Source organism: Borostomias antarcticus (genome assembly GCF_949987555.1).
Source record: "Borostomias antarcticus genome assembly, chromosome: 1".
NCBI lineage: Eukaryota > Metazoa > Chordata > Actinopteri > Stomiiformes > Stomiidae > Borostomias > Borostomias antarcticus.
The window spans coordinates 51911843-51983931 of NC_140234.1; the positions used below are offsets into that span (position 1 = coordinate 51911843).

At 43.1% G+C, this 72089-nt stretch overlaps 2 protein-coding genes across 9 annotated transcripts in view; one reads left to right on the forward strand and one right to left on the reverse strand.

Annotated features, from left to right (window-relative positions):
• Positions 1 to 7396, forward strand: part of sgsm2 (small G protein signaling modulator 2) — a 68210-nt gene extending 60814 nt beyond the window's left edge. The window contains exons 13-24 of the mRNA XM_084446951.1: positions 1252 to 1411; positions 1506 to 1570; positions 1908 to 2053; positions 2784 to 2912; positions 3105 to 3287; positions 3582 to 3980; positions 4707 to 4831; positions 5335 to 5417; positions 5987 to 6096; positions 6359 to 6455; positions 6627 to 6794; positions 6898 to 7396. Of these exons, the coding sequence (XP_084303077.1) occupies positions 1252 to 1411; positions 1506 to 1570; positions 1908 to 2053; positions 2784 to 2912; positions 3105 to 3287; positions 3582 to 3980; positions 4707 to 4831; positions 5335 to 5417; positions 5987 to 6096; positions 6359 to 6455; positions 6627 to 6794; positions 6898 to 6986 (1754 nt within the window). The 3' untranslated portion in view covers positions 6987 to 7396. The remainder of the gene's footprint in view (positions 1 to 1251; positions 1412 to 1505; positions 1571 to 1907; positions 2054 to 2783; positions 2913 to 3104; positions 3288 to 3581; positions 3981 to 4706; positions 4832 to 5334; positions 5418 to 5986; positions 6097 to 6358; positions 6456 to 6626; positions 6795 to 6897) is intronic.
• A 2223-nt stretch (positions 7397 to 9619) lies between these two features.
• On the reverse strand, positions 9620 to 57238 carry tpst1 (tyrosylprotein sulfotransferase 1). Of its 8 annotated transcripts, none has more exons than XM_084439321.1 (8): positions 57076 to 57238; positions 44288 to 45371; positions 26752 to 26950; positions 12095 to 12145; positions 11287 to 11357; positions 10740 to 10768; positions 10399 to 10450; positions 9620 to 10151 (listed from the first exon to the last, which is right to left on the reverse strand). In XM_084439321.1, exons 2-5 carry the CDS (start codon positions 45157 to 45159, stop codon positions 11322 to 11324), a joined length of 1158 nt encoding a protein of 385 aa, XP_084295447.1. In that variant the 5' UTR covers positions 45160 to 45371; positions 57076 to 57238; the 3' UTR covers positions 9620 to 10151; positions 10399 to 10450; positions 10740 to 10768; positions 11287 to 11321. The 8 variants fall into 8 exon arrangements, with proteins under 8 accessions (XP_084295447.1, XP_084295448.1, XP_084295451.1 ...); XM_084439322.1 differs by having other exon boundaries at positions 10740 to 10781; XM_084439325.1 differs by lacking the exon at positions 12095 to 12145 and having other exon boundaries at positions 10740 to 10781.
• Between the last annotated feature and the right edge of the window lie 14851 nt (positions 57239 to 72089).

Here is a 72089-nt window from a genome sequence, read left to right on the forward strand (position 1 = left end):
GAATATTGGGTCCTGTGGGGTTCTGCAGTAGTAGAGACATGGATTGTTCTGTGAACGGGGTGCGTTACTTAACCCAAATGTCACCAGTTGAACTCGCATAGTCCTAAAAAGAGATACTCGTAGCGCCGCACGCGGTCTCCCATCCAGCACTTTTATGTTTATGCTTTCGTTTTCATTTGTATTGGTTTTTCTTCTGAACAACCAAAGAGCAGCTACTACCTATTTATGACAGGTCATCAGCTCCAACCTGAAGAATTAAGGTGAAGAGCATTTATTTGATGTTGACGTTTTTATGTTTTGTTTTTTTCTCTCTTCTTTTTTTGTATACTCTTTGTGTCCATTTAGTTATTTTTGATTGGTTTCCTTCTGTCTGGTTCTGGCTTTATGCATCCTGCATGGCCTGAGCAGCTGGCCTTTCTCTTCCCTCTCGTTCTTCTCCTGCTCTTCTTCCTTCCATCCCTCTCTCCTCTCCTTCCCTCTGCTAATGTCTTTTTGATTCTCTCTCTCTCTCTCTGTGGAGCCTGCCATTGCTCTCTGGCTTGCCGCTTCCTGTGACCGCGCTGCAAAAGCATGGCTGCCCTGCATCTCTCTTCCTGTCCTGCATCTCCCAGAATGCTTTGCCTGCTCTTCCTCGATTCCGGTTTTTTCTTTCCCTTAATATGTTTATCTTTTATGATGTTTAAATGTACACAGTACCGTCATACATCAATGTGAACCATGTATGAAATGAACCCAAGAATACATTTATTTGAAAAGGCAATTTTTAAGTGCATCTGAAATCAACAGAGGAGATTGTCTCTACCTTAATTGATCTGATGGTTGGGCTGACGGTCCTGCAACTTAATAGATCGGATAAATTCACAGTTTATTTTACACTAGTCCCTTCACCAAACCTGGTCTTCTTCCAGTAGGCCTGAATATCATTGCTGACAGGTAAATCAGCCAGAATGATGCGTTATTGTTGTTGTTTTTTTTACAAAAGGAGACCCCAGTGCTCTTCCAAGAGAAGTTGAATAGGCCTCCAGACTAGTTATAGCCCGTCAAGAGGTCCCAAGAGAGGAACCTTTCAGTTTAGACAATTTTGGTTGAAACTTCCCATCATTGATACTTCATTTCAGCAGCATTAAGGTTTGGTCTCAGAGCACCTCTTTATCTTTGCTACTGTATACTCTCTCTCTCTGTCTGTCTGTCTGTCTCTCTCTCTCTCCCTCTCTCTCTTCTATCCTCCTCTCCCTCTCCTCTTTTTCTTAGACCACGGGGATATGATGGATCTGCAAGCTTTCGGAGGAAGCCCGTCATCATGGCAGCAAGCGGAGTGCGCCAGTCACGTGTTGTCGTGTCTTTCCTGCTCCACCGGGGGCAGCACAGCGTCCTGCCAATACCCACCAGGCTGCACCTGCATCCATGAACGGTTAGACACTACACACACACAACTGTATTGTGTGTTGTCATATGATATCTTAATCTACCAGTGTATGATCATAACCTCACCGTGGTTTCTGCAGTGTGCCTCTGAAGATGCTCTGCCAGAACATGAAGAGGCAGATCGTCTCCAGAGCCTTCTACGGATGTAAGTCTGCACACCCTGTCACCATCTCCCTCATGTCAAAGGTTGAACTGAGGAAGAGCCAGAGGGCTGCCTGAAACTGTCATCAGGTGTTCAGGAAGGGGGCTTCAGTGAAGATGTGCCAGCTGGGGACCATCCAGGTGGCAGTAGAGTAGAATGTGTGTGGACAGGCTAGTGACTATCCTCACTAGATGGAGCTCTGTTAGATCTCTGAATCGTTGTTGTCTGTTCTCTCTTGCTCCACTTGCAAGTTGCCACAGTGTTCATCTGAAATTCAATGCGTTGTTGGCGGGGCAGATGTCAAACTCAGTCTTCCTCTCCCAACCCCTCTGTCCCCCAGGGTTGGCCTACTGTCGTCACCTGTCCACAGTACGAACACACCTGTCAGCGCTGGTCAACCACAACATCGTCCCTCCTGACAAACCCTGTGAGGCATCTGGGGGGCTAAGTAAAGACGTTTGGAGCAAGTACCAGAAAGACTGTAAGGTGTGTGTGTGTGTGTGTGTGTGTGTGTGTGTGTGTGTGTGTGTGCACATGTGTGCGTGCTTGTGAGTGCGACAGTGTGTGAAGTGAAGTAGAACTGCAAGTTTTTGTGTTGAAACTTGGCCAAACATATCAACTTGGATAAACGTATAAATGCTGACTGTGAAGCTGTTCTGTTGCTTTCCTGTCTGCTCTCTCTACCCCACCTCTAATCTGCCCTCTCCATCTATCTCTACGCCCAACCCCTTCTAATCTGCCCTCTCCATTTATCTCTACCCCCCAACCCCTTCTAATCTGCCCTCTCCATTTATCTCTACCCCCCAACCCCCTCTAATCTGCCCGCTCCATCTAGCTCTACCCCCCAACCCCCTCTAATCTGCCCTCTCCATCTATCTCTACGCCCAACCCCCTCTAATCTGCCCGCTCCATCTATCTCTACCCCCCAACCCCCTCTAATCTGCCCTTTCCATCTATCTCTACCCCCCAACCCCCTCTAATCTGTCTTCTGTATCTATCTTGAGCCTCTTCAAATTCTAATGGGCTCGTTGAAATTAACTGGCATAATAGAGCATGTAATATTGTCATAGGAGCTAGATGAGCAAATGTAATCATTTATCAATTTCAGCGCCATACTCATTACTAATTCACACTCTATTTCCATCTCCGTTTCTATCTTTGTCTCAGTCTCTCTCTGCTCCTCCGTTTCTGACCCTCTCCATCCTTCCCTCTGTAGAACTATAAGGAGCTGGATCTGCTGAGGCTGGTCTACTATGGAGGGGTGCATCATGAGATCAGGAAGGAGGTGTGGCCTTTCCTACTGGGCCACTACAAGTTTGGCATGGGCAAGAAAGACATGAGCCAGGTAACACACACATGCGCGCACACACTACACACACACTCACTCCTTTTATCTGTAGGAGGGAGACATTTTAGTGTGGCTGTGCGCAGGTGCCTTTTCAAGCAGATGTGCAGGCGTGTGTATCTGTATTTATTTATGCAGTATGAATGTACATTATGTGTCAGTACCTTGGCCCCTGGCCCTCTCCCTGTGCAGATCGATGAGAAGATCAGCGCACGCTACCAGCAGGTGATGAAGGAGTGGAAGGCCTGCGAGGTGATCGTCAAGCAGAGGGAGAAGGAGATGCAGTCGGTCATCTTTGCTAAGCTGTCCTCGGGCAGCAGCATAGACAGTCACGTCCTCCGTCTCATGCACCGGGACTCCACCATCAGCAACGAGGTCCGTCGCCAGAGCCGTTTACATCACAGCGTTGTGTCTCAAGTCTCTAACTGACTGACAGGTGTTTTCACTATTATGCAGTAGTTTGACCATGCAGGTTTACCACTAAAACACCTGTAATGCAGGTAATAGCACCGCTATTGCTACCACTTACTCCTACAGTTCTATCTCTGCTTTGATAACCTGTGTGGTGGTTTATTTATAGCTCCTGATAGTCATGCTGACCAGATTCCTCACTTTACTACCAATTACCACTCCTGCCTTTCCCTCCCTCTCTCCCTCCGTCTTCCCCAGGTGTTCATGTCGGTGGACGAGCCCGATGCGGGGGGCCAGGACACCCCCGGCGGGGAGGACGACACCCCCACCATGTCCACGGTGGTTCCGCCCGCCGCGCTGGTCCCCGACGAGCGCCCCCTGGTGGAGTTTGACTCCCCCGACTCGGGACTCCCCTCCTCCAGGAACTACTCCGTAGCCTCAGGCCACTCTCAGGTCCTGTCCAGCATCGACGACGGACAGAGCACAGAGGAGGAGGGCGGGGCCGGGGAGGAGGGGCCGATGCGCACGCGTGGCGGGCTAGGGGAGCAAGGGCGTCAGGATTCGCTGAGCGAGGAGAGGCTGTGCAGTCAGCTGGATAAGCTGGTGGCCAATGGCGGAGGGGGGGACGGCATCCCCCCCTCACTCTCCTCTTATACGGTAGGTGCTGGAGAATGGGGTAGACACGCAAGTATGCATGGGCGCACACACACACACACACACACACACACACACACACACACATTTGAATGCTTTATTTAAGTCCGCATTTTCAAAATGCATTGCAAGGGCCCAAATATAATTCCATTTCTGTCATGTTGTTGGGTCGTTTAACATGTGTCACATTTCATAAATGTAAGCAGACTTCTAAGATGTATACAATATATGCTTACATGCGCATACATACACACACATACATATCTTGGTGGTATAATATATAGTACATAATGATGTACAGTAAGCATACAGAAAATACCACTAACGGCAGGGGAGTTATGGGTACAGAAAACATTCCAAATGCAGTGGCTGCCAATAATGGAGGAGATTAAGCAATATTTTGCCGTCTGTTTTGCATCACACTTGGTCAGTCAGAGTTCACGCCGAAGCCAGCTGCGTTGGTATCCAATTTACTGCTAGTTTTTTTGTTTTTTTTTACTGAGGAAACTGGTGGGTAGGTCACTCGTTCGTGGAACAAAAGAACATTTTGCAACTGGCTACATTATGACGGCTGTGAGTTAGCATGGAGTTAGATGTTTGGAGAGGGCACTCCTGCTTGCGCACACACACACACACACACACACACACACACACACACAAACACACAAACACACACACATACTGTACAGGCAGGCCTACCTTACCTATCCGCCTGTGCTGTGTTTCCAGATTGAGCTGCTGGATACAGTGGCTCTGAACCTGCACAGGATAGACAAAGATGTCCAGCGCTGTGACCGCAACTACTACTACTTCACCACAGCTAACCTGGAGAGGCTGCGCAACATCATGTGCAGGTGATGAATACCAGGCTCATCTCAGGACACTGGCCTCTGGAATCTGTTTACATCATTGTGCAATTTCCCCTTGGGATTAATAAAGTAATACATTAATCTACCTACCTACCTACCCATCGACCTACAGTATTTACCTACCTACCTACCTATTTACCTACCTACTGTATCTACCTACAGTATCTACCTAGGATTATCTAGGACTGTTTCGAACTGTCCACTCTGTTCATTTTGTATTTTAAATCTAAAACCACATCAAGTCAAAGAATACAACTTCAATTTGAAGGTGTTCCCCTACTCCTTCTCTCCTGCTCTCTCTCATGTTCTCCATGGTTCTCTCTCATGTTCTCCATGATTCTCCCTCATATTCTCCTTGTTTCGCTCATGTTCTGCATGGTTCTCTTTCACGTTCTCCATGGTTCTCCCCCATGTTCACCATGGTTCTCTCTCATGTTCTCTTTGGTCCCCCTTCATGTTCTCCGTGGTTCTCCTGCTGTGTGTTGCAGTTATGTGTGGGAGCACTTGGAGATGGGTTATGTACAGGGAATGTGTGACCTGATGGCTCCTCTAATGGTGATTCTGGACGATGGTAAGAAGAGCTGCCTCAGAGACACACACACACACACACACACACACACACCATTAGCGATTAGCATTTCGCTAGATGCCATTAGCTTTCAGCTATGAACAATAGCCTCTGGTTATTAGCCATAAGCAATAAGCTATTAGCCATTAGTTATAATCTTATGCTTTTGAGAATTGCCCATTAGGCTGGCTATAACCCTAGCCATTAGCTAATAATCTAATAGTCAATTTAGAGACTAGCCTTACAGTGCACGAGAGGATGAATCCAAGTCCTGTAAATATTTGCCCTGCTACCACCTTTCCAAGGAAAGATGTAGCATATGGTCTTGCTTTGATCAAATAAGTACATTATTCTACTTTATATGACAGAAATCTGTCACCAAATATGGATAGGAACACATTTGTGTTTGATGTTGATATTTTAAGTAGACGAGAGCTACTTAAAATAAATGGACAATGAATGAGAATACAAGAGAAGAGTGATTCAGCACAAGCACTGTAACTCTGCGTGATAGTCATAGTACTCTTGATGATACAGAGTGGCTGCATTCTGTCTGCGTGCGTGTGTGTCAGAGTGCTTGGTGTACAGTTGCTTCACCCAGCTGATGAAGAGGATGAGTCAGAACTTCCCCAGCGGCGCAGCCATGGACGTACATTTTGCCAACATGAGGTCCCTCATCCAGGTGATAAGCTGACGTCACTTCTCTCTAGTACTTCTATCATTCTATCTCTCTCTCTAGCTCTCTCTCTCTTTCTGTCTATCTTTCTCCCTCTGTCTCTCTGTATCTCTAGCTCTCTCTCTCTTTCTATCTTTCTCCCTCTGTCTCTCTAGCTCTCTCTCTTTCTGTCTATCTTTCTCCCTGTGTCTCGGTATCTCTAGCTGTACAGTGTATACAGTATATATATATATCTTTGATGATATCTGTCTCTCTTTGATGATGTCAGATCCTGGACTCTGAGCTCTTTGAGTTGATGCACCAGAATGGAGATTACACCCATTTCTACTTCTGCTACCGCTGGTTCCTCTTGGACTTCAAAAGAGGTGTGTAACACTGAAACACAGACTTCATCTTTTTTGTTTTGTTTTTACAGTTTGTAGTCTTGTGTCTCTCTTACAGACACTTTGTAAATAATCTTGTATTGTATGACTTAAAAGAGGCAATGCTTATCCCGAAGTGTGTGTGTGTGTGTGTGTGTGTGTGTGTGCTCGCAGAGCTGTTGTACGAGGACGTGTTTACGGTGTGGGAGGTGATCTGGGTGGCTCCCAGGATCTCATCTCAACACTTTGTCTTGTTCCTGGCCCTGGCTCTGGTGGAGGTCTACAGGGAGATCATCAGAGAGAACAACATGGACTTCACAGACATTATCAAGTTCTTCAATGGTGAGATGGGCAAATAGGACTGTGTGAGTGTGTGTTTAATGTGTCTTATTGTAGTCTTGTGTACGTTCCTATTTTTCCTAACTGCGCGTGTGGCGTCTTACAGAGATGGCAGAGCGTCATGACGTACAGCACATCCTCCAGATCGCCAGAGAGCTGGTGCACAAGGTCCAGTCTCTCATCGAGAACAAGTGAACGCTGAGATGGGGAGGAGAGCAGAGGAGAGAAGAAAGGGAGAGACTATAGCACAAACTCTGTGTTCCTGTACTGCTCCATCTCTACCCCCCAGCCTCCCGGCCTGGATAGACCCAGGGTACTACTGACCCAACAACCTGCCTGGTACTGACCCAGGGTACTGACCCAGCAACCTGCCTAGACGACAGTGGCAGGGGAGAGTAGGACATGGAGGGTCTGGTTCTAGATCCAAGATCCAGGAACTGGTTTGGATCTAGACCTAAGTATGTGGCCTTGTCTAGGGCCTGGTCTGTGTCTAGACCTAAGTACTATGTGACCTGGTCTAGGACCTAGTCTGTGTCTCTAGACCTTGGTTTGTGTCCCAGGTGATGACTTGTTTACAAGGACCCTGTCACAGAATGCCATGGTGTCAGACGTGTGGAGTTGTCTGCATGCTTGTGAGTTTATCACACTGTGACTGCATTTTGATCGCTTTTTACTGCGCATGCGTGCTCACACACACTACACAACTGCCCTTTTAATAGTATCCTTGTTTATTTGGAGATTGTCTCTTTTTCCCTCCCTTGAGACTCAAGTGTTAAATGCCAGTCAGTCACAAAATGCGGGAACTTGTATGTGCACAAACTTTACTTTAGCATGGCAAAAAGTTTTGGATGAGAGTGGATGAGCAGACAATACAGAGCACACAGACTGAATAATACCTGTGGTTCCATGCAGAACCGGAGCAGTCCACTAGAGGCTCTGTTCTGTCGAAACGTGATGGATCCCCTCGCCAACCAGACAGAAGAAAACGCCATGAAGCTTTCACTTGTGACCAAATGGACTGTGCCAACTTTCCGACCTTCTCATAAGTGTTTATACAACATAAGTCCATTTGAACTTTCCCTTTAATTCTCCCTCTTTTTTAAAATTCCCCTGTGCGATTGTTTTTTTTTTTTTTTTTTTTTTTTTTACTTTTTATTATTTAACACAAAGATGTTGCCTTTATCAGTCACAGTCCTATCAACTTGGTTGCACTTTTTTTTTTAAATGGGTTTCTTCTCGGTACTTGTGATGCTCTTGCCAGTGCAGGAGTGGAGGTGCCACTAAGGGGCCCCATCCGGCCCTCGTTTCAACATTGCTTAGAGTATTGGACTGAAACACTTTCTTCTCTCTTTCAAAGAATAGTTGGGAGTGATGTGTGTGTGTGTTTGTGGGGGGGGGGGGGGTCTCCCATCCACCTCCACTTAGTGGTAGTCTGCACTGGGAGGAGAGGGCTATGTTCAAACCTTCCAAAATTTCCTGGAAGTAATCTCTGATCTACAGTAGAACGATTGGATAAGTAAAAGCACGTGGTCCTCTACACACATTTTCCCAACCGAGTCATGTCAGATCAGAGGGAGGATGCATCCTTAAAGTGTTCATACAGGGCCAGCAGATCTGCCATCTTCAGTATCTAGCCTGAAGTACAGAAGAGGGCTGCTTTAACATACTACCTAGGAGACCTATTGGCAGACTCATTATCCAACCAGTTAGACATGATGAATGACAAAGCTTGGCATCAAAGTAACAGAGCTCTACAACAATGATTTGATCCCTAAACACTTTACATCTAGGCCTACAGTACATAAAATGACTGAGACTTCAACTTAAGTTCCAATACCTCCTCAAGGCCATCAGTACAGACCCATTAACAGTTGATATTGCTTTCCAAAATGGCCACCCACAGTCCCATCTGGATAGACCTTCATCTGTGATTTTACTGCCCAGTGTCTTCCCCAATCCTGAAGCGTACTGTAGATGTCTGGTTTTTGAATGGAGAGTTCACATTGACGGATATAGCCAGGGAGGTGTTGTGGAGGTTTTTGGACCTTAACTACATCTTGCTCCCTCAATCGCTTCCTTTGTGAGTCAATCAGGCTAAAGAACTGCGAATGGGAAATACAGGCCCTACGGAATTTTCTTTTTCTTCCATTGAGTACCTTGCGTACCAAAGCCTCAAAATAGCCCCCTCTGTGGCATGATTACAATGTGCAATTTGTATCTCGAAGACTGTTTACTAGATGTTAATGATATTTTTGAAAATAGCACTCTTTAATCCTATTACCTACTGTGCAATTTCTGTTGTTTCTGTCGACATCTATATATTACTGTAAATACAAACTGAAAAACCCAATATTTTATCAGAACGGTAAGGATATAACTTATTTTTAAGTTGTCTTTGTTTTTAAATTTTACATTGGTTTAAGTTGTGAGCTCATTTGGAAATGTGTACAAAATGAATGTGGAAAGCTTTGTTACTCGTTGACTGTTAAGTGTTCTTTCTCAATGTTGTGCACTGAATTTGAAGTTCATTTCAAAATTATATATTCATTTTATCCAAGAGCCAACATTTGAATCACAGACTATGTATCGTAAAGGATGTATAATTTGCCTTGAATGTAATGTATTAATAATTTGAAAAAGTTGTAAACAATTAACTGTAGCTGGTGTTTCCTTTAAAAAAAAAAAAAGGGGGAACATGATTAAGCCCGTTTAGCTACTTAGTGTAACATTTCCCGCAGTTCAGACTTAGACCCTCAAGTCTTGATACATGTCAGCTTTTCTTATGCATATAAAAATATCACAGTGACCACCAATTACAAAATGCCGTTTTTATCACTGTCAATACTGTGATCTTGAACATCAGTACCCATGGAATTGCACCATACAAAGGTATGAAAAAAAAAAAACATTAAAATAGATATTGCATCTTCAAAAAGCTAACTTTCATCCATAAATACTTGATCTGCGATTTTAAGTTTACTGCAGTTTCTTACAACAGAATTACAGATTTTTTTATACAGCCAGAAAACTTACAAATTTAAATCCAGATGAGCATGATGTGACAAAGAAACAACTAAAACAGCAACGACATTCTCTGGTCACCATTTTGTGACAAACGCATTTGTTACAGTACAACATCAAAGGCCAGGAGTTCTACGCAGAGCAAGAGTGGTCCAGATCCACAGAAGGGGCTTCATAGTGGGCGTTTGTGGTGGTGAGTGTATGGAAAGGGTAATGTCCTGTCATGAAGACTGGTGTGGGGGTGTTTGGTACTCTATGCATGTCCAAGGGAAAAAGCACCAAGTTGGCGAGATGGATGTACTGGATGGCCTTCCTTGTCCCTCTGCACATCGCCTGGCTCTGAAACACACAAACACCAAGCAGATCATAAGACAATTGTACAAAGCCAGGCAGACATGGAGAAAACAGTGGTTGAATGAGATGTACTGTACAAACAGAGTGTAAACTTCTATTAACAATGTTGACACAATGGATCAATGAACGATCAGAAATCACTGGGGCAATGAGGAAACCACAAACACATTAATGTTGAAAATAGTGGAGTGAAAATCAAGAAGGATATGAGCATCATAATGAATTCTCTCACCTCCCAAAGTGGATAAATCCTGCTGCATTTCTTTCCATCTTCAAGACAAAATCTGGAAGAGAGACAAAGTGCTGGTTCAGATTCTCATACATAAACACATAAGCACTGATCATACAAAGTGCTCAAACCGAACCAAACCTCGTTCATAGAGGCACCTGTGTCATAGAGGAGATGAGATATATGGTTTATCATAATATTGCAAATAAGTTTACCATGTTCACCCACCAGTAAGATAGTAATCTCTATAATTTGGTCAAGAGTAATAAAGGTTCCTTTCCACAAAAGGATATAGCCTGTAATCACCGTTAGTAATACCACAAAATTCATGCACTCATGCTCGCCTGTTTGTTGGTAAACAATCCAAACAGATCTGTGGTTGACCTCTCCATATACAGGGGCACAGCAAGGACAAACAGTACAGTACATTAAAAACTCAAAATAATTTCATATAAAGCACACTAGTGAACAGACTGATTTACAGAAAAGCACATAATCCTGTTTACCTGGAATCAGTTCAATGTATTTTGAGGACAGTGAGAGTAAGGGCCAGGTGACAGTCAGGCAGGTTTGCTTGCTACTGGAGTATGGTGTGTAAGTAATGCAGGTTACCTAGCAAAGTATATGAATAGTACTCTAGGTAGACCTTAGATCAGTTTGCTGTGGTATTTATTATTTTCCATCTGAGGAACCAGCTACAGTACATTCCCTCCATCCTCAGATTACTTGCATTAAAACTACTTCTTAAGAACAGACTCATCTTTGACGATGTTGATGAGCTTGTCCAGGCTGGGTTAAACACAGGTATAGAGGCAACTACAAGAATTAGCCCAGCCAATACTAGTCGGGGGTCCTACTGCTGCGGTGCATAGGGAGAGCGGTGTCACCCACCTGTGTGGTTGTGGCAGCTGCCCCTCTTCCTCCTCCTAACTGGGGTTTGGCTTCTCTGGAGACTTCTGGAGCTGTGGAGATGGGGGGGGGGGGGAGTAGGTTAGACTACTGGCATAAATACAGCAATATCTTGAGATGGGTGCAAACGCCCGGATGGAAAGAGGAAAAGTGAATGTTTCACACTCAAAACATTCTTGGGTAGTGAGATATCAATCTATTTATTGTTATATTGGTATAAATTTAGCAGTCAGCCTTTCAGCCATTTTTAAACAATAGTAGGTAGATTCGAGAAATGCATTTTACTCACACAAAAATGTATATTTCTCACACACAGTACATGGCACCCACTTTAGTACATCCTTCACTCTGACAGATGACAGACATTGCTCTCATGCAGTGCTGCTTCCTGCCATGTGTCGTAACCAAACACAAGGGGACAGTAGAGCACTTCCACAAAGAAGATCAAACATTGGTTGGGCTTCTAATCTAAATCAGCATGACACGACTGAAATGATAGCTGCTAACCACCAATGTGAGAAGACACATTCAAAAAACATGAACATAAGGCGAGAGATGAGACCAGAGAACAAAAACAAGCTAGAGCAGATGGGAAAGCTAGTCATAGGCAGCATAACCAAAATAACACACAAAAAAGAGATGAATTATTAAAAGCAGACAAACTGAGAACAGATTTCTGGCCATGATTTTGCTACAGATTGTAACATTATAAAAACAATGTGTTTTTTAATTGTATTGGGGGGGGGGGGGGGGTAAAGGTGCAGAACAACAGGCAGAATAGCTACTGTACCTGTGTTTGTTCTCTTAGAAATTCAGGTAGCTGAAATTCACCTTTAAAGACCTGGAAAAACAAAGGACTGGGTTTAGAGACCAGCTGCTACAGAACATTGCAGTAAGATGGAGGTCCAATAGAAACCAAAGGAATGATCACTGAATTCCTTATGCTTTCAACTCTTGGCTATCTAATATGATTGGTTTGATAATATGTCCAATCACCTGGCCCATAATCAATTTAGCTCATTTGATAATTTAGCATAACACATAGAAAGCATTGAAAACCAAAGAGATAAGTCACAGTCAATTCTGAGGACTCCTTCCCTTGTGGACTGTGATCTGAGGCGTGGGTTCTGAGCAGCACAGCCTCAGCGGAGTTTGACTGACGGTGTTTTCGTCATTGCTAGGGGAAACATTAACATCCCCCTGTGAGAGGCCTGGCGTATTAGCTGACGGAGTGTTAGAGACTTAGCAGTGTAGCGGAGTGAATGTGAGTCACAGAGGGGAGAGAGGAAGACTAAGGGAGGGAGTTGAACAGAGCCAGAGAGAGGGAGGAAAGGAAGCAGTCACCCTGGTGACTGTTGACATAAGAAGCTGCCAACATGAGGCTGACAGAGCTCCAGAGGGAAAGAAAGAAAGAAAGAAAGAAGGAAAGAAAGAAAGAAAGAAAGAAAGAAAGAAAGAAAGAAAGAAAGAAAGAAAGAAAGAAAGAAAGAAAGAAAGAAAGAAAGAAAGAAAGAAAGAAAGAAAGAAAGAAAGAAAGAAAGAAAGAAAGAAAGAAAGAAAGAAAGAAAGAAAGAAAGAAAGAAAGAAAAAGAAAGAAAGAAAGAAAGAAAGAAAAATATCGAAGGAGGGGTCAGTGTCCTCAGTCAGGATAAGTCAGAGTTACCTCATATCCTGGTTTCCACTACCCTAGGGAATCCAGGAATTTGCACAGTTGTGTGTGTGTGTGTGTCCTTAAAGGAAAGTAAGACAGAGGGGCTTTTCAAAACCTGGCAAACTAAGGAGCTCCCCTGCCACTTTATGTCTGTTGCCTGCTGGTCTCGACTAGACAGAGATCTAACACTCATCGACCCGTCTCGCTTGTCCTCCATTTCCTTTCCACAGAGGGAAAGGACAGTCCCTTACTGCCTTCTATAACTGGCCCCGCTGTTCAGCACTATAATGAAACAACTCGACCATGAGAAGTCGTATAAACCCTCCTTGAGGAGGAAGGAAAGAGGAGAGGGGTGGAACGAGGACGAGAACAAGGGATGAAGTGCAAAAGGGAAGGAGTGAGACTACTAAACAGAGAGAGAGAGAGAGAGAGAGAGAGAGAGAGAGAGAGAGAGAGATGGTGTACCAGGTGGGGGCAGCATGGAGACAGAGAGAATACTGATCAGGAGAGAGTAGAGCCTTTGAGAACAACATGACTGTCTGGAGTCAGGAGGTTTGGGTTCCAGTCTGGGTTGGAGTGTGTGTGTGTGGGGGGGGGGGGTAATACTCTAAAGCAGTATCAGGGGGGAAAACCATGAATTTGCTCTGCAGTCTGCACGCACGCCGAGGACAGCAAAGTGGTGAGAGGCTTCACTAAATCATATACTGTAGCTACCTCCACTGAGGTGGATAGGAACGTTCCTGTATGTGTTTAGCATTGGGTAGTCTTTGCCGGCTGTGGCCCGAGTGCCAGAAATCTGGAATTTGCCGGAATTTTATCTGTAATGAGTTCCAACATGTGGGAGAGAAGAGGCAGGCATGCATGCCTTCTCATTTCCTCCTGGGTGCCATTTTGAAACCAAAGCTCATCAGACAAGGGCTTGGCCCAGCAGGCATCCTTTATCTCTTCTCTTTCTGGGGGAGGGGGCTGTGAATGCAGCCAGTCACTTCTAGAGGATAGAAATCCCTGAAAGCAGAGCAGTACGGTTTGGATGTCTGGGGCCACGGCCAGCCTTGACAGCTTTGCATGTCACGGATCAATCTTTCCGTTCGGAAAGAGCCGCAGCATGGAAAAAGAGCCAGAATTCTTGTTCCTCCTCCTCCCCTCTCTCCCACTCTTTCTCTGGAACTGCCAAAGCGGAGAATCCGCTGTGGAACCACAGGAGGAGCGACAAGCAAAACACGAGGGAATGTAAATCAAACGTTACCGGAATGTTGCCCCTCTGACTTTCCCCAGTATGTTCCAGACATACAGGTCATCGCCCCCCCCCCCCCCCCCCCCCCATTAACCGCTCACAACATTAAACTCCAAATGAGAACGATGACTATATTTCCTATTAAAGGAAATCAAACAGGACAAGAAGTTTTGGGGGAGGATCCTATTCCCACCGAGGGAAAGAGCCGGAAAAACGCTCATCGGCGTGACGAAAGAGAGGACGCGCTGCCAACGCTGAACCTGACCCCAATTAAACTCTGAATGACTGACTCTGTGCTTCATGGTTACGTCTTCTCTCTGTGAGACCTGTTGTTGAAATGAGTGAGCGCTCACTGGCTGCAGTTGAAAATGATGCCTACCGCCTACCTGCTGCCTCCAGTCCAGCTGGACTCAAATAGGTTAAGTGGCTTTGAGAGACATTGGGGCTCAAGTCAGAGTAGCTCATAGATAAAGAAATACAGTATGCCTAGTTCCTGTTACAGACGACAAATCAACAAGACATGCCCACATGCACAGCGGGGGGGGCAGTAGAGAGAGGGTACAGGCTGGGCTGGGCAGTGGGCATGTGCCTTCTCCTGGGCACAGCCCTCCCACAGGGCTTGGCGCAGCCTTCCCCGCCAGCCCAGCCAAAGGCAGCCGGCTCGTGGCAGGGTCAGAGAATCCATCTGGAAGCGACATTACCAAGACGAACCCTGCAGGGCTCTGAGGAGAGACTCGGTGCTCTGACTGCAACCTGAACTCCCTCTCCTCCCCGAGCCACACTCCTGGGCAGCGAGGTGGCCAGCAGCAACACCCCGTACATGCAGAGCAGCTGACGGAGAGGAGGCGCTTTCCGCATAGGGGAGGTTGTTTCAGCTGCACTCCATCTCCTTGCACCACGTCTCCTCCTATGGCAACTCACCAAGGTTGCGAGCAATTACTTTCTCGAACCACCCGATCTCCAACCCTGCACACACTCCAACTGCACCGCACTCCAACTGCACTCAAGACTCTGGATAGTTTCAACAAAAGAATAAGTCAATCTGACTTAACAATAGGAGTGCTCGATCATAACATAAATATGGCTGTCATAGACGAGGTTGAAGCAAGCAACATATTCACTGTACTTCCAGTACTGTGTGTGTGTGTGTGTGTGTGTGTGTGTGTGTGTGTGTGTACACAATACCAGGGGGTTAGGAGATTACCCAGCAGCCATATAGACAGATAAGCAGAGCTCTGCTCACAGGCCGTCAATAATGCCAGCTTCTAATCCCCCTGTGCCAGGTCTCTGCTACCAGGGACCTGCCAGCTTCACCTAACCTGACCCTGAACACATCCTGCAGAACCAGCCAAACATGTTGCCTTACCAACAAGCCACAGCAAAGAACAAAGTGCTGGCTACACTACCACAGTCTGTGTATATACAGTATGGGTCAATGATGTATAAGGTTTGCAAAGTAGCAAAATGATTCAATATTGTAGCAAATATGTAGCAAAAAGGATTTTATACTAAATTTATACATATGTATCTTTTTATGTTGAATTGATGGCCTCATGGCCTCAGGACACCAAATGTACACGTCATGTCTTTGACATCACGTCTTTGACCCATATGGGTCAAAGACTTGATGTGTACATTTGGTGTCCCAAGGCCATCAATTTAACATAAAAATATACATATGTATACAGTAAATATAATATTAAACCACTCAATTATAACCCTTCTTTTGACCCAGAAATATTTGTGTTGCAAAGTATTCAATTAAGGAAGCTATTGAGCTCTAAAATGTCAAAATGTCATTCAGTGTAACTGTCCCGGTAAAAATGTACTGTATTGACAAAGGTGATATTAAAATGTAGAAATGCATCCTAAACATATAAATGAACACCCATGGCATAATTGTGTTAGTGTTTGCAACAATATATACGGTCAACATACTGTATCTAAAAAATATTTTAAAACTTGAATAACTTTTGTTCCGACTTTTGCACTTCATCAATGTCATCCAGTACAAAGGTAAAAAGCTATTTTAAAGCATACAGTATCACATGATGGTAATCATGTGACAGTGTTTGGTATCTAAAAGAAGAACTCTTGAAGACCCTCTATCAATGTCATGAGGTGAGAAAATCCCTCGGAAATATGTGGATGATTTCACATTTTCACCTTCTAGTAACCTTTGGAACAAAAATGCATGTCCTTCAGTACAACACAGAAAGCATACTTTTGTCTTTCAGCGCAAGAGTTTCATGTGGTACCACACAGGCATGCAAACTGGTTAGAGGTGAAAGAAGAGATAGGTGAGAAGGATATGTAAGCAGAGAAAAACAGTTCCGCAAGGGGGGGCGGGGGTATGCAGGGATCTATTTTTCTATAAGCTACTAAATGCTTATTTATTTTGGGATTTTTAGGATTACTCTGGTGCTGGTCACAATCTAACAGAATTACGACTGAACAAAATAAAGTTCAAATTATACATTTAGTTTGGGGTAGCTGTGTCTCAGGAGGTAGAGCAGATCGTCCAATGACACTAGGGTCGGTAGTTCGAATCCGGCTCCTCCTGTCCACACGTCGAAGTGTCTTTGCGCAAGAACCCCAAATTGCTCGCAATGAGCAGGCTAGCACCTTGCATGGCAGCTACTGCCATTGGTGTGTGAATGGGTGAATGAGAGGCCATTGTAAAGCGCTTTGGATAAAATAAAGTGCGACAGTATATAAGTGCAGTCAATTTACCATATTAGTGCAATGAAGCTAGCAATGATATGATATTTAGTAAGGAAATTCACAAAAGGGCAGCCCCACCAGTTACACACCTATTTCATGGGCTGAATTAGCTACTAGCCTACAGTATATCCTATTCCTACTGTACCTGATGTGGCAAGAAAAAAAGTTAACATACAGAGATGAGTCACATATCCTAATGAATCCAATTCACTTTCATTGCGTGAGAACAGCCAAGTCTCTGAAAATTCATACCAGGTTTTGCTCGTTACCGTGCCGCGGTTACCTTGCAGTGAGAAATGCAGCAGGCAAACAGCTGAGCAATCGGCGGAGAGAGGCAGGCAAAATAAATGTAATTTGAGAGCTGGGGGAGGGGGGGGGTAAAACCTATATTTTGAAATGTGAAGAGGATATGTCCCTGGGCTGGCAGGTAGGCTACTTTGGGGGTTTCAATTGAGCTTCTCTATGTAGATTTGTGGCTGGCACGCACTTCCACTCAGCCCTGTGGCAACTTTGTTTGCTTTTTCCAAACAGCAGGTCCCAGACTGGGCTAGCGTTGTACTGTGACTAGTAAATTCATTAACTCAATTTTGCTTGCTGCCTTCTTATTGACTGTCAATAAACGCGCATACAGATCCAAATGCACATCCACAGTATCAGATTGTCGCGCTCCATTGGCCCAATTCCAATGTCCATACTCAAGAGACTCACAGATTTATTGTCTTTCTATGTGTAAGTTTCTTTGACAGCGGGCTCTCGACCGTCCCACCTCCAAACATTTCTCATCGGATCTGCACATATCACGTAGGTGACCCATTTTGGATTCAAAACGGCGAATTTCTCTGAAAGTTGACAAGTTTGCATGCCTGACCACAATGTCACCCGTTATGCTGACAGTAGCTTTGCTATCCCACATTTTCACTAGTTTACAACATTTAATCATGCAATTCATATTTACCTGTTATATGTATACTATAATATTGTAATTTGAAACCATTTTATGGGATTTTAAGGAATTTAAAGGCACATTATCTTTATAGGCCTAACCTACTGTAGTTACAGTAGATAGCCATCATTGTCTGATAAGGAGAGGGCTGCACAGATCATACAGATTCAGATTCTAGTCTGGAAAGACTAACTAGCCAGAAGAAAAGAAAGGTATTGTTTTCACTTGAATGCCAACATGTCCATTTAGAACTGTACACAAACATAGCTATAAAGCTACCAACATTGGAAGACATCTAAAAACGATGGTTATTACTTATGCAGCTAGCTATATCACCAAGCTAAAATTAGCTGCTGCTAACTGCTGTAGTTACAGTAGCTAGCAAGCTATAACCAACTTGGTAATAGCTAGCTACAACCCGTTTTTGTCTTCTGATGTTAGCTATGTATTCAAGGTGACAAAACGACCTTGAAACCCCTGTATGAATACTGAATATTATCATACTGAATACTGTCAAACTGGTAGGCTCTCAAGGCACATTCTCTTGTGAATAATGGAATCGATCTAAGCTAGCCTGCACATATTAAACATACGATTCTTTTTTTTCTTTTTTTTTTTTTTACACAGTTTTAACTTAAATAGCTAAAATATTGTCATACAGTACAACGCCAGTATTTATATTAAAATACAATAATCTTGTTTTGTTGACTTGGAGAGACAAAAACAAATTTCAAAGGATGAAGTGAAAGATATTTTCATAGATATTGGCATTTTTTTCAGTGTAAGGCAGAATATTTTTGTAAAAAAAACCTTGAACAAATGTTGAATTGTACCCATGACATAAAAAATGTGGTATTCAAAATAAAATCAAAGTCATAATGTTCATTATTTTCCATAATTTAATTCAAAAAGTGAAACTTTCATGTATTCTACATCCATAACACAAAGGCCGTGTCCGAAATGCCTGCTACCTGCTATATAGCAGGCGAGAAGTAGCATGATACTTAGTACCTACTACTCCACGAAAACGATATAGCAGGCGAGAAAAGGTAGCATGCTACTCGAGTCAGGTGACCGGAATGCGTGGGTTACATCGTTACGCTCCACTGGCTGGCTAACTTAGCCGGTAACCTTGCGTTTCCATGGCTACAGGGCTACTAGTTATGGCGCGTTCCAGGCAACCCGTAACTCGTGACACCTCCTACACGTGAAAATGCTCTGGAATGGCAGTCAAACCCGTAACTTCCCACCCGGCAACTGGGAGTACATCGATCTGTACGAGTTCACGGGTGGGAAGTTACGGGTTTGACTGCCATTCCAGAGCATTTTCACGTGTAGGAGGTCGGAAAAACACGAGTTACGGGTTGCCTGGAACGCGCCATTAGCTACGACATCGTGAGTTCTCGAAATCTAATTTTTAGCTCACATATAAACACAAAACTGCATTTGTAGCTCTGTGTCGTTATAACTAAGATATCTGACAGAAAAAATAATTTTTCAATGAACAAATTTTGCCACTACTTACATTTAAAAACTCCTTCGCTCTGCCCCGCCTGACAGTCACCGGCGTCGGCCACGACAGCTGTCCAGAAAATTTCGCTGAACAGTGATGTGATTTCCAGAATACAGTAGCATGCTCTGAACTATGCTACGTTTTTTGCTGTTTTTTCGCCAATATAGCAGGCGAGGTAGCAGGCGAGAATAGCAGGCGAGAGGTAGCAGGCACAGTTTTGAAGTAGCATGCTACTTCTCGCCTGCTATATAGCAGGTAGCAGGCATTTCTGACACGGTGAAAGTGAAATATTTCAAGCCTTTTTTGTTTTAATCTTTATTATCATACAGAATGTTCAGTATGTTCATTTATACACTCAATACTGGGTTGGGGCTCCTTTTGCACAAATTACTGTATCAACATGAAGCGTGGCATGGAGTCAATCGGCATTGAAATATCTCACTTCATGTGTAATGAATCTATAATATATGAAAGTTTCACTTTTTGAATTAAATTATGGAAAATAATGAGCTTTCCACAATATTCTAATTTTCTGAGATGCACCTACAAAAGCATGCACGCGGGAACACACACACACACACACAGGTTGGACTATGGCGGAGCTGCCGTAATCACAGTGCTCAGGCTGTATTAAAGGATTACTGTACTAGTGAATCAGCTCCAAGGGGAGCCATAAGGAAGATGCAGCCAGCAGTTCAGCCAGCGCCCGTGGCAGCAGCATCTGGAAGCTCTGTGTCACCGGGAGAGCGTTTGAGCTTAAGCAGGAGCCCACTCAGTGGGATGTATAATCTGCAACTCCGCCCACGTTTAACAGCGAGGCAGGCATTTTTTACACTGACGCCCCACGGGCATTTCCTCCAGCATTGGTCAGAAAACGTTTCAGAAAACGTTGACAACTACGAGTGGGCTTGGAGGGCAAGGAAATGTGTTTTCCCAGATCGATCGATAAATAGCAAGAAGGGAAGAAAATGTGCTTGGGGTCTTGACAAAACTCTGATGTACTCCATGAACACACACAGTGGAATAACCTACGACTATGTCTATCATTGGAAGGTAAATAATTAATTCCCTCCCTCACATCAACCTCCATAGAGACGATCACGTTGAGGTCAATGAGCCTAATGGCCATCAACAGCAGTCATAATGATGGCCACACAAAGCAGGCGTAGATACCCCTGGATCGATGAGCAGATATGGCTCCGCTTACCAGCCCGTCTGCGTCATCAACACCACGGCCCGTCTCCAGCCCCGGTCACAGCTCCTGGCTCAGAAGCATCAGTCATTGGACACCGCAGCCGTACACTTCTCATTTTCTCCCCAATCACTTCCAACATCCTCATCTTATCAGTGTTACTGCGGAGAGGCCGAGAAACGTATTGATCCCAATATCCATTTCTCACCGGGGATCAGAGAAACTTGCAAAGCCACTTAAAAGCGATCGATTGTGGCTTTGGAGCCTCTCCAGAAATCCCTCATTTACAGCATGCTGGAAAAACCCTGGTCCTTTATTTTACTGTCCTGTGTGACTAATGCTCCGTTGCCAAGTTACCATAATTACCATAATCACGCCGTTGTCAACCACACAACGACTGCAGTGGAAATATCAATCTGCGATAGATTGTACGCACAAGATGAAGAGTCAAGATGCATTTTGGTCTGTAATATGATGTTTTATTGTTTGATACACTTGGGACCAATGCTTCCATGGAAACTGTAGACACCGACAGCTGAAACTCAACTTGCCAAGAGCAAAAGCTCTCTGGGCAAAATGCAGGAAGGTGCCCTAATGGCTGCATTCTCGGCTGGTGAAAACAGATCTTGCACTGCTGACAAGATGCACAGATTTCCTCAGTCACCTCCACTAACAAAGGTGTCCAGAAGATGTGCCTACCCTTATCACTAAACTCCTTATCTTCAAGCCTGTTTGACATCATGTGGGGGATGGGGTCAAGGACGTATTTTATCGCATGCAACAGACCTCATGTCTTCACTATAGAACACTCAGAACGGGTCATGGTGAACCTTCCCAGAATTAACGAACAAGCTCAACTGTGACAAGCCAGATGCGACACGCATGCACGCACACACGCACGCACGCATATCTGGCCATGGCCAAATCCACAGAACCTTGTTGGTTTCCGTTCAGTTAGCCTAAGCATAGTCAGGTTTAGGTGATCTCCACATACGGCGAAACATGATAACCTCCTTTGGCCACGAGAAAAACAATGACTTTAGTGGCTTATATTTAATCCGGGCGGCTGTTCATGCATGGGGAACATCGAAGCCCAAATGAGATATGAGGCCAACCTGACCTTCCACATGCCTCCCTGTTCCTCTCCAGACATACTATTGAACAGCTACACTCAATTTACCGGTCCATTCTTTTCAGCTAGCTGCAACAAAAGCTACATACCGTATGCTAGCATTCAAGCCCTGTTAAAATTGAGATGAAAAAGAGGGTAAACATTTGGATGAGCGGGGCAAGATGAGGAAAAAAAGAGAGCATTTCCACATGTGCTTCCATCAACTGGTGGTTCAGGGAGGTTTAGCAGCCAGATGCCTTGTGCGGTGCAGCGGTGATGGAGGAGGGGATTGTCCTACTGGTCACTGACTAGACGGGACAGAGGTGTAGTCATGGATAGTGTGGCCAGTGAATATAAAGTATGCCTGGCTGTATTCACAGCACCTCTTTACTATGCAGATAGCAGGGGAACTGTTTGTCTCTGTCTTACCATTGAAGTCCAAAGGGGACAGTTCTGATTATGCACAACTGATTTGCACAAATCCCAATTACAAGACACAGCAGCATTTACTGTATCAAACAACTGATGCAAAATCTTGTACTACACACAGAATCTCAGAGGATTAGATGAAGGGCAATAAATCATGTAAAAAAAAAACTAAAAAAAAACGGCAAGACGGGGGGAGGAGAGTGGGGGGAACAAGAAGGGCGGCGCGGAGAAGAACCCCCCACTGATGGCTGGCTAGACCGTCTGCAGCTAGCTAACCCGGAGCCAGTCTGTGATGCAGTGAGCCTGGTCTAAGCTCGGAGGCTGCTACAACGCACTTAACGGAAAGCCCTGTTATCGACATGGATAGATGACATCTCTCTTAAAAAATAAAAGTTAAAAAAGACAATAGTAATTTAAAACATGTTCCATTGCCATGGCAACGCCTTCCCGGAGAGACGTGGGTATGGTATACAACACGAGTGGCTTCCGCCCCCCACTGCTGTTCATCAAAAGCTCTGAGGGAATGCAGGATCAAACCTGAGCACACACACATACACAGGGTTAACAGTATCCCCTTGGTACTGTAGGCAGTTGTCTAGGGTGTGGCACACCTTGTTAGCAGATCTGTGGGGCTTAAGCCGTCTTCCTCTCCGAGAGGACGCTCTGTAGTGTGGATGAGGGAAGGGGGATAAGCCACGCAGCTGTTTCTGATCCGGGAAATATTGTAATACCCTGCAGATGTGTGCGTACGGAGGCACACACACGCGCACGCAGATACACACCCACACGGAGGTCGGGAAGACACGCATTGTTCTGTCTATGGTGTCGCTAACTAAAACCATCTTCTACTAACCAGAGGAGAAGGAGTGGGCTGAGGAATGTGTGTGTATGCACACAGAGACATGAATAATTATACCAACAAAAAATAATGTTAACATACGCCCACAGACATCTGCAGTGCGCACTCATGTAGAAGAACCCTGATTTTTTCGCAGGCGATCATTTCTCCAGTAGCATACTCAATGTTCTCACATATTAAGACTGATACAGATAGACGGTGACAATGGATCATGGGGATGCACACACATGCACGCGCGCACGCACACAATTTGACACATCATATACACAGACACGCACAGGGCTTTCAGTGGAGACAGGATAACAGAGGGCTAGTCCTGCAACCAATCACTAAGTCCCTCCCTTTCTGCCATTCTGAAAACATCAGATCAGACATTTGTGACGGCATCCAATTCCAACCAAAGCTCCTGAGAAGCCCTCGTCCTTCCAGACAGACAGTATCTGAATCCTATCTCCTCTCTTTCAATTGTTATTTTGTGAAATGACCGGAAACGTCCCCAAAAATAGCACAGCTGATATCTGTAATTCTCTCTGAAGGGACACAGGGTTAATGAATGGGTCTTTAGACCAAGGTCTCCATTATTCAGAATGACAGTTTGGCCAAAGGTCAAAGGGCCGTACATCTTGGAGAATAAATTGGCTGTGTATGAACTAAGGGAATGAGAGTAAATGTGACCGATAATGGTCTGCTATTCATCTTCTTTCTCCCAAACCGCCCACCAACAGCCGCTCCCTGCTGTAACTCAGGCAGTATTAAGAAGCCCGATGGAGACAGGCCACTGCTTTTTCAATAGTTTCACGGCATTCTCAGAGAAATGTGGTGTGTTGCAATGTTCCAATAGCAATGGTAAGAAAAACAGCCAAGTTGTCACATAGCCAAAGGAACGTGCCTCTGGAGCATCGTTGTGTTTCGTCATCATAAAAACGTTTTCATGATGTCAACCTGATGCTAGATGGAGGGCAGGTTCCCCTATTGATTTTCCAAACAGTGAAATCATAATAACATCATAATCACCCATGACGCTTTGCAAACAGTAGACCGTTATGACGTTAACCCTCCGTCTGGAAGCGTTCCTTCTCCCCCGCAGACTGGCACCGCCCAGCCACCTCCTAGTCTGTTAAACTCGCCAGTTTCCATCTCTGTTTGCGGTCAGACACGGTTTATCAACCCCCCACTCCTCTTAGCCTCACCACTGAAGAAAATGTTTTCCATTCGACTCATGCTCCACATGCCTGGAATAGCCTTCAAAAAGACTTGAAATTAATGGAATTGGTCTCTCTGCCGGCTTTTAAAGCTTGTTTAAGTGCAATGATTAATGATAAGGTTGGTACTTGGCAATATCTACAGGTATTTTAGTGGTACATTTTGACAGTTTAAATGCATTTCTTTTAGGTTTCCTTGTTTGTTTGTTTTTTTACTGTTGTTTGTGTCTGCAACTTTTTATGCTGCTATTTTCACCTCTTCACCAATAAGACTGGTCTGGACTGGTCGTTGTTTATGGCCTTGCAGCCAAGCCTACACCGATAGCCTCGGCGCCCAGGTCTCTCTCTAACCACAACAATTGCTGTTTGGCACAGAATGCACCAGCCCTAAGAATGTCATCTTTATCTCATAAGTCTATGGAAGGGAGACACAGTTTCTTCCAGAAAACTATGGCCGACAGCCATACTCAGGGTTCAATCATCATAATTAAAAATAGCTTATACAGTATTCAGGTTTACATTTGTCTATAACAGCCAGTTTCATCAGCACCAACCAGCTCAGTGGCCTTGTGGTTAGAATGTCTGCCCTGAGATTAAGAGGTTGGGGGTTCGTTCCCCGGAAGAGTGACACCAAAGACCATACCCAAAGCCTTCCTGCTTGGCACTCAGAATCAAGGGTTGGATTGGGGGCAAGTCCCTGCGACATACTAGCATCATGTCCAGGGAGTGTACTTGTACATCAAGCTGCCTCACACTAAGGAATCAGGAGATAGGTGCCTGCCCTATGCACTACTTTCTTATAACTTCAGCTGGAGCACAAACAAGCCTGGGGAATACTGTAATGGTATAAGATATACTGACGTATGACGTTTATTACTTTATTCTGCTCCCCTGAGAGAGAGGTAGTGTACTGTACCATAAAACAAGACATTCAATCGTATTATGTCTTTGTGTGTGTGTGCCTACAGTACAAGAGAATAATCAATAATAGATTAAGACAAATGGAAAACTAATTGTGAGTAGAATTCACCATCTGATCTTCTTCCAGAACTGCTTCTGTGTTACAGTACATCATGACTTGACAACACCTGCTTTCTTCAACACAGGTGCGTTAAGATTTACACAAGAGATTGTGTCCTTGATATAGAAAATTCAGTTCATTATTTCTGATCAAAACTGTGCTCTAGGCAATGGATAATGGCCTGAAACACAGCCAATGTGTGAGCACATGAACATGAGCACTCAGGTTTTACTTCAGGGAAACATTATTTGCAGTCTTCTCGTAAAATGCTAGATGGACTTGGGTATGTGCCGTTTGCTATGCAAGGAAAAAGGGAGCTCACATTTCTGGTAGTCTACTGTGGCCACTTCTGCTGACGGGGTAGAAACACATACATGCTAGCGCACACACACACACGCACACACACACACGCACACACACACGCACACACGCACACACACGCACACGCACACGCCTCTCACTCACCACTCTTTCTCCATCTTTGCTTTTACACACATCTTCTCATGAGAAGCAGCAAACATATTAAAAGGTATTTAAAAGAACAGTGTGAATTAAAACCTTATTCTGGTCAGAAAGCTCGCGGACGATAGCCAGATACCTTGAAAGAGTTCTCCGTCGTGTTAGACAAATCACGCTCGGTAAGCCAAGCTGGATGAAAGATGAATGGGACTGCAGCCAAGTAAGATTGAGGTGAAGTTGAGGGGTCACGTGCAAACATGATGAAAAACAAACCATCCTCAAACAAAGGTTTGCCCCCATAAAGCCAGCCTAAGCTGACGACAAATCCATAACAAATAAACTGCTTAAACATATTGTTGATTGGTCTTCTGGGGGCTGCTGGGGAGATGTCTATATAGCATTTTAATACAGAGCATAAAAATACAGTAAATGACTGAATATGTTTGCTAATTCAAGATATGAAATCCAAAGACCAGGGCTTGAGAGCATGTCACCTGATAGCCATGCTTGCAGAAAATGATTTAATAAAACATATTCTGCTCCAGAAATAGCAGCCTGCTTTCCACCACTGTAGATGGGTCAACTTGTAGCAAGGACATAACCGCTGAAGTAGGACTCACGCACACATGGGCAACAAACACACACACGCACACACGCACACACGCGCACACGCACGCACACACACACACACACATACACACATACACACATACACACATACACAGAAGTCAAATAATCACTGGAGAATATGAACATTTGAAGTGATTAGTGTTCAGGATTTAGTCTATCAAATGAAGACTGTTTTAATACATTTTAAAAAATCAGGCAGAAGGGATTGGGCACATGATTTAGGAGGAGGTGATGACTGGGGAGGCAGGGGATTTGACTAGAAGCAGTTGCACAGGATATTTAATAAGCTAGAGGCAGAGATTGAATAGGTGAACTACAGGTGATGATTGGAGAGATTGTTTGATGCAATGACGAGCCAAAAAATTAAGGGCATTAACAATTTCCCCTGTTACGCTATTGGCAAGAGCCTTTCCAGAGATGCATTTGCTTAGATGTGGGTAGCATGGATTTTGGACATTTGGTGGTTCAGTAGCACTCACCCTTCTAGTATTGTCCAGGACCTTGGGGTCTGGCCTGCCATAGTTTGGTGGGTTGGCATGTGGGTCGTACCCCAGTCGGGCCAGCATAGGGGCGATGACAGGCATGTCTCTCAGCACATCAACCGGGATCTTGCCCACCCACTTGGATAAGGCCTCCACGTTGACTGGCTTGATGACCTGATCTGTGGACCTCTCCACCCTGCAGGGAGAGAAATAATTAGCCTGGTTAGCATTCCTATGGCATTATTCTAACAATGAGCAACTGCATGGCACAGTGTACAAGGTCAGCATCATTCAAAAATGCAGTCCGCTATTGAGCTGTTGATTACCAATGCTGTGAATTAACTTGTTAGTCAAGCATTAGCATTGTTAGCTGAGCATTAGCATGGCTACTGTAGGTGAGAATTAGCCCTACTTGTTTAGTGTTAGTGTTGCCAGTTGTCCATTAGCATAGTTACATCACTGTTAATATTGTTTACTGAACCACCTTTAACAGCACAGCGTTAAAGGGAATAAATTACCTCTCACTGTATCAGATCACCCCCCCACCCCCCACCCATCATGTTGACATGCATCACATTTCAGCCCTTTTCACCTCAGTGAAGCGGTGAAACACAAGACACTGGCTGTCAACTCCCCCTTAACACAGTCAACATTTACTGCATAAAATAGTGCTCTGAATGCTAAACAAGGATTGCAGGCCATTACCTAACACGAATGAGAGCCTGGCTATTGGGAGTTGAAAGGCTGAGTGACTGAACAAAACCCTACTACCTACAGTAGCTAAGCCCAGGGGTGCCGCCAGGGATTTTGGGCCCCACTGGCCCCCACCACAATATTGGGAGGACACAATAAGCGGGGGGTCTGGGGGTCCTCCCCGAGGAAGTCTGTTTTGCATTCTGGTGAATTTTTATGCACCAATTTGAGACTTTACTGCATCAGCTTACCGTGGAAACGTGTTTATTTAAAGGAAAAATGCCCCACACTTGGCTAAGCAGTAGCGAAAATGAAAGATGTGTTCTGTTGTCTGTTGTGTAGAGACAGAGCATAAAGAGGGGAGAGGGGCGTCTGAGCAGCATTGGTTTGGACTGATGGCCTGTAGTCTCTCCACAACAAATTGTCTGGGGTGCTGACATTTCACTTCTAATCTGAATTCTGAACCAATAAAACAAAGGTTCAAAGGACTGAAATTGGCTCCACCGATCTCCTCAGCCACAGACCGATATGGTGCAATATTAAAAAAGAATAGACTATTATGTTACATCCTGAATTAATTATTCAGTCTGAAATTAAATATTCACACAGAAGGTGAACCTCTGGACTGCAGCCTCTGTTTTCCGAGAAAGGAACAAAGTTTACTGTTCATGTACGATGGGAGGGGATTAAATGTCAATTTACATTAAGGTAGGGAGAGGGTGGCTACATCTAGCCTTGTGAGACTATCCGGATCTCATGAGCTCACTTTCAGTTTCCCTCCACAGCTCAGTCTGGACTTCCATCTATCTCAAATGATTTCCAGAAATTGCATTTACAACCGGACCAATCAGGAACTGGGGCCTAACTGCTGTTCTGCCCCCCAGTGCGGAGGCAGGCTCTGATGGGCTCCCGTAGTTGATGATGTGAAATACATGCCATTGGCAAAATAATAGGCTAATGGCATCTCCTGAACCAAAGAATAAACAGCCATTACTCCAGTTATTTCAGAAAGACTGAATAACAAATAAACAGGAACTATGCACTAGCACAGCTTCTCGGCACAAAATACATTTTCGCAGTTCTTTTGGCATTATTGTTGATATTGATAGGAAAATATATATACAGCCAATGTAAAGCATTTTTCAACTTTGTCAAGCTTTTTCTATCTGTAAGGCATTTTTTCAAATCAGTGTAATTCAGCTGCATCATCATTTAAGCCATAGTGTATTCAATTAAACACATTACAGAAGTATGTTGCTGTGAGAAACACCAGGAGCTAATAGGAGCTCACTCATGCACACACACGTAAGACCTGTGTTGTTGGAGTCAGGATCCGCTCTGGAGACCACAGACCCTCATTTTGTAAGAACCTCCCCCTAGTTCCTGTTTTAAAAGACACAGATTCCATATGGTGAACAGATCACACAAGCAACCAACATGAGCGTTCAGTAGTCCCCAGGTGCTTTGAGTAGGGAAATGGGGGTTGACCTACAGCAATTCCTACATAGTTACAGTACAGCACAGAGCCTTGGCTCTCCACAGCTCCTGCACTATATGTGTCCAGATGAATCCACAAGCTATACAATGTCTACATTGCCTATAGCTCAGAAACACTCTACTGTTCTAACAGATTTAAAGTTGGCAGTGTAGAAGCAAGCTTCTTCCCTCAGTCTTTAATGGATTCTGGAAAAGGCTTCATTCCCTTTTTTTGTTAATAATTGAGCCAATTGTGAAGTGAGGTCTGAAGTATGACTCATGGTGGCACTGTAGTCATCTCGGGTTATAATTTCACTGTTAGCATGGGTTTCATGCTCTAAAGAAAATCTTTTTTTTCCGCAGTAAGCGCCATGTTTGAAACAGTACACATGCGCAGTGCGCACACGCATGAACACACACACACACACACACACACAGACACACACACACACACACACACACACACACACACACACACACAGACACACACACTGGGCGAGGCTCTATTGAAGACAAAAAAATGTCTACTGGTGTTGATTTTATGGACCCTGATCTTTTGAGGTTAGCAGCTATAGTTGGGGCCCCTAACACATATTTTTAATCTTACTCTTAGCTTGGGGACTGTCCAAAGATTTGGAAAATTGCTCATGTGCTTCCACTTCACAAGAGTGGAGACATTTAGAGACCTTAATAATTTCTGCCCAATTTCCAAGCCCAATTTTCTTTAGCCAAGACCCTTGAATCTTTAGTTAACTATTAGCCTAATTTGTTCCCGAGTAGAAATTGTATTTAAATAATTTTCAGTCTGTCTTTAGACCTGGTCAATGTACAGAATCAGATGCATTCCTTGTTGTAAATAATATTGTCTGTGCTCTTGACAATGGAAAGCACTGTGCTGCTCTGTTCATTGACCTGTGCAAAGCCTTACAACTGACTGTTCACTTTTAATAGATAGACTAGGCTGTTGGCCTAGATCAGAATGCCTGCCAGTGGTTTGCAACCATCTCTCAAATATAATTCAATGTGAATAGAATAGAATAGAATATGAATATTAAAGGTATAATATGTAATATGTGGATTAAAATAAAAAAAAATAAAAAAAATAATACATCCATAGGGCTTTGCGAAGGCTGCAGAGTAAAAGTATGTCTTTTCCATAAAAAAATGATATTTTGTCTGAAATTATTACATTATGAAATTTTGATGGCCCGACAATGACACTGTTGATATCATACCAGCCAATAGTATTACAGCGTTGGTACTGTGCGCTGGGTTGCCAGGTAGCATACTATTCTAGCTTCACCACTGTGAGATTAGCAGTAGCCAGCTAAGGTTATACTTCCATGAATTAGCAGCATTATAGATGTTGGTTAGCATCAAGTGTGTGTGCGACTATAAAATGGCAGCTTTTCCGTCCACTTCTGCTCACTCTTTTCAGCTAAACTTTTGGTAAAATGGCTTCGTCGTCCTGCTTCTCCGCCTGAGCCCCGGCGAATCGTGCGATATGAATGTCAAAAGCTCAGTGACCGAAGAAGGAGCAAAAGTCGAATCAATATCGGGCCAGCCTTTGCTTGTTGGACGGAGTTTATTATTCTAGTTATTACAATTCTAGTATACAGTTATACAGAGTCAACTGTTATTGTCCATTGTATAGGCAAGAGACAATTGTTGTCTATTGTATAGGCAAGGTGTTGTCAGGCGATCAAGTGTACAGTAGTGCACAGTCAATTGTTGTTGTCTAAGGTGCAAGGTGTTCAATGTGATCAAGTGATCAGGTGTTGGCCCAGGAGGGGGGGTGGGGGGATGATAGGCCAATAGGGACTGTGGGGGGGGGGGTATATATACAAGGGTAGGGGAGTGGGAGTGAGAGACTATATTCCAGTAACCATTGCTTCCTGCTGAACGGAGAACTGGCTGTACTATCTAGTTCGCGCACCCCCTAGTAAAGCGGATTCTGACATTTCCAAGCGTTTCTCTTGAAATCTGGGATGTTGCTCCACTCACACACCTCCTCTCCATACATTTTTCATTTGATTGACAAACAAAATAAGTTGAGCCAGCTGTCAGACGTGATTCTAAATCCCCTTGTTTCGAGGTGCTGAGATCTAGTCCCGAATTCCTAATCCTACAAAATAATGTTAGATTAAAAAAAGCAAGTAACCCATTGATTGACAACACAAGTACTTTATTCCCTTTTTTGATGATAGACTACCGCTGGTAGGGAGTTATTTAATCTCATGCAGGCGCAGAACATGCGCTAGTTGTCCGTTGGCTGTAGGCAGAGCAGTGTTCAAGTTTTTTTGCCCCGGAAGACGTGAGGCAACGCAACAGTTGCCCTTCATTGTCGCAACAGTTGCCCTTCATTGTCGATAATTCTTTGATGTCAAGTTGGTGTGTCTATAACTATAACTCTAAAGTCTCATTGGGCAGTTTCAAAATGCGATAAATTAATTTGAGGTCGAGGTCTGTGCATGTTTTAAATAATGCCATAACGTGTATCAGCTTGAATGTGTAAAATGTACTTATGTATAATGTTTTATTTGTATTATTTTAATATTGTGTGCATGTTTGTATCCAGGGCACCATCGGAAATGAATTAGGTTTGCACGGATAAAAAAGTAAAAAAAAAAAAAACATTCGCTACTGTCAGACTTGCCAAAGTAAAGAACTCAGTTATGCGGGGATCAAAAAATCCAGCATTTTTCATCCCCATGAGGGACCATCTCTTATTTCTCTTTCCCATCTAGGATGGGCTCTCTCTCTCCCCCTCTCTTCTCCCTCTCTCTCTATTTGCAGCTGCACTCAACTCTCTCCCATTCCAGCACTGCTGTCTGTATAGTACCTTAGTACCTCAATATGGCAATTCACTTCCACTAATCCATTTACTTTGCAATTGAATCTTTACACTGTACCAGCATAGTCTCTCCTGCATGATTAATAGGGAACTGGTTATTGTCATCTCAGGAGAACACTGGAGGTTGTTTCTGAAAAGATTGGGCTGCACTCCAAACGTTCACTCACTGGCGGATGGGGAGAAGGGATAGCGTAAGTAGGAGGCTTCTAAAGTGTTGAGAGATGGCATAAGACCGATACAGACAAGATACAGAAGACCAGGCCGCTTCTGCTCGCCTTAGTGTCAACGCTAAGCCCACACTAAACACAAATAAGGAGATTTAGAAGAAAAAAAAGTATAGAAAATGTGAGTACTCATCTGCGTTGTCATTGCTACTGATGACGAGATGGCTATACAATTCCCGCTGTTGCCATGGTCACCAAACAGAAAGGCAGCCTGTTTAACGAGCAACTGCTAATTAGCATGAATCATCAGTGTTGGGCTTGTTACTCAAATAATGTAATATATTAGTTATTACTCATTACCCTTTTTAAAAGTAATACCGTTACTTTACTTATTACTCCCAGACAAAAGTAACTAGTTACTTATTCAATATATTACTTTCCCAGTACACCTCCATGTGAATCTCAGATGACGAGACACAACCTTTTAAACACCTTCTGTTATTTATTTAAAGCTGAAAGTGAAATGACAAATCAAAACTGAGGGCCTACATACAATTCAATTGAATAGGCAATGCTATTTGCCCTCCTGCTTAATATGGACCTTTGGACATGTTATATCCTTTCTATCTTTCAACAACCTTTTAAATAACTTAAAGCTGAAAGTGAGATCATAAGACAAACATACAAGTCAAAACTGAGGGCCTACAACACCAATTAGGCCTAAATACAATTCAATTGAATAAGCAATGCTGTTTATCCTCCTCCTTAATATGGAGCTTTGGACATGTTATATGCTTTCCATCTTTTCAACAACCTCTTACATAACTTAGTAGCAGAAAGTGAGAACATAATAGATGAAAATGAGTTCATAAGACAGCAGCAAATCAAAACTAGGCCTACAGCAACAACTAGGCAAAAGTAGGCCTACATTCAATTCTGCTTAATAAAGACCCAACCTAGCCTACTACTACTTCACCGCAAGGTTATTTCACTGCTCATATCAGAAATGTCAAAACATTGAATAACTACTACTACTTTTTGCATAGCCATGTTCTGCGAATGTTTTTGACATGACGGTTGATCACCGCTCAGAATGAGCAGAACGTTAAAGCAATACATAGCATTTTCTCGGAACTGCGCCCCCACAGGCTCTGCGAGTAAGTGCACTGTCGTACTGTCTTAACGTTATCAGATTGTCTTTTTCTGGCTTCCTCCATGATGTTTCGCTTCGGTTTTCTCACCTCCGCCATGATATCATTGAGCTAAAAAAACGCATGATATCTATAGACGCCGGAATAGTTAGCTACTACTGTGTTGTTTAAGCACAACGTTGCGCATGCGCACTTCGACTGAATGCTGCGTCCCGAGGGCGTGAGTTTAAAAGGTAATAAATGTCAATGTATTATCTTTCTGAGTAGACTGTTTGGACGATTCAGCTTACTTTTAGTAAATCTAATTGGAGAATTAGCATCAGACATGTTTGTAAAGGTCCAAATATCACAATGTATTGCTTTAAGTGTTTTGAAAATTCGCTCACCACCTTCAGTCTACATTCACGTCAGTGAATGTAACTTCATCTTCCTCCTACTCATGTTCTTCTGAATCAGTTTACATCTGACGACGACATTCTTGTTGTCATCTTTCAGCTCCACAAAATCTAAATAATGCGCATACTGTATTTCCAGCCACGGAATGTTATCGTTGTCATTTTCAAAGTTAGCTACGCTGCTTGGTAATGGTGACATGACATGCGCGGAACGTTCTTCACATCCTAAATCAAAACTTTATTTCACCCTTTGTAAAACGAAAATAAATAAACAGAGTAGGACTACGACAAAAGTAACGCAGTAGTGAGCTTTCTGGGGGGTAACTGTAATATTATTACTGAAATTTGATTAGTAATTCGCTACACCCCTCATTACTGGGGAAAGTAATATTATTACTGTAACGCATTACAGTACTAGTAACGCATTACTGCCCAACACTGTGAATCATGCATCAACGTACAGCTGCATCTGTGCTTGTAAAAAAAAAAAAAAGTTTTCAACCAACAACAACATTGAGCAATCAGCTGCATTCTACTCTGTCCTTGTATCTCACTGTTGACATTTTATAATAATTTCTCCTCAATGACTGGATGAGGTCTAAACAATTAGCGGTTCTACATTTCTTAAATTTCATGGTGAGTCATCGACAGTATTCTTTCCTCCCCACCTACAACCCATGCACCAGAACTGTCAGTAAGTGGGCTGAAGCAGAGCTTCTACAAGTGGATTAAGCCCAAAAGAACCGTCTTGACTGATGCATGAGATTCAATCACCAACAAGGCCTTATGACAACCCATAATAACCGTTCTACATTCAACATGCATTCATGGTCCCCTCCTTCTTCCTACATATGTTGTCTCCACACTTATTCAAATCAAGATTGAAAGCTATCATGCATTCTTTACAAATCCTAGTTATTGAAGAATTAGGCTATTCTCTTCTGTTCCTTCTCGGCCTCGAATGAAACAAGAGAAAAAAAGGGTCAAAGACAAATGCGGTCAATCTGAGATCATGAGATTCAATCAGTATCAAGGCCATATGGCGCCCCATAAAACTCATTGTGCTGTAGCCTACACATTCAACTTTCTAATCCCAAGCCTTTATGGTGACATTAATCCATTATTCTTATATATATACTGTAATATAATATTTCTTAATAGGTAAACCCCACACACAGATACATAGGCCTATTCAAGGCAAGGATGAAAGCTATGTATTTAATACACAGCTTCAAGTATTGAATAACTATTCTTCTCTGCACCTCCATTGGCCTTGAATGAAACAAGACAACAACAAGGCTCCCCCCAAGCTAGGCACTCGTAATGGCCTCTGGCTTGGCTGCTTGTCAATTATTCATAGTTGGGCCTGGTTCTGCTCTACCTTGGGTGGTTTACTGTATCACTGAGGGCTGATAGAGAGAGATAGAGACTGGTAGTGGTGGAGTAGAAATAGAGAGTAGGAGAGAGAAAATAGAAAGGGAGGGGGGGAAGAGAAAATAAAGAGCACCTTCCCTGGGATCTATGTAATGGGGCCAGGTCTGTCTGCCTGCTCGCTCGCTTGCCTCACTCTCCCTTAAATCACGGCCGTGTAATTGATGCTAATGGTCAGAGGAGATCCCGCGTTGGGGGGTCTGGCGGTCTGTTGATGGGAGACGACCGCACAGATAGGGACCTGCAAGCCACAAGGTTGGGAGGTGATTTTAGTGGGCAAGGAGAATGCACTCTGCCAGGTGTCTTGGGGACTGAATTTAATGCACTGTGGGTGATGGACTCCTGGATGGGTGGGGTTGTTGATGTTTACGATGTTAAAAGGCGGCTATGATGCCCAGAGGGCTCTGCTGTCTGTCCTCCTCCATGTCTCTTGAAATCATTTCAGTTTCCATTTGGAGATGAGGTATAGTCCCCCCCTCAGGTCGTTATGACGGACAGAGAGTCTGGGGGTTTGATACGCCAGAACATGTACACGCCTTCTCGGTTGTCTCGTCTTTTGCTGAAAAGAGACTGATACCACTTGGGGATTTCCTGTTTCCGAGAAACTAACCCTGAGTGAAAGCTCAAAGGAAATGGGGAACCTCAAAGCTCCAAGTTGCATGCAATCTTTGTATGCAAACGCCCCAAAACAACACAGCGGAGCTTTGTGTATTTGCAGCAATCAAAATCCCGTTGGACGGAAACCGTCAGAGCATTCAAAGAGAAATTCTAGCTTTTCCCTCAAAGCTGTTTATTATGTGAACCAGCTGTCTTTGTTATGGTTTGCTCTGTGCAACATAAAATACACATTTCTATGGCGTTGTCAGTCCATAAACCCCCTAGGAGCCCGTCGCATTGCCATTTACAGTATGACAGAGAGCATCAAAGGAAGTGACAGAAACACTGCATCATGGTTTTCGTAACTTTAAGGCACAGAAACTTGGAAGACTGTTCACATTAAGGCCTACTGTACATAAGGCCTTATTCTTAATACTTTTACAGTACGAGTACAATTCTGTGACATTCAGCAAATTATTTCAAATCAAGGCAGTCTACCCCTAGCTGCCTTGGAGATCTTTCCAAATATTTGGCATGGCACATTATTGTACACCAAGTATCAGCAAGGTTTTCTTCAAGTGATTCCAAACACCACAGCTACCTGGTATTTGAATACTTCTGACTAGCTAGCTACCAACCAACAGTTAACAAACCCACTCAGTGCTTCATTTTATTCTTTCCACTGTCATCATCCTTAGTCTTTATCTTGCACAGTCCCGGCCCCTGGCCTTCGGTGGAATCCATGGTCGTCTGCGCAGCAGTAAAACTGACTGATGCAGACATGCTGAACAAAGCAATGTATCCGCTGCCTGTCTTCAGTTCAGCTCAGTGGGCTCTGGTTAAGGTCCCTATTTATTAATATTTGATGGGAATCAATGTGCTGAGGGGTGGGATGTGTGTGGCGGATGGCTAGGGGGAGGGGCGGGCTGTGTCTGGAGACTCTGGGCGGGAGGCTGAAGTGCTCTTCACTGGCTCCATTTCGCTGTTATGTCCCTCTCATGTCTCCTGTTTTCATCTCTCCAACTCCACTCTCATTCTCTGAGTCGCTGATTATCTAGAGATCTTGTGTTTGAGGGGTGGGAGGTCAAGCCTACACACACAGTCTCACCACCAGGACTGCAAAACAGGGGGGGGGGGATATTTTTGTGTGTGAGAGTATGAGTGACTGTGTTTAATGCAAGTTAGGTTGTAGGAAAAGCGATTGCGTGTGTGTGTGCACGTGTGACATCTAGAACGGCTAGAACATCACCACTCCAGTGAGTCTCAAGAGACATGGAGACGAGGATGTAGTCAAGACATTTCAGCCATCCTGAGAACTCAAGAGCCCTTGCCAGTTTAGTCACGACTGAGACGAACTCTCCAGTGGGCCTGAACCATGACTTTGAGAGCTCTCCTGCTGTCCCACAGCATGGAGGCTTGCAGAAGGACCTGGAGCCTTATTTATAAATGCTGCATAAGCACTAAGCAACCTTCGGTATTTATAAAAGGTTTACTTGACGTGAGAATGACGGAAAATGTGCACTTCTCCATGCACACTCTGACCCACGTGTAAGTACATTTCTGGAGAAATGACAAACTGCGACTCCGATGGCAGAAGGATGAAACTTGAAAAGCTGTGAAATTGATAGACCCTTTACTATTGTGTAAAATATGTTGACATTACCTCTCACTTGTAGGCCTACCTCTCAATTATATAAGCTAGAGCTCTCTGAATATGAGGACACGTGTGACGTTTATGTCAGCAATTCTGACGCAGAAGCGGAGATCTTATAGTTTTGAGAAGTTTGACTGTGCTGTGATATTGAATAAATATTAGGGTGTGTGAAGGTTCACAAATATGCCAACATCTGTCTGTGTCCCGCATGTTGTCACTAATGTAATATCGCCATCAAGAGCTAAATGTAGGCCTACTATTTTAAACCCTGCTCTCCACACCTCTATTGGGCAGGATTTAGGATAATAGGCCTACAAACGGAGATGAGTCTGTCTAATTGCAAAAGAACCCCTCAGTTATGTTGTACAGTGTAATTGGGAATAATAATTGCATCTGTAATCGGATCTGTAATTATTGAACAACATTTAGGAATTAGTTTGTTCATGTGTCAGTCAATGATCACATGGAATTAGAACAAACCGCTGGGTTTAATTAGGAATACTGTAGGCTATAAAACCGTGCCACCAACACACGTAGGCCTACAGGTCTATGTTGGCTCATAATGAACAAACAGGATAGGCCTAATCATTGAGCCTAGCCAAATTATTTACACAATACTTGCATGTTATGGCATTCTCATAAATAATAAGGTGAACAGTAGGACAAATTGCATTTAGACTGATGCAGTTTTCAACTGATATTGTTATCATAGTGACACGGATTGAAATTGAACCTGTGATCTTGCTTCAACCTCTGCTACAAGACCTTCTATTTCACACTGAAATCACTGTCATTGTCGTCCTGCAGTCACTATTTATGAATGGACGAATGGGGCGGTTCATTGACCATTTATAGGCAATTGTGGGCGTTAATTAGGGTATGACCAAGATGCAGGCTCACATGCGCCAAGTTTAAGGTTCATTGTGATTTATAATGGGAAACTGCTTAGATTCCGATTCCGATTCAAGATTTGTTTATTAGCCATGTAAATTTGGTTCACACATACTAGGAATTTGACTAGGGTTAAGGCATACGCTGTTGCAGATGACATAGGACAGGGTGCAGGACAGGACAGGATAGTGCAGAGACATAACAGTGCAAAACAGTACAAAAACAGTGCAAATAAAATACATTGCAATGTACAAATTAGTAATGTGGATTCTCCACACAGTTTTATAAATGAGGCCTCTGGTCACAACATCTCGAGTTGGGCCTCAGATCTTTGTTTGGGTCAAGGCTCACCCTCTCATTGCAATCCTGATGATCATTTGTAGTCGACTAAGGTTGAAACCATGTCAGAGAAAGACTGCGACATACAGCTGGATCTACACATCCAGCTTAATGCTTGTGTACATAAGACAGATAAAAGTGAGATCTACGGACTCATGAGTCATCTAGCATTACTAATGTCCCCCATTAGTCCCACTTTGGAAGTAAATATTACTACCACTAGCACATAAATCAGAATATAAAACAGCCAGCTAGCTCCCATAGTTAATATCAGGGCTAACATACTGCAATCCAACTACAAGGAATTCCGACTAGTTTCTAACAGAAGTAAGTCTCTTGTCAACTCATGTGGCCAACAGTGAGGACTTATTAGCGTAATCACTTCAGCCCGGTCAGAGATGGTCAATACGGAACGAACTAACCAGGAAGCCACAGACAGCTGCAGTAAACAAGGGGGAGATGAGAATGAAAGACGGGTAGAGAGAGAGAGAAAAATCAATGCACCAGCAGCACCACAGACCTGTTCTCCCCCTCTTTCCCTTTCTCTCTTTCTCTATTCATCCCTCTCTCCCTCCCTCCCCAGAGTGTAAAAGAAAATCTTTGCCAATTAATGAGTGAGCCGGAGTGAGCTCCCCCAGCGGTGGTGTCCTGTTGCGGATGATTCCTACAGGACGAACCTACCCGCCTCAGCTATTCAACAAGTGGACAGTCACCAGTGTTTATAGTATGAGCTTGACGAACCAATCAATATAAATTATTAACACAAATCCACAACAATTCCACTCATCAAGCCTGATGAACTACCAGTGACCCGGTGGGTGTGGTGCCGACAGATAGGTGGACGGTGATGCTTGCCAAGTTCAAATAATTGAATGAGAGCACAATGACAACGGTGATGAACCGTCTATGAGATAATGATAAATGACCAGCAGTATCGAAAGCTTTTCAAGCCCTGTGGCCCTTTTTCCTGGAACTATCTCTAACCCATCCTGCCTCAATGTAGTGGAAAATTAGCCTGATATCAGACAGAATTGTAAACTTGTCACACTCCATTGAGAACTTCAGTCTGACATTGCTCCCACTCTAACTGATTTCCTTATCACTGATGCATAGCCATGACAACCATAGACAACATAATGACAAGACAGAGCAAAGTGAAACAGGAATGTAATCGTAGTAGGCTACTGTAACGAACCGGGGGACTACTTTGTTTCTACTACCAACTACTGTACCAACTACTACCAATCGTCCTCCAAGTAATGAGTTCCCAGAAGCTCTCGCTGCGGCACCTCCCAATTTGCGTTGTCCGAACGCACAGCTTGACAACGCCGTTAGTCCCGCCCTTGGCGCGGATTGAATAGTTAGAACCCGCAGCACTCATTTGTCGATTATGTTTTTCTCTGAGAACCAGCTGTTTCACATAGCAACAACTTTATGTGGGTGGATTCGTCTGGACCAAGGCTAGTGGAAAATAGGAAAGGAGAGTGGAGGTCAAAAAATGTCGGATAAAAGGACGCGCAGATAGAAGGGGAAAACCATACCACTGTAGAGAATGCACATTTGGCTGTACACCGCTTTAACATGCTTTTACAGGACACAAGGGCAGCAGTTCTTGGCTCCGGCAGGCATGTTTTTCCTTTTCTGGTCTTCTGCCATTCTCATGACCTCATCTGCACTGAAAGCAGAACACAGGGTCCAAGGAAGAAACACCGTCCAGGTTATAGGTCAACCTCCAGCTCCATTTCCAGGAAAACTTTGCCGTTTTGAAGTTAATGTGTTTTGGTTTCATAAGGCTGTCCTTAAAAAAATTATTTGGACACATAGCCAGACAATTTATCTGCCCATCCAGCTGGACATTTGGAAGAGGTCACTGTGTTGCTTGGATCAGTGTTTCCCCTATATGCACCCAGCAGCAGGGTTGCGCCGCAGCTAAAATATGACCACAGCTGTGAGAGGAGAGAGGTGGAGAGGACAGGAGAGGAGAAGAGACAGGTGGAGAGGGCAGGAGAGGAGAAAGGTGGAGAGGAAACACTGTCTTGGGTTACTCAAATTAAAAATATTGTAACAAAAATGAGCAGAAGCATTTCAATTATCAGACGGAGTGCCTATTTTTTAAATGATAAAGTCACAAATCAAGTTAGTTCTGTCACACCTAGACTACTGCCCAGCAATCTGGTCAAATGCATCTAAACAAGATTTGAATAAGATACAGCTTGCCCAAAATAGGGCGGCGAGACTCGCCTTACATTGTTTAATTAGAAATAGTACTGAGAAAATGCATAATGAATTGTCATGGATGAGAGTTAATGAAAGATTAGCATGTAGTATGATTTTGTTTCTGAAAAACATTGCTACTTTACAAATACCTGTATGCCTCTTTTCTCAGTTGCCACTCATTAATAAGAGGCATGATTATGGCACTAGACTAGCTTTAAAAGGTCAGTTCGCCCTACCTAAGCCAAGAAATTATGCCTTAAAGAAAACGTACACGGCTATTTCCTACTGGAATAAACTTCCAGAAGAATTAATTTCAATCACTAGCAGAGTTAGATTTAAGAAGAGACTAAGAGCAGGTATAATACAGAAGAAGATTATTCTGGGTTGAGTGTAAGAATGTGTCTGGTTCTCGAGTCAGGTGTTGTGTTATTTTATTTGTACTGTAAGATTGTGTCTTTTTTAGTTTAATGCATATACTGTATAAGGAAATATGGTATGGAACCTAAGTAGTAGATATGAAATTAGGTGCAGATGATATAAATGAGGTATAGAACAGGGTATAAAATAAAAATGTTAATTTATTTAGTGAATTTTTGGTTTATGTATCTTTGTATGGATATCTATATTTAAGTTAATATGCTTGTATTTAGTTTTGTTTATAATGTCTTTTTGTTATTTTATTTTATTTTATTTTTATTGATAGTTTACAATGCCAATATTATATTTGTTATTTGTTTTATATGTGTTTGTACTGTATATTGTTTTGCTTATAATGGTTTTATTGATATCTGTTTTGTTTTTTTATTGTACCCCAGACACCAGGAAGAATAGTCGCTGCTGAGGCAGTGACTAATGGGGATCTGAAATAAAGAATAAAGAATAGAGGTGAGGGCTCCGTCTTATCTCTTTAGAAACTAACGATATTATTATTATTTTATTTTGCGCTACATACACTTCATATCCAGGTCAATTCACACATGTGAGCAAAGCTTATAAACTAGAAATGTTGTGCTCAGCACAACGATTATAACAACAAGCACCAGGTAGATGTCAAAAGTGAAGCACACAATTCTGAGCACGGATTCAGGATTATCAGAATTGCCAAAGGGAAAACAGTCCTGCAACTTCACGTGGTTGCATAGTAACATTACAGGAAATGCAGTCCTTATGCAAGGAAACACATAACTGTGAAATAACATTTGGAGTATGCATCTTGATACAAAGATAGTAGGTTCTCTTCTATGCATTAGGGCCACCGTGATGTGCGAAAGCTGTCAATCTCAAAGACAGCTGACAAATTCCCTCAGATATTTACGTTACCTACATATTATTTGGATCGGATTCCCTTAATGTCATGAATGTAAATTATTTTATAATTGAAAATGTCATTACTTCATCATTTGCACAAATGTACTGTGTACTTAGGCCTCAAGAGCCGTCAGACACATAGAAACGTCCCGGCAGAGGGCTTTGCGAGGGCTACAACTCCATCCTAGGGGAAACACTGATGGGGATTTTTAGTAGATTATATAGTGGATTATGTAGGGGATTTATAGTGGATTATGTCAGGAATTTTTAATGGTGGTCTGGCTGGGTTATTTGGTTAATATGCCTAGTCCACTCTTGGTTGGCCATCAAATATGGTCATCTTAGGACTTGATCTACACTCAACAATAATGGATAGTTGAATGTAGCATGTATAATGCAGCACTAGGCCCATATACACTGATGGAAAACCAACAAACTCCTGAGAGTAATTTAGGGAAATGATTTTAGAGTGTGTTCAAGAAGGCTAGTGGGGGAAAAATGCTTCCCTGTCTCTGACTGTAAAGATCTTCCAATTTCCCTCTCTGTTCTCTCCTGACCTATGAGCAGTCTGATCTGCTCACCCCACATAGGCCCGCAGAAAGAGAGTTGAGGGAAGCCAAAGGACAAAACATGAGACAAGGACAACGGAAGGAAAGAGAGAAAATAAGAGAAGATGAAATGTGTATCCAATTATGATATTCAACTAGATAAAAATAAATCTCCTTTAAAGAGGGAAAGAGGAAGCAGGAGGTGGGGAAGGATGAGTTGAGTGAGAGGGGTGATGGGGAGGGGGCATGGGTCCACAGAGACGAAAGGCAGAAGGGAAATGTGCACAGTTGACCGTGCGCTTTTTATTGAAAACCATGAGTGCTCCCTCATCTGCAGACAATAACAAAAAGCTGAGCCAAATTGCTGCAGGGGATGTGGACTACATGGGGGGGGGGGTGGCTGTGTTGCTACGTGGCAGGTTTTTTTTTTTGATGGGGGGGGGGGGGGTTGAGCCCCTTTTGTGTTTCCTTGACAACTTCCAGGGCTGAACCTCCCCAATGGGGGCCATTAGGAAAAGCTGACCTGCCTACCTACTGTGGTCAGGGCTTTTATGATAAATGGTTTGTGAAGGGGTAGATTTATTTTGTCTTGTTCGTTTATCGTGACTGAGTGAGGTTCGTCACCTTGTGCCAGGCTGGGACGTTCAATCCCCAGATGAAATGAATAACAATTTTGAGGCTTTGTGAAAACATACAGTGAGGCAATAATATATCCGGGCACTGAGGCGCCTGCCTGGAAAGTAGATGTTTGAAGTGAGTGAAGTATGTTAACTCTCTTGCTAACTTTGGTGACTACATGCTACTTACTGAAGTGACACTGGCTTTTCCTCTCCTCTTCCCACTCTGGGAACTGTACTTCTGAGCCAACTGAGACATGGGCAAGTCCAAACTTGTTTTATTGCTTAATGTTGTTGTACAGGGAATGTTGAGTCTGCCTGTTCCCCACGCATACCTTCTGAGCCCAGTATGAATGAGTGGTGCCTACCCCCAAAACCACTGAATTTATTCAACTGCCATTATCTGTGTGTTGAGCCATTTAACAAATAAGAGGTAGGAGTGGGAGCCTCTTGTAAACAGGAAACTTCACCCTTGGGATTGCTGCTTGGTCTTGTTATCAGCAACACTAGAGATTGTCCAAGAACAAAGCCAGAGAGAGGACCTTTATTCGTAAGGGGCACTACTGGATAAAAAATGGCCACCTGGGGTGATCTTTTCTCAATTTGAGCTGTGAACGAAGAGACAGCATGACCCAGATAGCTTGATGATGCATGGAGTCTCTGCATCCTAAGTTGCAGCCCCCCTTTCCCGGTTTAGCAATTTAACAGAACATAAGCTTGTTTCACACAACAGATATGAAAGGTCATCAACCCAGGGTTCATAAGACAGTTTGCTCACTTCTGACACCTACAATCTTAATTCTCTACTCTTACCTCTCAAGTATGAAATTAGCCACTCCCCCACATATGTATAAGCATAGGACGGGTATAAGCATACTTTGTCTATCTGTGTAGGGGGAGTGGAAAAAAGGGGAGGCAAGGAGTTTGGAGAAAAGATGGGGAAGTGTGGAGAATTGAGATGCAGGGAAAAAGAGCAAGGAAGCATACAGTAAAATCAAGATTCAAGGTGGGGGGTTGTCAACTTCAGCCAAACCCTGTTCCCTTTCGAATCCTGTGCAGATCTGATAGGATTGGCAAAAAGTCCACCTGACCAATCACTGAGGGCGGAGGACCTAATGGAAGATCGTTTCGACCTATCCTGTCATCTCAGATCTGCAGAGAGATTTGGGCTACGGATGGATATGGGAGTATGACTTACTTTGAGAGGGATACTCCTCCGGCTTTTCCGATGAGCTCTTCATGGTGGAGCACCGCCTCGTTCCAGGGAATGTCGAGGAATTTCAGCAGTGTCCTCATCCACTTCTCAGGATGGAGGACCAGCTGTTCGTAGTGCACAGGCAGGCACTTGTCTGCCGCCTCCAGGCATTGAGTGAACATAGTCTCTATGGCCCGGTTCCACTTGGTCAGGCAGTCCCTGTAGCTGCCCAGGTCGAAGCCCGCAATGGTCACCTTCCGCGAGATCATGGAGTGGACTGAGGCACGGCCATCGCGGATCATCAGCACAAACTTGGCCTGCGGGAAGATTTTGGCCAAGTAGGACAGCGACTTCAGCGCAAAGGGGTCCTTGTTGCACAGGAAGTTGGCGGGTTCACCGTGCTTGACAATGATCTCCAGCAGGAAGGCCTGCATGGCGGCGTCCAGCACCTCATCAGTCACACCCGCCTCGTCCAGCCGCATCTTCTCTCTGCCCGACCGGCTCCACATCTGCTTCATGGCCAGAATGCGGGGGATGACACGCGTCTCCTCACCGCAGCGCACCTCCGGGTGGGCGTCCAGCATGGCGCGCATCAACGTGGTGCCGCTCCGGGGGACGCCGCCGATGAAGATGAGCGGCATGTCCTTGTTGTAGACAAAGGGGCTGCTGAGGTTCTGGCCCGTCCGCAGGGTGGTCCGCATGCTGCCACCCAGCGAGGAAAGCGCCAGGACCCCGCCGGGACCGGAGCCGGTCTGGCTGCGCTCCTCGATCCGGTGATGGCACTCCATGGCATGGCGCCCCAGGTAGAAGACGGTGACGGAGCTGATGACCAGACAGGCCACCAGAAGGTTCTGCTTCAGCTTGCCGATAATCATCTCGGGGGCTAGGGGGGGACTGGGGGAAGAGATCGGGAAGGCCACTGAAGGGGCAATTTGGGGAAGGAAGAATCGGGGGGAGGGCAAGGAGAGGGGAAGGGGGAAGCAACGGAGAGTGGTCCCCTCCCTTCAAGGCTGGCCGCGAGGGGCCGAGCGGGGGCTGTGTTCCCGGGTGCACAGCGGCGTTCGTTGGGTCCCCAGCTCCATGAGCCCTGGAGGATCACACAGAAATAGAATAGAAAGAGTTAGGCCTAGTCCTCATTTGACCTCTGGCAGATCATGGCAATTTCCCCCACATCAGTATCTCCTGTTTTACAGTATTTTCAAGTCATTTAGTTGTATATCAGTCATTTGGAGAGTTACACTTTTTCATTGTATTCCGTTCTGCTCTATTCCAACCAAGGATCATTTCATGCCACAGGTGTCATGTAGCTAACCACTGTGCAGTAATTACCCCGCACACATGAAGACACTCTCCGAAAACGACAGAGGAGAAACTAACATAGGAGCTGAAAACCCAGTAATCAACACATTCTACTCCCCCATGTCACAAGCCTCTTATCTCAGGCCAACACCACACTACCACTTTGCTGTGCAGAAACAAGCCTTGCATCATAAGATGTCATGAATCCGCAGCAGGCACAATTAAATCCCTCAGCTGACACTAGGAGAGAGAATCCACTCCAGTCACAGCAGGCAACGTGGCGAACGAAAAGAAAAATCCAAAACTTGGCTCACAGGAGGACAAGCTCTGGCACACGTGTGAAAAGAAGCTGTTCAAATATAAATATCTTTTAATTCCTTTTAAACCCTTATTTTACAAGGTTAGTCTCTCTGAGATGAAAGTTGTCCATCTTTTTCAAGACAGACCTGGCCAAAAAAGCAAGAATGAAAAAAGCTAGCATCGCCAACTTCCTACTAAAGTCGGTAATTTCACAACTTGTTCCCTGTAATGACCTCCGTTGGCTTCAGAGTACAGTGAGAATAGCCACACCAGAAACAAGGCATCTGATCTCCAGCCTCTAATTTAGCCCTGAGCAAGAACACAGGCTTTTCTCCTCAAAGGAGTGGGCCGTGTGTTCATAGTGCCTACATTGACCACACTGCTCTGACGTCTCTTGGCTGTAGTTCTCCTAAATGGGTTTTCCCTCTGCTGTATGTTTCGCCCTGCCTTCCCTCACCAGACATAATTCTAACTTGCCCCACGCACACTCAAGAAGGAAGGAGCAACAGAGGAGAGAAGGGGGAGCCACAGCAGGTCACTGCAGCATGTGTCCCCAAGCTGCAGGGCAAAAAGATGATCTACAGTACCAGTCAGTCGACTGCCCTGCTCAGAAAGAGAGGGAGAGGAAAACGAAATTGCTTCCAGGACAGCCTACCAAAGACATATGGTTGGAAACCCCAGACACATCTCTTCACGGCTCTGTGCATTCACTTTTACTGGTTCGCCCTAGGCGTCGGACTAATCCGGTTGATTCCTTTACGAGCTACAGACAGTTTGTGGATATGAGGCTTGTGTTGTGTGATCCTGGTAACTGAAGTAGATCAAATTCACCTCTATCCCAACCTTTCTTATGAGAAAGTGCCAATGAAACTGACCCAAGATCAGTGTCAGGGAGTCATTTCCTCCTCTGCTTCTTATCCTAGGGAAAGAGGGCATTTCGGCTGGAATCATCACCAGACCTCATCCCAATCAGACAGGACAAAGAGGAGATGCAGGTGGGGGGAGGGTGGTGGGAGGGGGTCTGACATCATCAAGGACGACACCTTCACACATCATGTTGATGAGACCTGGAGGCATCCTGCTCCTCCCACACCTCCTCCCTTTCTGTCTCCTCACTGACGTTTGAGCAATCACTTTGATGCGTCTGGGCAAGGGCTGCCGATGCTTGGCCGCTTCGTGGCTGCACTCCCAAGCAGGGCGGTTGTCAGTAACACACACACGCACCTAACAAAACAGCACTGAAAGCCCATACTCAAATACAGACCTCACTGAACTATGAAGTGTGAGCTCACAGACACAGGAGCATATAAAACAAGAGTACTCATCTTACACAATTCATATTACACGTGCACACGCACAAACAGACACGTTCCAAAATTATTGTGGCTTTAGCCTTTTCCTTAGGGATGAGTAATAAGGAGGGGCTCTATGAAAGATAAGATGTTGTCCTCCTTCCTCACTTATTACCCTCTGTTAACTTCTTCAAAATCTATAATTAAAGCTCAGTTCTCCATTAGAGTATGCCGTTATTACAGAGCACTAACCCAACAGCGTTGTACATCTGCTGATAACCGAGGGGAAGGAAAGAGAGCACTCTGAGGTATTCACAGAATGCTATGTTTAGAAACCTGGGCTTTGCCAGAGGTGGAGTCCTTATACTCGTGACAGGCATCTTCGCTCAGCTGCTGACAAGGGTGAAAAACAACAGCTCCTGTGGCCGCCCATCTCTACCCAGACCCATCCTAAGGACAAGCAGGGCAGACCTCAATCAGGCAGGACTGACATCTAGACTATTCTACTATTCTACTGGCCCAAAGCGCTTAATACTTTTATTAGTTTATCTGCCAACTGCATATTCTAAGGTCTTTTTGCGAATCGAAGGTAAAAGAAAAAAGGTAGGATTGGGTATGTAGCCTGTCATTTATTTTGCATATCTATCCAATCCCCTCTGACTAAATAATGGCTGGGAGTGGATTAAAGAGGCAAGGATTCCATTAAAAATAGGTCAATACAGGCCAATGGTAGTCATTCATTTAAACAAACTCCCTTCACTGCCACGTAAACAAAACAACAGACTAGGTACATTTTGTGGAACACACATCTTCCAAAAACTTTAGTGGACTCATTGTTGTCTATGGTGTATATTAGCGGTCTTGTACTAAATTGATGACCCAATGTAATTTCTCAACACTGCAGAGGTAGACACAAACGGTAGTTGTGGGCTTTCTCACAGCATACTGTTTGATGACACTCATCTCACCACCCTTCCTGTGGTGGTCTCTGTCTTATTTCAGCCCACGCATGCAATATCACAACTGTGTCTTCTCCTTTGTGATTCGATGCAGAAAAAGGGAGAATGAGAAACAAGGCCTGCCAACACTTTTAGACTATTACAGTGTGAATGAGGCCTCCTGTTTTTCTCAAGTTTGCATTAAAGTGCAGCCGAACAGCATTAGACCTCCATCGCTATCTTGACGTTGTTAGGCGTTAGCAGTCCTGCGTTATAAAACAACACTAAATCCAGATGTGAATACTTCACTAAGCCCTGCCACTGAAGTAGGTGAAGAATATGGAAAAGAAAACAGCGTTCCTCAGCTCCAGAGAGTCTGAAGAGGAATTTCAGGAGGTAGAACATTCCGCACTCAAAGCCACCGGCCTGAAATATAACTGTGGTTAAGCACAGTCTCACGTTTCACCTTTATGTGCGGCTGTAAATAAAGAGTGTGTTTGTGTTAAATTAATTGACGCTCTTCGCTCCTGTTACAGATATTAAACCCTCCTCTTGATTTTTCCTATCGATCTGTTAGGGAAGGGGAGGAGGGGAGGGAAATTCTCCATGGAGCGATGGTGAAACCAGACCACATCAACACAATAGCAGGGGAGGTTCTCTTCGGGTGACGAGAAGGCTTCAACCTGGCAACCGGGGGAGGGGGCAAAACACGAACAGGAAGAAACAGAGTTTTCTGTCAGGAACGAAGAAAAGGATTGTTGAGGTTCCTCTCCTGTTAGGCCCATGTTGCACTTACACTCTCATCTGACACTAATGCCTAATATGAGATCCTATACAACTTATTTTTCCAATAGGTTTTCCTAATGACATTTCAGAAATTAGCAATATGAGAGCTAACGGTAAACTCTGATCCAAATGAGAATAAAACCAAGAGCTACGATTGCAATAGTATGTTAACATCAAGAGTCTACTATTCCTTGCATTTTGCTGTTTTTGACATGAAAATGACTTGAGAAGCCATAGGGTCAGAAATACCCATTAATTACACCAGTAACTATGCTTTAACTATCAATTTACCCAATCACCAGGTTCTCTGTCTCTACCTTAAAAAATGTCACACAGCTCTCTCTCAGGTCGCGGTGTTTGGTACAGGCCCCAACTCCCACATGACAGCTGGATTAATCGACAGAACAGTGGTGCTTAACCTGGTCACAAACTTTAACCTGCTAGGAACACAGCACAGGCACACACAGTGGACCAGTCCACTATTAAAACACCAGGTTGGATTAAGTATCAGCATAAAACATGATACGTGTGGTACTGACTTAAAGGATTAACATGGTGGTTCAATATAACACTTTCCAGGTATCTTTAGGCAACAACAAAACACATGTGTTTAACTATTTCAGAATTCATCCATACAAATTCTTTTAAAACATGTTTTTAGAGGTCTGAATCTGCCACTCAAAAAGTTCACTCACTCAAAACTGGGCGTGATTCATTACAACTGATTGACAGTTCTCTGAGCAAATGACCAACTGGAATCATTATGATTGACAGGCGTGTGCCCCGTTACCATAGCTACCACCGCTCCGAGCTAAACAACACAAGAGCTAGATCGCGCAACAGCCAGATCAATAGCCATTTTTCTAGCTGCTAACCAGGGGCATTTACAAAGTCCTTAATATTATATTAACCCCCAAACATTATAAAGATACACGCTACCTAACAGGCCGTATCCTCGAATTTGCATTAGGCCAATTTGGAAAAAGTACGATAAAAGTATAACGACGACACGTCTCCCCCGCGACAGAGGAAAAGCACCCTGCAGCCGGCCACGCAAGCTTGGAGGCTTGGGCTATTAGACTAGCTTTCAGCCAGCTACGAACAGTATAGACCTAGTTAGTCAAATAATTGCAACTGTGGGTCTTACCAGAAGACAGATCATTTGCGCTGTGAAACCGACATAAAATCCGCATTGTTCACCAGTCTAACGTTATTTATCTTAGTAGGTGTCCAACAAAGCCAGTTGAACACTGAAACGTTACTGTTCTGGGAACATCTGTCAGTTGTGGTGATATAAAGGAATTGAGTGGAATACCACCGCAATAACTGATTATTAGTCAGATCAATTCAATCATTATAGCTTGTTTCATATACAAAGGCAACACAATGTGCGCTTTACAGAAAGGGGGAGAGGATGTAGCCTACATGTAGCCTACTTATCCTACCCCGAATTATGTGGGAGACTGCATGCGTTTGGAGAGATAGCGGGCCGTGCACCACGACTCCGTGAGCGCAGCGGTCAAGGGGTATAGCCTACTCCGGAGTCTGGAGACTAACAGGTCATGCAGTCAATAGATCTCGTTTTGAATGTTATTGTAATGCCCTCTGGTTATAATATAATATATCTACTGGAGCTGTTTAATCCCAAAATGCGCAATGCTTCCTGAAGTTGGGTCGGATCGAGGTGCTGGGATGATCAACATTATGTGGAGCAGATGCCACAGTGATGATAAGGTTTACACAACTTTCAGAATGTTTTGCAGAATTACAATTATTTGGAGTTGTAAATTATGAAAGGAACATAATAACTTGACTTAATATCTTCACCTCCACCCACCCTGAAATGTAGTCATAATTTTTGCACAATAGCCTCTATATGCGCATCACAACGCTGCAATACAAGACCTTAGGACAAACGATTCAGTACACAGGTGTTTGATCAAGTTAAGATCTCAATGTGAGAATAAATAAATGACAAAAACCCGCACGGGTACTGTAGGACTACGTCTTTATTTTCCGAGGTAATTGTTGCGCATACAACATGACATTAAATTAAGACATAGACTACTTTCTCATAAAACAGGGGGTGTTGTAACATATTTATAATATCATTAGGTGACATTGGCTGCAACCTGTCCTCCAGGACCTGCACACCTCGAGCCCTGAAGCGCGGGACCTGGACCTCCCGAGTCCCAGTATTGGAAATGTAGCTATGATCTGGTTACAAGAAAAGGGGACAAATTATAAAAGCGATTAGTAATAGCATCGATATTTTGCATATGCAAAACAGCATAAATTACAACAATAGGCTATTTATCAGTAAATTTAAATTATATCGAATTAAGTTTGAGCGAGAGATAATCGGGAGATTCTTGTGGAGACAAACTGACTTATATCCAACTTTGACTTCGTAACTTTGCCTATTGTATTGGCCTATATACAAGCACGCTCACAACAGTTATGGTAGGCTATCGCTTCGGAAACCTTACAGCACAGTTTGCACCTGGTGCAAGTAGATTTTATGCCAGGGAAGAGTACAGTATCATGGTGCGCTGTGTCTCTGCCATTGCACAGGACGGCTAACGTTACCAAAAGCAAATGCATTGAGAGCTAACGTTAGCATGCTAGGATAATTAACACAGCTAGCTGACATTCCAAACATTAGGCTAGCTAACATCAACATGCTGGATAAAGACAGATAGCTAGCTGGATCAGACAGCTTTTTAAAAACTGTTGCCAATTAGGCTACAGCTAACGTTATGGTTAGTTTATCTAACATTAGCTAGGTTGGCTACTAATCAGACACGATCATGGTTAAAAACTTCCCAATTTGTATGACAACCACCAATACAATTAGGACTATAAAATGTACAAATTATATTAAAATAAGAGGTGGTCATCATTGAGACTGCAACTATTCAATTGTTCTCAAGATGAGAAAGGGTTCAGAGCTGCCTTACCGTGTTCGATAGATGGTGAAACGGCGCAAAGACAGCAGGTGCGGGAGGCAGACAGGTTTCTGTTGGAGGCGGGTGCAGGGGAGTGGAGGAGGGTTTTTCAAACTTTAGGGTGACGCCAAGAATGGGAAAAACGTCACGAATTCGGAGTATTTTTACCCCGAGTCAAATTGGACTGAAAATGTTACGCTTCCAGTTTCTCAAAAACGACAAAACGGATATATTTAATGTTTTTATTGTGTTTCTTCTATGTCCTATTGTGCAAATAGCACGTTCAAACTCAAAAAAAGTGAAAATGACCATGTTAATCCTTTAACACATACATAACATTTCCCGGGCTTCTCTGTGGGGGTAGGCACCATGTAGCCTAATTAGTGTGTTAGTATCTACTTGTAAAACATGCCTGTTATTCTGCATCTGCATGTAGGGCTAATCTAGAGGGATTTCCAAAATGAGGATACAACGAGACAAAAAAAACAAAAAAATGTCCCCCATTATTTGGACAAACGTGGTGTCATCACTCTTACCTAGGGGCTTTTGTTTGCTTATTCACCTGTCCCAGTGCTTACAGCTTGATGTGAACAACTAGTGTTCTGGTGAACAACTAGTGTTCTGGCTAAAACAATCCATAGTGCATCTTTCTTGCTTGGACTCACCTTTGCAAAAGTCCTGTACTAATTGTAGACTAAATTACTTAATTTTTCAAGTAGCCTAATTTCAAGGTTCATATAAGGACAATGTAATGAAAAAAGTCCCTTTGATACAGTATGTCCAATTAGCTTTGAGATGAATGTGTTTGCTAACAAGAAGAAAGTAATTTCTCAGCAAATCAAATCAAATCTGATACAGTGAGATGTGAAAACCGCAAATAAAGGCTGGTGAAAGTATAGAATAAGTGAAATATTGCAGTAGGCTATATAAAATCAAACATGAAATGAGAATGACCTACACTGGATAACAATGCAGGGTATGCGTTGATGTCACTTTCCCATCGGAATACGCCCCCTCAGTCAGACTGAGGGGCACAACATCCTGCAACATGGCTGTCTTTAGTAGGAGACAATGCGAAACCGGGAGTGAAACCAACAATTATCTGCTTCAATTAAATGCACTTGGACTCGACAGTGATCCTTACCACTTACCAGTGGTCCATGGACATTGACATGTGGCCAGGAATCGGATTTCCTGACTGATTTAGACACCGGGGAGGTACACAAAGCAAAGCCTGAAGACATACAAAAGCCTTGATGCTTGGTCGTACTTCAAGGCTGGACTAGTTGGCGAAATTAAAGACAAGGACACCAATGGATATTCTGGTTGTATGTGGACATTTAAATAGCCTGTTTTTACCTCCGCCCAGGACAAAGTTGTTTTCGGTGGTGTGTGTTAGCTAGTTAGTTAGTCAGCAGGACTACTCAAAAACTACCAGACCAATTTTCATGAAACTTGGTAGAGGGGTGTACTGTAGCATGTAGCAAGGAAGTAGGGGGCCTGTGATGCTACACCTCTATGCCTAAGCCTACAGAAAATTAAATTTCAGGATCGGGGTTACAAACTCATCATTACCAGAGTCTGATTGTTTTTCACTGCCGTTGTTTTCGCGTTTGGAAATACATCGGAGTGAATGCAGCTGACGGCTAACTATGGTTCATTCACCTCCATGTATTTACGCGAAAACAACGGCAGTGAAAAACAATCGGAGTCTGGTAATGATGAGTTTGTAACCCCGATAGTGTATTCAGCCTGTTATTTTGACTATTTCGGTTATTGAAGTGGTGTTTTTACAGCGAACTTTTAACATTGAAGTCAACGGGCACTTCCGCATCCGCACCCCAGACTGACCAATATGGCTGCCAGGTGAATAAGGCGAATTGGGTGTGTAACCCACAGTGACTTCTGCCTACTGTGACGTAACATGCATAGCCTCTATTCGATATTTAACCAAATGGGAAGGGTTGACCTGTTCTAAAGAGTCAGCTTCTAGCCCTTCTGTGGGAACAACCATTTCTGCACAAAGAAATACTTCAACTTTAGCATTTAAGCGCACCACATTGTAGTGCTGAAAGCTGAAAAAGACCCAGTGTTCTGAATTGTGTGAAATATTTCATCTTGGATGTGGATGTGGGGACACTGGCATAGAGTGCATTATAGGATCGAGTTACAACTATTTCTATTTGAAATGGAGGCAATAGCATTGGGGCGTGTCAGCTCAAGTGAAAGGTCAGCACTCCAGAAAACCATTAGGCCCCCTTGACTTCAGAAGTGCTGCCTTCAAGAGGACCTTCGTCTCTCAGTGCTAAGCAGCACACAACAATTTCCAATTGTATCTCAACAACTTGAACTGTGGCACAGGTTCTTGAGAACGTTTCCCTGCCGAACAGGATTACTTCAAACAAAATAGTCTATAATTATTAACTTGTAATTGAGTCCACCGAATACCGCATTAATTTGCTTCAAGAGTGGAAAACACATCTACCCATCATTTGGCATGAAATTATAAAATGGTTAGCACATGAGGAAGAGTAAACAGAGCAGGGTGATATTAATCATAGCAGGCATTTCAATCAACCACTCCCAGCTCTAGAGCCACCGGGCACACAGACAACGATCCCGCCTCTTCATTAGTATCTCCTGATGAATTGTGGGTCTGCTCTCTGCCTTATACTTGCAACCATCTCCCCGCTCGCACATTACAAACAATATTAATGATCATCACTCATTTAAAGAAGAGATAGCGACAATACCGTCTTGGCCGGGATGATATCAAGCAGTGGTTTCAAATAGCGATGTGTGAGCAGGTTGAGATTCAGACTCTGTCAGATTAGAAATTCTTTAATACAGGCAGATTATGTTATTGGTCCCAGATTGTATGGCCCTCCACCTTAAGCATATTGTACAGATTCTACAGAAAATGTAGGATTTATATTCCAGGAAAAACAGCAGACAGGTGAGGCTAAAGAGAGAATTAGCAGTCTGGTGAAAGAGAAAGAGAGAGAAGAAGAGAGAGAGACAGAGTGAACGAAGAGGAATCAATACTGTATTGCCCCACCAAGCAAAGTCCATTTGGCACAACAGCCAGGCCATCCATTTTGACTGAAACAGACCCTAATATCCAAGGCAATCAATCGTTCCTTTAGACAGGCCACAGGAAAGTGGGCCACATCTGAAAATTGGGGCCTCAACCGACAAAGTCTAGACTGATACTCATGTTACATACATTCCTCTCTCATCAAAAAGCAAGACAACCTCAGCCAGACGCAACATCCACTAGGCCTCAGTATAGGCCCTGCCTCTGACCGTGGTCGCTTTCTTTTTATGGCACAGAGAGCCATGGAGGTATTATTGGAGCTTATAGTACAGTGACCTCTTGCTTTCTGATCTTCTGAATTGTGTAACTGTCAAATCCCCATCCCCACCCCCCAGAGGTAGCTTCCAGGAACATTTGGCTTGGCTCATTGTGACATAAAACAGAAAGCAGGGGAGGCTTGCAATTGATTTGCATGGACATCCCTATCCTGTTTGTCACAACTAGCCAATGGAAAAAGATATGTCAGGTAACAGTGTCAATAGCAACCAAACTGACAGTTTCAACCTTAATGGTGTCAAAACACACAGGATATCTGCACACTAGTTTCTACAAGTATATCCGGTGTTTGTTTAGTTAGTAAGGAACTATATGGCAGTAGAACCGTTCCAACAGGGCTTCAGAACAAGCGTCTGACAATAGTGTTGCAGCACTTATTCCAACGAAGGAACAGATGGTAATAAATGAGGAATCACTAATCAGTAAAGTGACTCAGGATTGGCTGATGAGACAGCAGAATGGGATAAATCTGCCAATGAATCAAGACCGTGTCAGCCTGGATAATCACTTAGCCAGCACTATGGCTACGTTGTGTAGGCTAATGAATAATTGTTAGTCAACCAATGTGAATACACATTTGTGGGCAGGTAGCTAGGAAAAACATTTGTTGTCCATTGTATAATAGACTGGAACATGCAACCCAGCAGAGCATTATTTTCAAACCAGAAAATGAGGGGGACTAAAGCGCCTGTCCCTGCAGCTGTGCAGGAAAAGATCTGAATCTAACTGGACTTCGTCTTTATCTAGACCACCTGCAAGAGCAGATGTGTGGGCAACAAGATTATCTACCAAGAATATAAAGCAGCACAAAGTTACCATGGCAAATGGTAGCCATGCACAATAGTGATTGGCTGCAATAAAAAAACGTAATAATATAAATAAACCAAGCAATAATTAGAATTAAAATAGTTAAGCTATAATTTAGAAGTAGGCCTACTTTCTGACAATAGGCTACCTTTAAGTCAGGCCTAGCTGTTTTCTTGCTAACATGACATCGCTAAGTGGGAATCGCTCAAGAGACACAGGGATCCATTCTGTTTAGCAAAAACGTATAGGGCAAACACTGCAACATGGCACATGATCTAGATTACAGTTTTTGAAAAGGCCCTAAATGTAGGATAGATTTTGGAGAAACCAGGAAGTATAAACTCGATATGTGATCGAGTCTGATCAGATCTAATGGGTGGGTCACGCAAGCATTGCCCAAATTTAGATGCCAGTAGTATATAAAACGGCACTCCATTGCCAAATGTAGGCTACGTATCTGAATGGGTTCATGTGACACACATAAGGTAACCTGCGTCAGTCATAGAATGTTTACAAAACGGCTACTGAAAATACTGTTAATCAGGTTTGTGCCACTTGTTTTCTACACAGTTAAGCCAAATGAGCACGACTAGCTTACCATAAAACGCGTCTATATTCGTGTTATGACAAGACCAAAATACAAAACTGACACTCCGACAAATCATCTTGTCGACAAAGCCTTGTAAATTGAGGAGTCTGTTTGAGCATCATCTTGGAGTCGGCAGTAACATTTCACCATGACTGTACACGTACGTTACATGTGACAAATAAAGAACTCTTGAACGCTAGATCATTTAGAACGAGATCAATGCTCAGCCTTTTCACTCATGTGCCAAAACATTCTGAATTATGCAAACCCATTAGCGCGTTCAAAACCTCAATATCTGGCAACAGCTGAGCTAGAATTACGACGGCAATTAATAAATAGCAGTCAACGGGTATGCCACAAAATTATAGAGCTACAGTACATTTTCGCGGTTACTGATGTAGGGACGAGAAAGGCATTGCTACACTACCGCAATCTTTCTCTTTCTCTTCTGGTACCCACCTAATAATGTAGCGGATCCGTTGCAGGAGAGAGTTGACTAGCTGATTAGCTAACTGTTCCAAAGTGTTGAACGCCGTTGCCTGTACATTCCATTCGTATTATTTGCTCAAATCGGGATTCTCTCACACTATAAGCAAGCAAGATTACTTGCTACTGCTTTCTCTTCAATTGTACTGTAGCTATCAATGCAAAAGCGTCACCCCAACTTACTCGACGGTGCCCTGGCTTTGAAAGCTACTTTACTATTGGGTGATTTGTGGACAGACATGTCTGTCTCAGAGCTGGGGATTGGTCAAATATATACGGGGCGTATATACAGGGCAGGGTCATAATGTAGAAGCAATTTAAAGAGACAGTCAAACCAAATAAAGTAAGATTTGATGTAGTATTTTTCCATGAGTTTTATCATAACACCAGGTAGGTCAAGCCTGTCGTCCTTTGTGGGCTACAGTATAAAAATCAGTTGACCTCTCTTGTTGATCCTTGGAATGTTTTATTGTGTTTTTCTCCACACAAACTCACCCACTCTCTCCTATCTGTCTGGGGACAGTTGATGCTGCAGAGATGGATAGTACTTTTCTCCCTGGTGCCCTAAATCCCTAACCCCCTCTTGTTGGTAAAATAGCGAATCCTCTCTTGAATCCCCTCTTGTTGGTAAAATAATGTCCTCCTCTGACTCATTTGAGGGCTGAGGTAGACTCAGATACTGCATAAAGAAAATATCTGGGGAGGTTGCAATGCACACCATGTTCCTTACAAAATTGCTCTCAGAAAAACTTTGAAGAAGGAATGCACTTACAGTAGGTAAACCAAAAGAAAAATGCTGGGCCGGTATTTTGGGGTTATTTATTGCCAATATTGAATAAATAAAAGAAAAGAGGCAAGTCCAAGGTTTTTCTAACAATAGATGGGCAGTCAAGTAGCAGCACTGGCTTTGTCATATTTTTCTCTTTGTTTCAGGCTCTTCTCAAGATTCAAGATTTCTTTATTTGTCACATGTAATGTACATTGCTGCTGGCTCCAAGATTATTCACAATACAGGTAAACTTTAAATTGGGGAAAGGGGGTATATTGACATTTGTATTTGCATGTGTTAATGTTATGTACACTAGATATTCTATGTACACTAGATGTTCTAGATAGTCATTCAGGTTCTGAATGGCTTGCGGGAAGCTCTTCCTAAGCCTCTCTGTGCAAGCCTCTTCCCTAACTGTAGCAGAGAGAACAGTCCATTTTCTGGGTGGCTAGGGTCTTTCAGGATCCTGTTGGCCTTGGTCTTGCATCTTTAGGTGTAGATGTCCTCAAGGTGGGGGAGTGCCCCCCTCCAAGGTACGTTCAGCTGACCATACCACTCTCTGTAGGGCAGAGAACAGTTCCCGTACCAGACAGGATAGATATAGATAGATAGATAGATAGATAGATAGATAGATAGATAGATAGATAGATAGATAGATAGATAGATAGATAGATAGATAGATAGATAGATAGATAGATAGATAGATAGATAGATAGATAGATAGATAGATAGATATACTTTATTGATTCCCCCATGGGGAAATTTGGCATTTCATCAGTTGAAATTACAGCAAGGTTGGAAAGAAAAAGGACACTAGATAAGGGGGTAGTAGCATAAAAATAGGAATAACAGGGACTACAGTATATACGTACAGTACGTACATACATACATACATACATACATACATACATACATACATACATACATACATACATACATACATACATACAGGCTGGCTGTCTAGATATATCTAGCAATACACATATATACTTACCTACATACGTGCACACCTCCATAACACACAGAACGCTCAGGCACTGTTATACAGTCTGATGGCTGCTGGCACAAAGGAAAGTCTGAACCGCTCTGTATTGCACCTGGATGAGATGAGCCGGTGGTGATACTCCCAGTCAGGATGCTCTCGATTGTGCATGAGTAGAAACTCTGTAGAATCTGGTGGGACACTCTGAATTTCCTCAGTTTTCTGAGGTGTATAGTTTCTGACATGCTTTCTTCACCACAGTGTCCACAGGTATGTGTGTTGACCATGTCAGGTCCTTGGTGATCTGAACGCCAAGGTACTTGAAGCTGTCCAGTCTCTCTACAAGTGTCCCATTGACGATTAGAGGCGTGTAGTTCCTTTCCTGCTTCCTCCCAGGGTCCACCATCACCTCCTTAGTCTTGCTGATGTTCAGATGGAGGTTGTTTTCCTGACACCACTGGGTCAAGAGCCTCACCTCCTCCAGGTAGGCTCTCTCATCATTGTTGGTTTATCAGGCCTATCACTGCTGTGTTGTCAGCAAACCTGACGATGGTGTTGGAGTCAAAGGTGGCTGTACAGCCATGCAAGTACAAGGAGTACAGTAGTAGTGACAGAACACAGCCCTGGGGGGCTCCCGAGTTGAGGGTGAGGGAGGATGAGGTGTGGTTTCCTACCTTCACCACCTGGGGTTTGTCTGACAGGAAGTCTAGGATCCACTTGCAGAGGGCATTGCTTTGCCCCAGGACCCTGGGCTTGGTGTCGAGTCTGGGTGGGGTTATAGTGTTCAAAACTGAACTGTAGTCAATGGAAAGTAGTTTTACATAACCTGACGCGTTCCTCTTGCTCTTGTCAACATGGGATAGGGTATGGAGGATGTGAGCTATCGTATCTTCTGTGGATCTGTTGGGTCTCTATGCGAACTGTAGGGGGTCTAGTGTACTGGGCAGTGAGGAGCAGATGTATTCCTTGACCAGCTTCTCTAATCACTTCATCACCACGGAGGTGAGAGCTACTGGGAGGTAGTCATTGAGGCAGGCTGGTCTTGGCTTCTTGGGTACGGGGATGATGGAGGACTTCTTGAAGCATGTGGGAACAATGGACTGCGCCAGGGACAGGAATATCACTGTGAACACAGGAGCCAGTTGGTCGGCGCACCACAAAGGAGCCAGCTGGTTGTCAGCATAGCTCTGCTACCTCCAAAGCAGAACATCAGAAATCAGATGGCAACATTTGGATTAAACAACATCAGGAATCCAAGGTGGATTCAGAATTGTTTTGACTGGTCGGCTTAAATGCATTGGATTGAACAGTGCAGCCTACAAATTCAACCTTGATTTTTTGTCCACACGCCTCCAGGTCTTATGAAATCAGTGTCGTCGATACAAAAAAGATCAGTTATATGTACTATTTACCTGTTTGTTATCTCAAATCTAGTTTTAGTGTAGTAGAGTCTATGCTTGCCTGAATGTTCTGTTGCTTTCTTATAGTAACTGTAAATAGTCTGGTTTTACCACGAAAGAAAGACAGCAAGCAACACACGCACCCTTGACCGTAGGCCAGGGACAGACAGACCAAGCCCTCAGACCATCAGCCCCAGATGACTGAGATGACAGATTGAGTCTCACAAAAAAAAAAGAAAAAAAAGATCACTTTTTGTCACAAGGACATTTCTCATGGCAAAGGTCCCTTGAACCAAAAGACAGTGGGTGAAATTGAGAACCCTGGTGATCAGTAATGATGCCATTATAATAGATTCTCTGGTTTCAATCTGACTGAAACGTCAGCAGCAGAGACCGGCACTCATCTCCGGCAGAGTTCAAAGTGCACGTTAATTGATCTGAGTAGAACCGAGAACCTGAGATGGGATATGAATACAGAGAATTGCTCTGTGGGAACTTGACAATAACGTGCTTTATTCTACAGTGTGAATTACACAAGATCCACTTATTACATTAGTTTTGCTAACACTCATTGACAAACTTGTGAAACTCATTCACACTAGAGCTGTGGCAATACACAATGGAAATAACATTGCTAAGCCCCTGAAGGCTTGAGGACCACAGAGCTGTATTCTGCAATATATTCTGTAGAATGAGAGCTGAAAAGGGAGACGGAGGCCAAAATAGCTGCTGCCACAATGCATCCCCATGGGCCCTGTGAGAGAAGGTATTCATGGCTCTTCCAGAGTGTGAGAACGGACAGGAGTCGCAGGAGAATTGAGGGAAATGACAGTACCGTATCCCACAATACTTTTTTCTAACGGTTTTGAAATGATCTGTGGTGGGGGACAGAGGTGCGCTACATTGTGGGGCTGAGGCGCTGATGGGGGAATAAAATTATACTAAATTATTTTATATATAAAAGTGCTCTCTCAATCCATCAACACCATCAACTCATGTGTGCTGTTTGCTGTTTGCCACTGGCACAGCCCATCTACTCAATCACATGCTGTCTGATCACTGCATGTACTGAATATTTGGCTATAAGTTAGACAACATTGGAGACTTATTGCAGTAGAAGTGAAATCAGTTATGTCATACAGTAGGTGTGGTACAAGCAGATATTGCTAGTAAATGATCAAAACATTTTTCATTTGTGTTGCAAATCTAGCCTTCAAGGACTAAATTTTATATTTATCTGGTTCACTGTTCTGACAAAAAGACATGGAATATTCCCCATCAATTTCTGTAAACACGTCCTCGCAATGAAAGATCATGGGCATCAAACCATATACAGTATAGTGTGGCCTGTGGCCTTGATTGACATAGTCATTCACTATGCTTAACATCTGTCAGTATTAAAATTTTTAGGCCTGATTCATAGTCGACGTAAACAACGCAAGCTACATTGTGAACGCAAGCTCCAACATGACTCGAGAGCTTGCGTTCTGTGTTTTGTTTTGTGTAAATACAAGGAATTGCACTATTGCTTGCGTCAAGTGCCAAATTTCGGCATGACACGCAAGGACGCAACGAGATCTTGCGTGGCCTTGTGAAGCTTGCGTTGCTAGCGCTTATGTAGTTTGCGTCGACTATAAATCCGGCCTTACTGTCCAGAATCCTCCCCGCAGTGATTTCCCAACAATGAGCATGAAGCACTTTTTTTTACTATTTCCCCAAATGAAAGACAAATGAGTGATTCTCTCTCTTCAGCTGACACTGAATCACAGAGGCATTGTACAAAGATGAGAAGTTCACAGAAACCGCTTACATTGGGAACTGGGAAACGATTCAATGCCCTAGCTTTCATTGTTGTTCTTCATAATCAACAAGGACATAATTCTCACACAGTCAGTTCATTAGTCAATTTTATAAGGGTGAGAAAAAACTCAGAGTGCCGAATTGTGCAAGTGGCATACCTTTCCATTCCTTCCCCTTTCTGTTGTCTATCAAACAACTATATCTACTGTATTCTAACTTCTACCATAACACCACAGCGGATGTGTGATTGCTTTAGTGCCTACTGGAAGCTGATCATCACTCAGGAGGGTGCTACATTCATTGGTTGTGGATGAGGTGAGCTACAGTACCATTCCCCTTTAATAGTACTTTGAGAACTTGTAAAGGCACGATAGATACAATGTATTATTATTACTATTATTATTATTGGTGTTGTTGTTGTTGTAAACAACAAGATTATCGTGAATGATACAGTACATGATTTTACTGAGTAATTTTGGCGCCCCAGCTATTTCTCAACTCACTCCCTGTAGAATAACTAATTCTTCTCCCTTCCGCCAACTTTGCCCACATGTCTACATTTGTGTGTGAGACAAGATCTCCTATTTCGTGCATTTGGGGGCGACACTTGAACCATTATAGCGTTTATTGTTTATTGTTTTATTGGATCCCCATTAGCTATCACAATAGTGAGTGCTAGTCTTCCTGGGGTCCTAAAATATATTAAAACAGCATAATTAAAACATGTCATGACACATAACTACTACATAATAACTAATAAGCTTACATTAACATATTGACAAAATGCATCACACGATTGAAACCCAAAACAAGTAATACAAAACAAAGCATACACAAACGTAGTACAGAACATAACAAATAATACAACCCATAACTACAATAAATACAAAACAAAACTAGTAATTCAACCCGAACTACAACAGAATTCTAAAGCAGACTAATACAAAACATAATACATAACAAAACCAGTATTAACATAATATAAAACAACACAGATAATACAACCCAAAACAACCTACAGTAATAGAAAAACATAATACATAACAAAAACAATATTGACATAATATACAACAAAACAAGTAATACAGCCCAAATTACACCAAAATCCTAAGGCAACACAATATCAAACTATAGAAAGAAAATAATAATTAAGAGAAAAAAAATACTACATTAAAATGAATTAAAGACACACCTAGATACAACGAATAGCAAGACCAACATAGGACAAAGCAGTAGTTTTATAATTTAGTTATTCAATATGTATATAGGTCTTTTAATTGATTTTTTGAAAATCGCATTTGACCTAGCATTAATAATGTAGCTTGGCAGCGTATTCCACTTTAAGGAAGCCCTGTACATAGCCATTCTCATCATGGCACAGGTTCCTAGGTGCAGGCACAACAACATTCCCTATATTAGCCTGTCTTGTGGAGTATCTATGTCTATCTTGGACAAGCACAATTTTTGAAAATATTTTTTTGGTTTGAGTGACTAAATTTTTCTAAAGAAAATGAGGAGATTACAAACAAATCTATCATCCACTTTCAACCAAGCAAGATTAACATGCATGCCATGCACACTTGCTCTAAAAGGACATCCCAGAACCATTCGTGCAGCTCTATTTTGCACGAGTTGTAATTTGTGTATATCTCTTTTATTCGCACAAGACCAGACAACTGAGCAATAGGATGTGATAACACAAGTGCCTGTGTGACCTATTTAATATAATGTTTATTTAAAAAACAGGCACACCTCTTTATTATTGACACATTACATTTACATTACATTTTACATTACAGTCATTTAGCAGACGCTTTTATCCACAGCGACTAACAATAATTGCATTTAATGTAGGAAAAGCCAATGTACTACTACTTGCCAGAACTCACAAGTGCATCTTCTTTCTAAAAGTGACTAAGAGCATAATCTAGTGCTGAAGGCAAAGTGCAAGAATAGCAATCTAAAGTACAATCTAATCTAATCTAATCTAAAGTACACAGCTCTCTTACTTACAATGTTATCAACATGTTTAGACCAGGACAGTTGATCATCCAGGGTGACACCCAGAAGTTTCACCTCCTTGACTTGCTCCAGTGCAATATTATTCATAGAGAGGGAGAGTGACTGGTCATCTCTCAATACATACTTAGATCCGAAAACAATGCTTTTAGTTTTAGCCATGTTAAGTATTAGCTTATTGTTTTCAACCCAATCAAATACAGAATCGAGTTCACTTTGAAGAATATTGTTTAGTTCAGAAACATTATTCTTAGCTATATATAAGGTAGAATCATCAGCATATATGGTAATACAGGTAGCTGCATTATTAAGAGCAAGTGGCAAGTCATTTGTAAAAATTGAAAACAGGAGTGGACCAAGGCAGATGCCTTGTGGAACACCACATACCACCACATACTGTACTTCGTACAGTTGAAAGAGTGCCATTAAAGATCACTCTTTGACTCCTCTTTGAGAGATAGCTTGTTATCTATCTAATAGCATTATTACTGAAACCATAAGTACACAATTTACCCAACAATAGTTCATGGTCTATTACATCAAAAGCAGCGCTAAAGTCTAGCATCACAGCACTAACAATATTTTTCTGATCAATTTGACTAAGCCAGTCGTCAGTCATCTCAGTTAATGCTGTACAAGTGGAATGATTTGCTTATAAGCATGTTGAAACACAGAATCAAGCTCATTGCTGGCAAAGTAGTTCAGAATGTGAGGGAAGGAAGAATGCTAATGTCTCTACTATTAGCACCACAAAATGAACTCTTACTGTTTTTAGGTATGGGAATTATCTTGCCGATTTTCCATTCTTGTGGAAAAAACCCAGGTTCAATGATATATTCAGCAACGATTCGTACTAATCTACCCTCAAGATGATCAAGTCCAGACTGTTTGTCGTTTTTTACCGGCAATAGAAGTTTTTTCACCTCTTCCCTTGACACTTAGCTAAAGCAAAATATACAGTTTTTGTTCTTCATAATGCCCTCTTTAGTCAGTTTTTTTGATTGGTCCCCTTCCGAGGTCTTCATAGACATTCTCAGATTCTCAACCTTTTCAGTGAAGAAGTCATTGAAATGATTGGCAATTTCTAAAGGTTTGGTAATAAATATACCTTCAGACTCGATAAATGATGGACTATTAGTTTTTGTCTTACCCAGAATGCTATTGAAGGTTTTCCATAGTTTTTTTGCTATCATTTTTTATCTCACTAATTTTGTCTTGGTAATAGGATTTTTTCTTTTGTCTATTCATTTTTGTGACCATATTTATAGCAGCACAATATTCGCTCCAGTCAGAAGAATCGCCTGATTTTACTGCTGTACAGTACGTTTCAATGCATCACGGTTAGTCATGAGGGTTTTTATGTCCTCATCTAACCAAGGAGCAAAAGTGCTCCTGACAGAGAATTTCTTTAATCGAGCATGCTTATCAATAATAGGAAATACACTACTAGAGAACGCATGACGTGCCATATTGACATCAGTAGAATCAAGTACATCATCCCATTTGACTTTTTTAATGTCCTCAATGAAATAATTTTCACAGAAGAATTTATAGGACCTTTGAAGCATTATTTTGGGCCCTGGCTTAGGTACTTCATCGCTATTACATTGTGATCAGTAAAACCCACTGGCTTTGATACGACCCTAGAGCACAATTCAACATCATTGGTATAAATATGATTGATGCATGTGGATGACATTACCCCAGCAGTGTTGTAGAACACTCGTGTTGGAACATTCAGCCTCTGAGACAGATTACATACATTCATGACCATTAATAATCTCTCTTTAAGAGCAGAGGACTTGGCCAACCAGTCAATGTTGAAGTCACCTAAATACTGAAATTCTTTCTGAAACATAGTGCAAATGTCATCTGTATAATTAACACTTGAACTTGGCGGTCTATAACAGCTAGCCTTCTTTTCAATACCTGCTTTTTGTTGGGTGAGATGCTCATTAATATAGACATTGGAGCCCTTCAGATTCTTGCCTTGCCTTAGCAGGTCAATCTTATGCTTTCTATTAGCAAAGCAGACTATTATGGGCAGTTGGTTCGTCTGATTTTTTGTGGGCAAGGTGTGGCAGGCTTCGATATTATTTATATCAATACTTTTGCTCTGGAGAAAAGCAGTAACCTGAGCCTCTGTAGTATCTTCATGATCAGGGGTGCCAGTGACCTGTCGCCAGTGACCTGTCGCCGCCGGCACGGCGTGGGCATATTATCGAGGTTTAATCACCATCCCTTTTATGATGACATCATTCACTCGTAAATACTGTTCAAGGTCAGAAACTCGATTCTCCAGGATAGCAATCTTCTTATCTTTCTCTTCATTCTTTGCTTTTAAGTCCTTGATATCAGCCATCAATGACATAATGGTAAGCTGGTTGGTCGTGATCTTAACCAGATCCTCGGTAATTAAGTTCAATGAAGTTTTAAGATCTTCAATGTCCTTTTTTAACTCCTTCGTAGCCATATTGTCAACCACCGTAAGTTACAAAGTAGTGCAACTAGCAAAGGTTCACAACAGATCTAGGTTACAGACAAGCCACACTGTTGTTACCTGTCCCAGACAATGTCAACCACCGTGAGTCACAAAGTAGTGCAAATAGCAAAGGTTCACAACAGATCTAGGTTACAGACAAACCACACTGTTGTTACCTGCTGGTAGCTACAGAAGCTAGCTGGTGGTGGTGGTTCCAGAAGCCTGGGACTATTGGTAGCTGGTGGCTCCAGAAGCTAGCTTTGTACTGTAGGTAGCTGGTAGCTCCAGAAGCTGGTGGTAGTGGCTGGTAGCTCCAGAAGCTAGCTGGTGGTGGTGGCTGGTAGCTCCAGAAGCTAGCTGGTGGTGGTAGCTGGGAGCTCCAGAAGCCTGGGCCTGGTGTTATAGCGTGTGTGGTCTTGGTACTATCATCATTAATTTATCTCAGAGACCAGTTCAGTTGTCACATACCTGGTGTTAGGTAAGCAGTCTAGTCACTGTGTGACGACCACATTGCAAATTGTTCATATTTTAGCCAAATGTAAACCTCAATTCTTCCTGGATGACCTTTGTCACATCAAGTTAGATCATGCAGGCTTTATGATGAAATTGGTTCATAAAGTTACATAAGTGTAAGATGAGCTGAAAACCTCAATATCACCATTAGTGTGACCAAAGTGTGTGTGCATGTGTATCTGTGTATGTGTGAGAGAGAGATAAAGCGAGAGACACAGAGACATAGGGAAGCAGAGAAACAGTGTGGCTTGGTCTGTCTGCACACATACTAAGTCATTGTTCCCAGGATTCGGCTGGTGTTATCTGTCTCCGTTTGCTTTCCTGGCACACTCTCAACTCTCCCACATTCCCCATTGGTCCTGAGTCACAGCCTATTATCAGCCATCATCATTAGTAATATCACTGCTATTCCTCCCTCCACCACATCATAAACATCAACAACAACAGGGACAACAAACATCCAAAACTCAACACAAAATGCAGAGATAACTGAATAAAGCCTTGCCCTGCTGCTCTGAGAAAAAAAAGATGAAGTCTTGGGTCATGGTCTTGGTCATGGAGTAAGTAGTTTAGTAACAACAAGAAGGGGTGAGTGGTAGCGTAATTAGAAGTGACATTGTGGAGAGTAAATTACAGTTTGAAACAATGTGACAACATTTCTGTGGCGAGCATGAGTGTTTACTCGTCTTTTGCTTTGTTTGTGCTTGACTCTTACACAAGATTAATATTTGATGACCTATTCACAAAGTCAGGATGTCTCAGTCAGGATGTCTAAATTGTTAAAACTTAGATTTTTTTCATACAGTATCTTTCTCACACAGCGCTTATGTTGCAGGACTTGACAAGTTGTGGTGTCCTCATTCATACCAATTCAGTGCATTTACAGATAATGAAGGAAAGGAAGCAGGGAAGGAAGCAAAGAAGACAGACATTTTGATGTATCTGGACAGAGCCAGTATGCACCCAGTACCTCCTCCTCTTCAGGACCTCAGAAGCCCTCTGTCTCCCAGACAGCCACTCCTAGCCCTTTCCCTCTCTCTCCTCTGGTCCCCAATTAGGGGCCGAGCATCTGGGCTGATTAGTCAACAGCTTTTCAACTCCTGCCAGCAAAACAAGAAAAAAGAAGAAGAGTTCTTGACCCAGATACCTAACTACTCAAAGCCCTAAGAGGATAATGGAACATGCAAAAATATACAAGCAGCACGACCTTAGTAGCAGCGTAGAGCTATGTGCCTGACCTAGGCTAGCGTGCCAAGTGCCAGACGGGAGAGAGTATGGGGAAATCATTTTATTTCTGGCATTTGCTGGAATGCTGTAAACAGAAATAGCTGAGTTAAGTCCCTATGGTATATTGCCTATTCGTGTATGTTGTTTTACCCACAAAAAATATAGAGACTACAGTTTCACTTCAAAAATTAATTATCACCCAAGTCTAACGCACATGTGTGAGTGTAACTTGATATGACAATTCTTATCAGTTTGGTCCCCCTTTTCCAATCTGTCAGCCAATAGCCTGTCTATAGCCTACACACTCAGAACAGGATAAAACCAAAGCAGGCCTGTTATGGGTTGTCACGTGCGATCTGTGTCCACATGCACAAATGTCCCATTGTAGTGGCACTACTAATCTGCTCTATTAAAGATTATAGTAATGAGCGAGGCCTGGTATGCAGTTCCAGGCCCCAGCCACCACCATGACCGCTGGATGGCACGTGCCGTGAGAAGGAAGCCTTTGTTTGTGAGGAACTCTCTCTGTGACTGGTGATCGTTACTCGCCTTCACACATGCTGTATGTACGCACATGCTGTAGACACACACAAATACACACGTCACAGATGTCAATGCATCACTGCATCAACTCTTGACTTACAAACACACGTGACTACCTCTCATAAACACCGCTACCAGCTACAGTACTCCACAAAAAAGCTAGCAATTCGATAGCGCGGGTGAGTGGCATCTACACTGAGGAGTGAGTTTAAACAATTCAACTCGGTTACACACACATACTTTGCACTTAAATAAGCATACACACAAAAACTCCTGAATTAGCAGGCGGTCTCTAATGCGGTGAATCAAGCTTGGTGGGAGTGCGGCCGGGTCTTGCTGATTGGCAGAGGTCCACTATTTGGCAGATGGTGCTTTCAGGGTGAGAGCAGAGGGTAGTCAAGGACAGTGTGTGTTTGTGTGTGTGTGTGTGTGTGTGTGTGTGTGTGTGTGTGTGTGTGTGTGTGTGTGTGTGTGTGTGTGTGTGTGTGTGCGAGCGTGTGTGTGTGTGTGTGTGTGTGTGTGTGTGTGTGTTGGGGGGGACATTATGAAAAGGGAACACAAACTACTGCAGGATAAATATGACTAATCCTTTAACATTATCCCTGAATCAAATGTGTAAGTTGCCCATTTGTTTTCCGAATCCAATAGACTTATGATATCGGCCCACTTCAAACAATAAACACTACTGATCAAAGTGCAGATTTCAGGCTGAATAGAGTGGTGGTAAAATAGTTTTGTCTTTCATAGTGGATATCAAGGCCTTATGCAACTGGCTTCGTAGTCAGTGTCAGTTGATGCAATGGAATATGGACTTGATGCAAAAAAAAAGGTTTTAGCTGTGTCAAAGCAATGATGCAAAATATTAGGCCTACATCAATACATTGATAAAAAGGCTGATTAAAGATGATTATGATGGATCATTTTAGTTTCTGGTGATGGCTTCTAATTAGAAGGACCATGGTAATGATGATGAAGACAAGAACAACAAATGAATCCAATATTGGGTGGTAATATGCAAGAGGAAAATAAAAAGGAGATGATTATATTTCCTTGAATAGACCTATAGCAGAGTGGAGACCAAATAAGTTGACTGCGTTTGCTACCAGGGCTGCCCTCCAGACATCCTATAATAACCCACCAGAGACTCCCATCTACAACTGGAACCACTTCTGAGAGGAAATCCTTTTAAAATGAGAGGGGGAAACAACCTGGCGTTCACGAGCCTGCCAACTGACCCGCTGGTCTGGGCCTCTTCAAGTCTCTGACACTGGAATGTCTGTTGAGACTGTTGGAGTTTAGATTGGGACATTCTTGCTTTAGGGGTTTAGTTTCGGTCTTTGGTGTCGATGTTCATGGGCTTTTAAGCCCTTTGTGAGATTTTTTACAATGTGTTATGTAATTTGATTTGATTGCACAGATAATAATTGTACAGTAGATCAACAATCAGTCTGTAGATCTTCCATGTAGTCACGTGTCCTGCACCAGACCTACTGTACGTGCAGCAATGTGACTGCACATTCAAGATTAACTTCCACAGGACTTGATGCTAAGAAATTCTTAGAAGTCCGAATATGGTAGGAAGGTTAGGAAGGAGATGTGACTCTCAAGCCAAGACCCATAGCAGCTCAACAAATGTTAAGCTCCTGACTCGATTATCGAGTCTTGACTTGATAGAATCTCCATTCTTTTCTTAATTTTATATGCAAGCACAATGAATATCATTATTGTTTGTCTAATAAACATACACAGATAAACAAAGGCATATGTACAGAAACAATTCCTTCTTGTCTTTTTTATGGCACGCTATGTCCCTGTAAAAAACAAATGTAGACTATTCATTTCAAAATTCTGAATCCTCTGAGTGCCATCTGTTCAATTCATGAGAGAGATATATACTGTATAGATAGAGAGAGATGGAGAGAGAGAGAGAGAGAGAGAGAGAAAGAGAGAAAGAGAGAGAAATTGTATTTGTACAGACAAAAAAAATTGTACAGTGAGAGCCCAATAAGGGCCAGATCAAGTCATATCATGGCTAGTCAGATCTGGCCCAGAATTATGTGCTGCAAGTCCAAAAAGGTGCTTTTTATATAAAAGGTGGTGGGCTGCAACTGTAGCCACCTCGGAGTAAAGGCTTTCATTTTTCGAAAACTGTCTTCTTTTCAGTGAGTAACGAAATAATATTATCTGTAGATACGGTAATGTAGACCGAGTGACAAAAGTCAATGGTGAAATGAATGGGTTCTGGCAGTGCAGTATACCGGGGTATAGCCCCAAATAGTATATCGACCTGGACCAGGGCTATCCCAGAATATCACCCTATTTCAACTAACATAAATCCTAGAGAAAAATACTTTCACTGAAAGTCACTGAAATCTCCCCAAGGATAACTAAATGGTTGTAATCGAGGTCAAATTACATATTTTTCCGTTCTTATCTTAAACCTGAACTGCACTTAATTGTGTAACATCGGAAACATAAATTGCGCTGATTTACAAGCTGTTTTCGTTTGCAGATGTGGTAACATCAATGTGTTAGAAAACTAATTTGATCATTTGTTCTGCTTGAAAGAGAAAGAGCTAGGAGAAATGTAGTTACAAGAATTTCAATGCGTGTCATATAAGAGAACTTTTGGGTTTGACTCCAAAATGTCCAGTTTTTTAATTAGGTGTTGCACAATAAACCACAATTACAAACAACCTCATGTGGCAGCATAACATCTTAACCCAGGTCTACTGTACTAGAGTGTGGGACTACATGTAAACCGTCGGCTGTGATCAGGCCTAGTCCTGAACGTCACTGAAAGACTGGGTAGGCTACTGCGAATAGGGTCTTTATAGGCTACTTACAAGCTATGGCTGCCATGGAATGGAATGCCTGGGCATTGTGTTTAGCTTGAGGATTACAAGGTCTCTATATAATAGTAAGCTTAGTAGTTTCGGTTGGAGTGACAATAAAATGATAGCAGCCATGCTCTCAAAAGCACGTTCACTGAATGTCAAATGAATGCTTAGCACACACAAAGCCCACATAACCTGCAAAGCCCTTTAATTATAGGAATGCCATAAACAAAAGAGCCCTCGGGACCTCTCGGCCTGTGTGTGGGCTGTCAAAGTAACACAATAGTTATGGCTTGAGAACTGTTGTCAACTTGTCAAGCTGTATTCAGACTAACGGCTTGGCTCCACTGGGTCCATCAGTGTCATCGTCAACCATCAACTATCAGACGTGAAGGAATTTAATCCATTGTAATTA

Excerpts from the sequence above, each read along its gene's own strand:
- tpst1 (XM_084439319.1), bottom strand. The coding sequence starts at position 45,159 with ATGATTATCGGCAAGCTGAAGCAGAACCTTCTGGTGGCCTGTCTGGTC. Across the intron at positions 12,146-26,751 it reads TCCTGGACAATACTAGAAGG|GTCTTTAAAGGTGAATTTCA; the intron begins GTGAGTGCTACT and ends TTGTTTTTCCAG. Across the intron at positions 11,358-12,094 it reads TTCTAAGAGAACAAACACAG|CTCCAGAAGTCTCCAGAGAA; the intron begins GTACAGTAGCTA and ends CCATCTCCACAG.